Source organism: Corvus cornix, chromosome 2 (assembly GCF_000738735.6).
Source record: "Corvus cornix cornix isolate S_Up_H32 chromosome 2, ASM73873v5, whole genome shotgun sequence".
NCBI classification, from domain to species: Eukaryota; Metazoa; Chordata; class Aves; order Passeriformes; family Corvidae; genus Corvus; species Corvus cornix.
This window is the reverse complement of record NC_046333.1, coordinates 106,463,846-106,526,479: the sequence shown is the minus strand read 5'-3', so window position 1 is coordinate 106,526,479 and position 62,634 is coordinate 106,463,846. Positions and strand designations below refer to the sequence as shown.

The following is a 62,634-nucleotide window of genomic DNA, read 5'->3' as shown; positions in this document are numbered from 1 at the left end:
CCAGAAGGAGCTGAAACCTGAGAGGTTTACCTTGATCTGAGTTCAGAAAAACTGACTTTCAGAAGCCCATTCCAGTTTTCAACCCAGTCCAGTAAGGGTTGTTTCTGATGATGTCGAATGGATGAGTTCCTAGATATTACTGTTTCTTTGGGGGTTCTTATTACATGAATGTCCAATCCTCAAGCTCTTCCAGTCATGACTGTTATATCAGTATTTATTTACATAACTGCAAGATGCACAAATCCTAGCATCAGTTACTAAGTTTCCCCCTTATCTCATAAAATGAGAAGAGGCAGCATGAACACTAAGATGTGGTCACAGACAAGGACAGGAAGCTAGAAGACATCTGCAGCTATTTCTGGCTGTTCTGCCAGGTGGTGGATACATGACCCAACAGGCACTGCCATTCAGAGATTCCCATTTGGATGCTCATGCTTCAATACATCTGAAGAAATTTCTCCCACTCTCTCAACTTCTGAGTAATGCCTTAGCGTAAGAAGCCATTGAATATTTGGCTCACAAACATTGGTTTTAGTCAATTGCCCCAATCTCCTCCAAAGACAGAAACCTACTTCAACTTATGGGTTTTATCCAAGCTTTTTTTCCACTGCCAACAGATGTGGAAAACCCCACAAATCTCAAAGAAGAGAGTCCACTCCTCTGACAGTGCAGCTGACTGCAATTACAATGTGCTGCCATGCCATAAAGAGGACAAATATAGCCAATATGTATAAATGTAACAATATTTAAAGTTAATTTTTTAGCAGACTTTCTTTCCTTGCTAGGCCTGATTGGCTCAGTTTTTTCTTCCATTCCTTCTGGGCAAAAGATATATATTATTCCAAGAGTGTGCTAAAAATACAGGTAAACCATAATGGAAACTTCTGTAAATAGAAATATTTAACGAAATTTTAAAAATTTATAAATCTCAATAATCTTTTTGGTACACAAACGTTGCTTAGACTTCTGGTATTTCTTTATTCTTATTTTTGGAGGGGAAATCATAGTCTGTTTCTATTCTTGTTCCTCGATTTTTACAACTGATCTCATGCTTTTCAAGATGAAGCAAAATAGTTTTTCTGGCATTAGAAGAGCTAGACAAGAGATCTACAATTTTAAAATCAATTGAAATCTTATAAAATTGGGCCAACTATCCAAGGGTAAGGAAGGGTAACTCTTACACTGTTTTAAGCTCAAAGGCAGTTCCTTACTGTCCTCTAGTGGAGTAGTGATATCCTCACAGACACTATCCACTCCTTTCTTCTTGTAACTAAACCTGCTGCCCTTGGAGAGCAACCCTTGCTATTCACTCTTTCCACATTTCATGACTTTATCAGCATCCATCACATCCCTTCTTGTGTGTGAAGGGGTTCTAGTCTGCAAATTCCCCCCTCTTCTATCCCAGTTCCACTTGCTCAGTGAATAATTTAAGATTTTTCCCTCCACCCTTTCTCAGAACACAAATAGGCTGAATAAAATGGGACCTAGCAGAACCCCACTGTAATTTCTTAGGTACCTTTAAACAGGCATCCTCTAGGAGAGAACTACTTCTGCACCATGACAAGTTGATTCTACTGTGAGCTGTCAGATAAATCACACTTTGACACCTTCAAAGTGTCTAAAAGAACGGCACCTTTAAAAGGTGTCATCTGTTCACATTGTATTTATCCAAAGGTCTGAAAATCTTGCTCGTTACAATCCTATCAATGAGCCCAATTCCCATGACTCCATAAAACTCACCAGGCTGCAGCCCCACTGACCTCCTTGGAGTCTTTTTTTAAAGCCTGAAGGCAGAATTGTTCCTTTGTTCTCCTTGACCCACCACAGCTTGCTTTGAGTGTCCTGTTCCATGCTATAGTGAGGGATTCAGCAGTTTCTTCTCTCACCTTCCAATCCATGGGATCAGGCTCCAATGCTGTCTGCTTGCCAGCACCCATGTCATTGACCTTTTCTGTCATTTCAGTTCCCAACAGTTCTGCCCACCCACCCTGCAGAGAAAGGTTCCCAGGCACTTCCATAATGAACACGGCTATAAAAATCCCAATTTTTCCTGTCATCCTACCTTAAATGTTCCCGTTATTGTTTGAACTTTTACTTTACCTTTCACTTTTACTGATAAAATTTGTTATGATCGTTCTTAAAATAGGATTTATAGTTATTTCTTTCAGAAACTTTCTCAAACTGCCTATTTCATAGCAAAATTTACATTTGGTAAGTTACAACGTGCTTCCACTTTTCTCTTTGTGGACAGAGCTTCTACTGTGTAAAGGTTCTCCCTAGTTAAAAGCAGTCTCCTACCCTACTCTTCTTGTTAAAAACTTCTTTTTTAATGGATAAATATTTATTCAGAGCACGTTATAATTGTCCTAAAACAATTTTCAAGATAGCTGCAAGAATTCCACTTTTTGGCAGCATCTGTTAATTTTTTTCTTTTTTTTTTTTAATTTGCAGGAAACCATACTTACCTTGGCATAGGTTCTTTGACTGCCTGCTCCAAGAAATTATCTTTTATAGGGTGTAAACATTTACTGTCAGCATGTATTAGTATATATGGGAATGACTAAAGACTTGCATTATTATTTGGCTTTATGCCTTGGCATTCCTTAGGATATAACCCTGTGAAATGCTCAAGTAAGTAAATCAACGAAACAGGTAGGATGGGGACAGTGCCCACTGTTATACCTTCTTCTACTTTCCTGCAAGGCCTGAAATTTCAACCTAAAAGGATTTTGTGTCACTTAGTGTTACAGTTAAATCAATCACATTTGTTTTAATTTTCTTCTTGGACCTACACTACAACCTCTCCACCAGCAGAACCTGCCACCATTCCTATATAAATACAGCTGAATTTAAATGGTCCTAACCACGAAGTTTTAAAACACATACTTTTTTATACACACACAAAGTACAAGAATAGAAATTACAGACACATTTTTTATATAAATATAACAACCCCCCAGATGTATCTGTACTTTCTATTATTTTATTTTTTCTTAAGGCATTTCAATAGTTGCTTGCTTTATGATCTCTCTTTAAAAGAGTTCTCACTGGTTGAACCCAACTCTGATTGTAGCTTCTTTATTCCTAAGGATCTTATGGTGATCTTTGGCTTGCCTACCTATGTAGGTATTACCCTGCCTCTGTGATATTGTATGATCTTACTTTCCCAATGCAAGTATGGAACTATATCCCCTGCTATAAAGGATTAATTTAAAATACCTCTGTAGAATCCTTCATAATCTAGGTGATGACTATTGCTGTCCGCTAGGAGAACTCTGGGCAGAGCTGTCACCCAAATTTAGAAACAACGTTTATCAATAAATGAGACACATATATGCAAAGAGATTTCAAGGAAAAAAATAAAAGGAATATTGGATATTCTAATTTAAACACTGAGGAAAACATGGTGATATACATTTAACACCAGAATTTAAGAAAGACACAGACTTCCTGGTTTTCACACCTCCAAACTATTAACAGTAGATACAGCTTTATTCCAAGTAGATATAACCATTATTGCAACAAGAGAAAAGAAATACAAGAAAATCCAGTGCAAAATAAAAGCACCCTAGAAAATTGTCATTTCTCTTCCCATTGACAGACATTTACCCCTGCAAGAACAACAGATTTTAGTCACTTCAAAGCAGTTACCCACTGACACCAAGTTTAGATAGGAATTGCTGGAATTTCAGCTGCTGGCCTTAAAGAAAAAAAAAAGTAGGAGACTTGTCTGACAGGTGCAAAAATTAATACAAAATGTATTAACACAATATGAAACAAACATACATTAAATAGTTTTGTTTCCTGGTACATCAGACTCCCAAATGAATTTTATAAAATTTACATATTCAATTAAACGATTTATCTATCATTGTGGAAAACACAGTTCTTTATTTCAAGTTTATATTAACTATAAATATCTACGGACAGGAAAGATACACTTCAGGCTGGCACTCCTTACTTCCCATCCTTTATGTCTTCTGCTCTTTGCCTTTTGGAGAAAACATCACAGTGTAAGGCTGCCGCCTTTTTGGACGTTGACAGGGAGCAAGATCCTCTTTAATGTAGCCTTAAAAGAATAAATCTGAGGTAAGAAATACAATATAAAAACAGGCATAACTTTAGCTTTAATTTGTATTTACCCTCAAAAAATAACTTGTCCTTTTTTTTGTCCTTTTGGGGCAACTGGTTCTGACTTCACATAAAGTTTTGAGATCCCAGGGTGCAAATATCGTTCATTAAAACACGCAGCTGCTTTCTAGTAGGTGACTGCACAGTAATGCAATGCAGACACTTGACAATGAAGAAGAGAATGGAAACCATAAATTGTTCATCTATTCAAAACAAAACTGCACTTTTAATTTTCTTTCTACCAAGGATTTTACATAAGAGTAACAAAGTATGCAAGTACTGCTAGCTCAGTTGACTAATAAAAATCACTTTGAAAATGTAAATCCTAGTCATATAGAGGAAACTTCAGGCACATGTGCTTTGTGGGTTTAAACAGCACCTCCCTCTGTTTTAAGAGCATCTGGATTTATTAAAGACTGGAAAAAGCCGAACACGAGCCTATGGATCAAACACACCTTGAAAGCTCTCTGATAAGAAAAATGTATAGAAGATTTCTGTAAAATGCTCAACTTAGCTAACACTGACAGTGAACAGACATTTTTTGTAAGTCAGTTTCAGCACCTGGCTTTTGTCAATTCTTTACAGTTTATCAGCAACAATATCCACCAAAGTGAGAGCAGTACATTTCTACTTCGTAGTAGGAAAATTCTATATATGTAACTCAGTTATTTAAAAAAAACCACAACACAAACAGATGGTTCAAGATACCAATAAGAAGTAGAAAATACCTATGTTGTACCCCACTACTTTGGGGTGGCAGCAGAGATTGCTCATTGTGGGAACTCTCTGTAGTGTTTTAGTTCTCTTGCTGCACTGCTATAAAACATTTTCTTTTCCAAGGGAGGGTTATCTAAAGCCTGCCTCTGATATGCTGTTGAGGACCAATAACAACTGAACAGCTCTTACTCCAGCAGAACAAGGAGACAGCCAAGAAGCTAATTTTTAATGAGGCTGCAAACAGATTCCAAATGGGTAGTAACAAGTTATATAGTCAGTAAAAATCAAGGCTCCCTATTCTGGAAGATTAAGGATGATACTGCATCACTATCACACAATACACATACACAACTCTGGCTACATTTTCCTATGCCTGACCTGACACTGTTACAAGAACAGATAAAAGCAAAGACCATTGTTTCACAGCTAATGCACAAGTAAAGCTGTAGTAACTTAGAGAGCTCATCTAGGGCTCCTCACCCCAGCATTTCACCACTTCTGAAGAAACGTACATAGAGTACACTACAAACCCACTGTGGTTTAACATAATTAGTAAAAACTCATTTTTATACCAGGCTCAAGATCTTGAAAAATTATTTAGGAAAGAACAAACTTCTATGTGAAGACAAGTTAAAAAAAGCCCCAAACCAAACACCACATCTTTGCATTGTCACTAACATGTATATGTAGTAAATGTATTAAAAAATGTTTAACTACCCCTTACCTGCAACATTTCCATTATCACTTGGTATTATGAAGCTCTAAAAACACTGACAAAGGACATCAATAGTGCTGCCTGTCTCTCCTCAGTAAGTACAATCGCTTGGCCCTTGCCTCTGAAAACTCAATTCTTGCTTAGGGCCAAAGATATGTAGGGTTTAAATTAAGTTCTATGAAAATCCCAATTATTTCTGCCTTCTCTAGCTAGGCTCTAAGAAAGTCTTCTTATACTCCTTTCTTAGTAGTACAGGAACTGCTAAAACCAGACAATTTTTATTAAAAATAATGGCTGCTGACAAACAGACCTCAACAGGACTGGGTGAGAAAGGCTGCTATATGAACTAGAGATAATTTCAGTGGGAAAAAAAAACCAAACCAGCTTTTAAAAGTGCTTTTTAAGCTACTTTTTTGGCACAAACCTCTTTCCACACAGGTTTGGGTGGAAGGAAATCCAACCTCCCAGAAATTTTCAGGAGTATTTGGAGGAATGTAGCGAAATCTGTGTCTTGAACAGGAAGCTAGTTTCTTCTCTCTCTCTTCTTCTGGAATGTCTGCATAATACTGAAGGTAAGGGGGGAAAAGAATCCTAGTTAATACATTCATACATATAGAGTGACTGCTTTACACAATTGACATTATCAATCACTGTGTTTATTAACACAGTTATCTAAAAACAATGGTGAGGACAGCCAAGAGTAGAGATTTGTTATCCAAGTGACAAACAGCTGGCAATTATCCTAAAAGCTTACTGAATGTACAGACTAAGTATAACTTTATGGTGGCACATTTGTTAACCTTCTATCTTTTAACATACCATAGGTAACAAGGTTTAGGCATGTGTACAATTACTTATGTCAACAGTTTACAGACTGATTTTACAAAGCTAAGTAGCACAGGTGTTGAAAGAGATCGGAATTTTAAAATTTATTGTGTCCACTTGCATTTACAAACAAAATTAAAAAAGGAGAAAAACCCCACACTATAAACCCTATGCTGCAGAATTATTTTCAGCATCCAAATTTACAGTAGTAACAGCAAACTTAAGTCAAAATGCTTCCTACTTACTTACCCTCAAATGAGAAGTAAATAAAGAGCTAGTTTAAGTAGCTGACTGACACTGGGACCCCAGAAACTATCTGCCAGCTGAGCATTCTCTACAGTAAATTGGCTACTCTTTCACCCCTGTCAGCTGTACTGGTGGCTGCAATGAGAAAAATAGATACACTCTCCAAACCTTTTTGCTTGGTGTTCCCCCGAGTAGCATCATAGAAAGTTAGGGTATAATTTTTTTCCTTGCAGTTTTCTACTGTTTTAATTTGTAATTCTAGTTGTATCTCCTAAAAATACAAATCTGGCCCTTAGAGCACATAGAGAGTCAAAATATTTTCAAAGTGAATGCACTGTTTGATTCAAGTGGCAAGTCAACAGTTACAGTCACACAAGAACCCTGACCCTTGTGAAAGTGATAAAACGATTCTACTGAAATTCTACTGACAGTGTTACAATTCAAAAAGGCAAATTCAAGTTTATAACTCATTCCATCAGATGGAAAGTGACCTAGACTGGGGAAATCAGGAAAAGAACAGGATAACTCTGTCAACAGAGATTATTTCATGCTCCCAGCTACTGGCAGGATTTCAGAAAACCTACTTGGAATTGTAAAGGATGCTAATAAATTCCTTTTTCCCCTCCAAATCATAGACAAAGTATTAAGGCATAAAAATCCTCCTTGAAAACAATCATGCGATATAAATATTGATGATTGGCTAGAAAAGAGCAATCACAGCTCTGAAATCATCAGTGTCAAAACTGCACAAACGAGGAAAGAAAGCCTTGCTTTATTTTGTAATTCTCTAGTCTGTGGGAACTGCAGCTCTCCCTGACACAGGTACATCTTCCCCCCACAAATCAATTCAGACTTCGTGCCATCTTGTGTGTGCCACCAGAACATGTTCTGCTCTCAAAGCCCGTATTAGTACAGAAATCTAATCTAGTAACACATGGGTCTCCTGGCCAAGAACGTAAGATTCAGTTTGTTATACAATGTTCCCTTAAACTGGAAAAAGCCCGTGCCAAGACCAGAACATAAGTGGGTGTCATCAGCAGGGTGTCATCATTAGTGGGCATCATCAGTTGTTCAGGGATTGAGTCAAATAGAGTAGGGTCACTTATGCAAGTGGACTTCAGAAACCCAGCTGGAAAGATGTCTGTGTCACTCAGTTAAAGACCTAGAGACTAATCAAAGAGGAGGAACAGGCAATTGTTACCCACTACACTTCAATTTTTACTGACAAAAGTGAAGAACAAGGTGTTAAGTCAACAAAATCAACTGTAAGAATTCTACAGTGTCTGTGTAAGACAAATAGTGCTGAGTTTTATTCAGGGATAATTAGCAGTGCTCCTTATTTTGTCCTGTAAATAGCCTGAAATTTTAGAAATTGATCTAAACAAAGTTTGTAGTGTGTTGCATTTTTTTAAATTAAATAATTTATGATTAGCAAGGAATAATTACAGATCCAACAATGAAAAATACAGTACAGTTTAGTAGGAACAGAAAATAAGAACATGATAAAAAAATCAAGATAAGTATGTTTTAAAAATAAATTAGACAAACTTTTCTTCTTTGGCTTGTTTAGAAATCTACTAGGGTTGACAGAGAATGAGAGAATTATGTATGTCAGCTAAACAGCAGAAAGTTCTCTCAGCTGTTTTCTAGATTGATCTCACTGTCCACAGCATTTTTAATCCACACAAAACATTCGAGCTAGGCTTTTCTGTGTGTGAAGATACTGCAACCTCATCCTGTCTTCCCTGTAAAATGATTGTTTATAGAAATCTACAGTTTGCAGCCTCAGAAACGGAACAAACCCTAAAAACATTCCTCCCATTATTTTAGCAAAAATTTACAGAATAATCCCTGTAATCTAAATGCATATAAAAACATCTGACTGATTCTCCTACTCATCTAAGTGTAGCTACACTTAACCACGCTAACAAATGTTACTTTTACAAGCTACCTGTAACTTTTGCTGAGAATCTTCCTCTGATAGTATCACAAGGTCATAAAAAACCAAAACAAGACTTGTTATCAAAAGTTCTACACTGTAAAGTGAATAAGATGCTTCCACAAAGCTTTAAAATAAGCCCTTATAAAGGACTTTAATATCAGCCTGCTGTGGCATGTGCAGAAGTTAAATCTCAGGTCGTCTCAGAGTGACAGTAGCAGATCCCACTTACACCACTTGCAGTACAGGGCCAGAAACAATTTACTGATTTCTACCCAATCCCTAAATATTCCCTTAGACTTTGGTGGCTTTTCAAACCCACATGGCTAATCAGCAAGCCAAGACCTTTCTAAAGCATCCTTTATGCTTTATCCAACGCTCCCTTCTTCCATAGGCGTTTAATTCAAAGCTAGTTTTATTATTGTGCAATGACACAGCCAAGCATTCCACACTTTCCAAGACATTAATCTTGGATGATGTAGACTTAAAAAAAACCCCCAAAAGCCAAAATCAACAACAAACCCAAACTTTTCTGACATTTAATGTAAAAACCTACTGTTACAAAACTGGAGCTGTGAATGTTTCCAGACACCATAGTTATCACTCTAACTTGACAGAAAGTAACAAGAACTGAATTTGCAGAGGGAAGGTCTGCAGCTTACAGAAACAGGAAATTACAATGCTTAACACATGGCTCTGGAACCATGAAGCAGACTGAAGGTTGGGGGTTGTTTTGTTTTCTTTCAAACTCTTTAAATCAAACATGTATTTTTAAATGGTATTTCTAGTTGGCCATAAAAATAAAATATTTGTATTTAATGAGTTTTACCAAAACTGTTTTTCAGACCATGTTTTCGTTGAAAACATACTCTAATAAATTTCTTCAGCTAAGTAAATGGGACTGGACTATAAAGTGAATAGCAGGAGAATCTATGAAAACGTTCTATATACGTGTGGAAATTAGGCAAAAAGATTCCAGAAAATCCACCATTGTTCAATCATTAATCCACACTTCGAATAGGCATCATTTAATGGCCAAATAAAACATGTTCTTATTACACATATAATTACTTCAATATTTTATCTCTACACCACTGCTTTCATATACTGCGTATGAAAGCAGTTCAATAAATTAGAAGGGAGGAAAGTGCAATGTGAAACCTAAAATTTCCTACTTTTTTACATATTAATGTAAACATTTTGGCATGCATTTGCACACATGTACACACTGTCACCTATGCTGGTGCAATTATCTGAAAAAATTATCCCAGAAAACAAGGAAAAAAATCAAATAAACCAAAAAGAGATCAATCAATCAATCAATCTATACAACAGGATATAGAACTTACTTTTTGCAGTACCTGTAAAGTTCAGTAGAGCTTTTGATCTAAAGTTTGTAAACCTGGAATAGTTCTTTGATCAGCTAATGTATTTTTTATTAACCTTACTGGAACCCTCCATGTAAGAAGCTTTTATCATACAGAGACTCACAAAAAAATCAAACCCAAGACTTTCCACGCTATATGCACTTACTACACTAAAAACAAACAAACCGCCTGCAAACTTGGTTATCCAGCTTTGGTAAACACTTACTTCCCTGCTACTGTAGGTAATGATGATGATGCAACCAGATTAATAATTAAAAGCAGCACTTCAGCACTTAGATATTGTCTGAGTTAGGAGAATGGAAGATTGACAAATTTTAAAGCACTACTTACTATTTCACATTCCTTACAAGTGTGGCCAAGTAATTTTCTTCTTTCTTCTTTTTTTCGAACAACCTCAATATGAGGAAAATCTAACACAGTATTCTTTCTGAAAAACAAAAATGTTTTCACATGATAGTACTTTTATTTCTTCAATGTGACTGGGAATTTCCATTTTTTTTGAACACGATGGTGGAGAGTCAAGTTAAAAAATAAATCGGAAAATGCTTACAAAAGCCAAATCATACTGCCTTTCATAGCTGAATTTTTATAAAGAAAATAGCTTGCAAATATAATATGAACTTCTACATAACCAGAGATGTGTGTCTCATTATTATGGTTTTTCATAGCGTGAAAATAATTGCTATATAGAAATTATTCAAATACAGATCTTCTGTAGAATATTTATTTTTGCCCAAGACAGAGTTGTGCTTGCAATGATTTCCATGAGAGTAACATATGTTGGGGTTCAAGATCAGTAGGTTCTTTTCAACTTAATTGCTCACAAAACACTAAAGTTTTCCTCTACAAAGAAAACATGCACTGAGGCAAAATATAAGCTAACTGAAGGGCTTGGTATCATTATGAAATGAAGATTCAGACTTCCAATGATGCTTATACTGGAAGGCAACAGAGGAAGATTTAAGAGGTGGAACTGTTGAACACTATCCATTTATTGCCTAGAGCACGGGGCAAAAATACCAGAGAAAGAAAGGTTTACATTTGTACAAGCCGCCCATAGGTTCTTGGCTCATAAACTCAGGCATGACCACATGCCTGTAAGAAACCACATGGATTACAAAACACTGCATTCACTAAAATTATAAAAAGCAGCAGAGACAATCCCTTTTGTTCAGCAAATGTGATAGGCATCACAACATGTTTAATTTTTTCCCCTACTTCAGTTTTTATCTAAAGTCTTTTATCTAATGTAGTATTTTACCTCTGCATCTTCAACTGCTAGTCTGTTACGCACAAATATGTTTATTTTCTGGTGGAACAAGTTCCCTACAGGGCAGATACAAAGAGCCTTAAAATGCCCATACAGAACAGACTAAATTACCTCTCATCACTTTTGAAATAAGGCTCCACAAAAGCTTTCTGCTTGGCTTTATCTTGTTTATCCTCATGTTCTGTAAATATACATGCAAAACAAAATACAAAGTTAACAGACTGCTTGGAGAAACTTCAGTAAAATTATTAACCAACTGTTAAGAAATATAAAATTGCCATGTACATTCAGTCTGAGACAATAGATTCAAATAGATTCTAAAAAAATACAGAATTGATAGAACCAGCAATCCAAAAGCACTACTGAAGCAGAAGGAAAACAGCGGTGAGACAAATAAAAGAGACAAGAAAACATCAAAGGGAAGGCTGCTTAAAATACAAAATACTGTAAAATCTTCGATAGAACCTAGAATAGTGAGAAGAAAGGAAGTAAATAACTGTAGCCAAAAACGGGTGTTTATTTTAAGAGTCACTTTGGTGTTCCACTGCTATGCCAATTTCCACTACACATTCCACATTTGTGTGGTGATAAATGAACTACCAAAAAAATGTTCATATTGCTTTATGTTATGTAACATAACATAAAGCAATTACGTAACAAGTAATCAACTTTACCATAAATTTATGAAAAAAAAACCGGTGATTAATTTGGCATATTTGTTCCTAAAGAACAGTCTGATTTCAAATCAACTCTTGTAGTTTAAGTAAGCTAATAAAGACAAAACCAAATTATATCCCACTCTTTAGTTTCTTGCTTGCTGCTGTTATTCCCTTATCCTGCTCTTCATCATGAAGAGTTTCTTTTTCATCACATGCAGAAGGACTATCCTCTGGTAGGCAGGATTCATATTCTTCATGGCTTGTCTGATCAAACATATCTGTTATTTCTCCTCCTGTTATTAAAAGCATAAAGAGCATCCAAATCAATGTCTCAATGATCTTCGTTAAGAAATTGCATTTTCACTAAATGTGTACCAAAAGACTTAATATTTACTTCCTGCTCCAGTACCAATTAACTCAACAACAGCTATACTTTTATTCTTTCTGCAAATTCTCTGTCAATGTTTTAAATGTAGCCAGTGCTCATTTATTTTTCAGGTATCTTGGATCCCATTTCTAAAATCTGATTAACTGCTAAATCATTGTGAAGTACCTTTAACCTTAATACTGGATATGTGAAATTCTTCTTCTTGTAATTATGGACTTATCCAAGCAGAAGGAAATACTTTCTGTGGTAGGAAATAGACACTGCCCCGCAGCCATGATTCACCACATACCACACATTAAAAGTGATATAAACACGTTTGGATTTTTTTAAACATACTAGTTCTATTTATATATCATTAAAAATGAAATTAGCCTTCCCATACAAAGTCTGATGTGATTACATAGAAAACTTTCAAAGCTGTTTGCTGCAAGAGCGATTGTTGCAGGTGAGATCAGAACTGTTACATGGTTAAGTATTTCACCCTTTAAGCACTGTAAAGGAATAGCTACTGGCTCTCTAAGCACAAATCCTATCATTTTTTGGATCTATGTTAAAAAAAACCAACCTCAAAACCCACCACCAATTCTTCTAGGAAACAGACTGATCTGTGTAACATAAAAATACATCACCACTTTTTTACTGCAACCATTTTCTACTATCTAGTCATACAGGAAAAAAATGCCCTTTTACTCTTTCCTCCTCCTCAAAAAAAAAAAAAAAAAACAAAACCCAAAAAAAAACTCCAACAAACCCCCAAAACCCCACCATACTACAAAAAAGCAAACCAAAGAGAAGAAAAGAGAAAAAAAAAGTCTTACTTGGACTGCTTTCCTGATTTTGCTCTTGATTTTTCATTTTTAATAGCACACTGTCACTAACATATGTATAATCCATATCAACAACTTCCCCTCCAACTCTGGTCTGAGAACCACCCTAGAAGAAAAAAAAGCAAACATGACAAATGCACCCAGAAGCAACTGGTGTAGTCAGTGCTGTGTATCTGAAACACTTTCACAGCAGTTACTGGCTTCTTTTCAGACACTGATTTACTTTTTTTCCTGCAGTAATGTCTGCACAATAAAGATGTAAAACCTAGTAAGAGAATAACGTGTTTTGAAATTTAAGTGTGGAAGCATTTATCTGGTGAGCAAGAAAAGCCTTAGAAAATTTCATGTTAAATTCTAAAAAGATAGAAATTAACCATGAAACGTACAGAAGTTAAAGACTGGTCAAATTAAAAGATTTTAAGATAGCCTTTAAGTGAGAGAGACAAAACAAACAGAAACGTTAGGAAAATTCTCAGAGATCCTAATAACCAACTTGCACCCAACTCAAAAAAGGTAATAGTACTGGCACATTTTCTATTACTTAACATAAAGAGATATCATACTGAACATTTTCACAGGAAAAACAATGAGATTTAGAAAGTTTTTTTGTCTTAAAAGAAACTCAAAACCACCTCCAAAAAGCATCCCTTTCACATTGTCAATATGCCTGCTGAGTTTATAAAGTACAACTAAACAGTGGAAATGTTTTAGGATAACTGTAGCATGAACAAACACCAAATGAGCCCAACTCAGAATTTGTTACAGAGTGGGTTTGGTCTGCCCAGAGCAATGCTCATGATACTACTTTGCAGGCTTTTTCAACATCATAGAACAAGCAGACTTATTATAAAAGTTCACCTTTGTATCAATCACAGTAATGTCCATTTTGTACTGTGAAAGGTCAGCTCCTGGGTCTATGCTCCACTGGAAGTTTTCTAAAGAGGGTTTATCTTTCAGGTCTGTATGCACAGAATATGAGAAAAAAAGACAAATAATCAGAATCAAACTCTGCCAGAAGCATCTGATCCCCTGGCTGTCCTGTATGTGCCACATTATGGCACTCAAGGTGATCTGCTCCATAACTTTCCTGGTCTCCTGGGTCAGGCTGACAGGCCTGTAGCTCCCTGGATCCTCACTCCACCCCTTCCTGAGGATGGATGCCACATTTGTTCACCTCCAGTCAACTGGGACCTCCCTGGTTATCCAGGATTGCTGATAAATGATGGTAAGTGGCTCACTGAGCACTTCTGCCAGCTCTCTCAGTACCCTCATGTGGGTCCCATCTGGCCCCATAGACTTCTGTGTGTCTAAGTGGTGCAGCAGGTCACTGACAATTTCCCCTTGGATTATGGGGGCTTCACTCTGCTCCCTGTTCCAGTCTTCCAGCTCAGGGGTTGGGTACCCTGAGAACAACTCGTCTTACTATTTAAAGATTTAGGCAAAGAATGCACTAAGTACCTCAGCCTTTTCCTCATCCTTTGTCCCTGTATTTCCCCCATACGCAATAAAGTATGGATATTCTCCTTAGCCCTCCTTTTGTTGCTGATGGATTTATAGAAACATTTTTTATTGTCTTTTATGGCAGTAGCCAGATTAAGCTCCAGTTGGGCTTTGGCCATTCTTATTTTCTTCCTATGTAACCTCACAACATCCTTGTAGCTCTCCTGAGCTGTCTGCCCCCTCTTCCAAAGGTCATAAACTCTTTCTTTAGCTCTGAGTTCCAGCCAATGCTCTGCTCAGTCACGCTGGCCTTCTTTCCCACTAGCTCATCTTTCAGCACATGGGGCAGCCTGTTCCTACACCTTTAAGATTTCCTTCTTGAAGAATGTCCAGACTTCCTGAACTCCTCTGCCCTTCAGGACTGCTTCAGGACCAGTCAACTGGTCTCCTAAACAGGCCAAAGTCTGCCCCGTGAAAGTTCAAAGTAGCAGTTCTGCTACCTCCCACTTCTTAATTCTCTGACAATTGAAAACTCTACCATTTTGTGACTGTCACAGTAAAGATGGCCCCCACCATCACTTTACCTACCAGTCCTTCTCTGCTGACAAACAACAGTTCCAGTGGGTGCCTTCCCTAGCTGGGTCACTATTGACATTAGATCGACAATACAAAAGTCACGTCTAAGGAAAGAGTACAAAAGTGTCTGGTCGTCGTTCCAAAGATGCCTCTTGATTTATCTCTGAGGGGAAGATTTACATTCCAAGCTACACGGCCACACCAACTACTGACAAGTATCTTTTAAGTTCATAATGCAAGTATTTCTAAATAAAGTATGCAGTGTAACAATTTGGCTAAGCAGTACAGAAGCTTTGATTCTACAATCCTAGTTCCAAAAAATTAGTTTTCCAACTGGGAGCACTTAAGAGGAAAGAAGACACAAGTTCTAGAAAGAGTATATGACAGCCTGTGTTCATTATCCCTAAAGGTACAAATTGCTTTACCAGATCATTAGGAAAAAAGAAAAATATTAACAAAAAGACTTATGCTTACACTTGAGTAGTTATCAAGTATTTGATATAGATAGTTTAAACACAAAGAGATTTTATTATTATACTGCAACAAATAACAATGCTAACTAAACAAGAAAGAAAAAGATTCACAGCCTGTTGAGTGTACACCGGAATACCAATAATATATTTATTATACAGGGGCAAAAGTATGCCAGGAAGATACAGACTGTAAATGCTGGGGGGATCTTGAGAAATCCCAAATAGAATATGACTGAGTTAGAAGCAGAACAAAGGGATTAAAGAGGAAGAAAGGAAGATATTAAAAATTCTATTCAACCAGAGCATAGGCTGAGGGGGTAAGGAGGCGGTAAAAGGAACATTTTCATCAAGTTACCTTGCTCATTTTGCTGTGCTTTACTTTTTGATAGTCTACAAGGGTTTGGCTGAAGTACAGATGCTGGTTCAGACTCTCCATGTCCTGTCCTTGTTTTCTTTCTATTTGGTACATGGCCACTGGCAACCTAACAACATATTGCAATTTTACTATTTCCCAAAACTTAAATATAATACTTCAAGGGAGAAGAAAGAGAGTCAGAAAAGCATACCTTTACATCATCAAAAAGTTCCTCTGTCTCTGCAGAACTTGGCAGTGGTGCAAATTTGAAGGGAGGAACTTCTTCTTTCATTTGGATCTGGTTTTTCTTATCAGAGAATGTTTTTCCCAGCATTGCCTCTTGTACATAGGATTCCTCTTGTAAATCTCTGCCAAACAAACAGCTCTCGTTGTTGGCATTTTGAACGGATGATGAACCTTCAGGAATGGTCTTCCCTATGTGTGAAAAAATGTCCTGCAAAGTCACTTGCTTCAGTCTATTTTTACATGTCTCCTCACTTCCATGTTTTTTCTCTTGACCACGAACTCCAGAGAAGCGATCAGACAGATCCAAGGGCTTATCAGCTGTATGTTCCCCATTAATCTGCTGAGCATCGGATCGGAATGGCACAGAGTTCTCTTTGTTGAATGATGTTTTCTCACAGCTAACTGCATGATCATCTTCAGCTTTCTTTCTCTTAGCACACCTGCCTTCTAGCTGCTTCTGGTATGCGAGAAGGACATCACTCTTGACCACCTCATTTTTAGCTGTGCAGGTGTTTCCAACACAGGCTACAGCCTCGTTAGCATTCTTTTTCACAACCATTTGCCTATGGACAGAGGCCTGGCTGATAACTGAGTTGATTTCTGTCCCAAGATTCAGCGGTGCAACAAAAGCAACATCTTCAGATTTTGATCTACTTTTATGACACCTGGAACTGGATGGATTGTTGAAGAGGTTGGTTTTGAGATGAGGCTTCAATCCTGAATCTAAAATACAAGGAGCATGACCTGTACTTGAGTTGTTCTTCATACTGCTAGAAGCTCCAAAAACAGGAGATGCTACCCGAGAATCCCAGTCATCACATGGTGGAGTGTTATGAGATGGATCTGAAATACTGAATACAATGAGACATGAGAGATTTTCTGGGGTACAGAAGATGGAAGGAGAGAAAGCGATATAAAAAAAATACATGTTCCCCATTGCTGATTTGCTTTAAAGCTTGTGAGCTGAAAACAGAAGGAAAAACAAAAATGAACCTATTCTAGGGATAGATACTGTTGCACTTAGAGCTGTGAAAGGCAAACAAAATACAGATCTTGTCCTTCATTTTGGTGTGTGGTGTGAAATTCTGTTACATGTTCAACTGAGAATCAAGGACAGAGTTAAGCCTGCCTAAGTATCTCTTCTACCCAAGGACTCCCTACCTTTCAGTGCACTGAAAAGGAAGAAAGTGAGAATGGTTGCAATAAAAGCCTGTTTAGGTTCTTGTATAGATCTTAAAACCATGACAACAGATTCTCAAACCTTCTGCAAGTGAAGGAAAAAAGTGCAAGCTTTCAGGTGCTGCTTTTCACCTGTCATCAATAAAACATACATTCAAGATGACAAATTGGGCCAAAAAAATCTTCAGTTTAGATCACAATATCCTGAGGAGAGTGGGAAGGGCAACAGTCTATTGGTCTGACACTAATCAGAGCAATATGATCCTTTTTGCATTCCAGCTCCAGACCCACTATCCACAGGGTTACAGGCCTCAGAAGATATTTTGCAATAATGAGAAGTTAGGAAAGGAGGGACTGCGTACACAAAGAAGAAGCCCAAATCAGAAGTTTGTGAATTAAGTAAAAGTCTACAGGTTTTGCATTCTATCAGTTTCTTTGCTTCTCATGTTATTTACTTGAAAGAAACCCCTCTGATATGAAAACATTTATTTCTATGTCTATACCTTTAAAGTAAAATGCCACAAGGTTTGAAATTCTACAAAAACCAGAACTTCTATAAGTCTGCTTAAAACAATACTATTATAACTGAGTGGAAACACACCCTAAATTGTTGTCATCATTTCTTGATTCTGAAGCTGGATGTTTTCTTGAGTCTTCAGACTGCATGCCCTCTGAGGCCTGGCTCATAACTGTATTAGTGAGGGGAAGATTCAGTACACTCTGGGACTCCTTGCAAGCGGTGAAGGAAAACAAAGAAAAGAAGTGTGAGAAGATACTGGAATTAAAATTAGAAATATGCTTCGTTGGCACATAAATACTCTGAAAACCCATTCAAATCGAAACATTCAAAGCTCTGAAAAATAATAAAAGCTAAGAGATTAAATTTGGACCAGCAGCTTTAAAGAAATCTTATTGAAATTGAAAAGATTCATTCATAGGCATGGACACAAAATATTCTGTATACTGTAATTTTCATTGTAGTTAACAATCAAAAACATCAAATAACCTCACCTGAGTCACCAACCAGTCTCATTGCCAAGAAATATTTTTCAGTGTCTTAGACTTGATTATTGCACAAAGGGAATTTAGCAGAGCCAAGGATTTAGATCACTGTGCCAACAAAACTTGAAAAGAGGAACCATGTCTCTACCTTCCTCCTCAAACCCTCCAGACAGGTCAGTGTAGTTATATCTCTTCTTGCTAAAGCAAGTCAATAAAAACTGTGCAAAAGCAAACCAAAGCAAGCTTACTGGAACTCAGAATACTTTTACAGAGTTTTAATGCAAAAGAGAAAAATAATGGTTTTGAAAACACCTGGCCCAAAAAACTGGTTATGTAAAAAATTTGGGAATACTTACAGATTCCTCTTCCACACTAAGTCCAATTGTTTCTGCGACGACTGCAGCCAAGTTAAAAGATGGCTTTGGAACAGGGTATCCTCCCACCCTTGGTTTATCTTTGTGAGTAGAAAGATCACAGTAAGTTGCATAAACATTATAGTATGTTGCTCGACTCACAGAGATGGTACAAACACAGAACTAAAAAGATCACACATTAAAACTGGCATTTATGGAAATAGTTTGATCTCTGTCAGATAAAAATCGTATCTGGAAGCGGTAAGTGGCAAAAGAATTTCTGATGAGAGCAAACTGCTGTATCAGCACAGAGAAATGTGTGTCCAATTTGAATACAGCACCCCAAAATTAAAAGCCACTGCAAAAGTTGCTTTTCACACTCCCAGTCCAGGGCACAAGTAGTCTGATAAAAGCATGTAGAACAGAGATAATGTGTATTTATAATAAAATGCTCGTCTTGCATATTTCCTAACTGACAGTCACCATTATTTCTCATGAGTTTTTATTAGAAAAACAAATAGATGAGTTTCCCTTCTTTGAGGGATTTAACATTACTCAGTTCATTAAACTGGGGCAAGATAATAAGATTGGAAAGCACAAGAAGAGCAACCACCACAACCCTGACTTGCATGAATAATTCCATCCTGATTCTCACAGTCACTAAAGAATTTTAAAAGGTTTGCAGCTTATTAGATTTCTTTGTTAAAGAAAGGTTAAAGAGATGAAACCTCAGTTTTACGATATTTTTGCCTTATTTTGAATGATATTAGGACTAAATCTATTAATACACTTACTTGGAACAGGGGACAATTGTGGATCACAGGTGTCTGCCACTAGTATCTCTCTTCCATGGTGAGTGTTCATTTGTGTGGAAAAGAGTGGAATTTTTCCAAACTCTAGGAGATGTAGAAACATTTTCACATGGTGAAATTAGGTATCCTGTTGTGATAATCTTGTGTAGATACCCATAACGACCCTGATCTTAAAAGCAGTTGAATGCTGGTTTTAATATGTCAGTAGATCCAGCAATCTAAGCACGTCTGATAATTTGTGGCAGTGATATGTCAGAATAAAAATAAAAAGATAAATATTTCATATTAATCCTTTTTCTCACAAATATGATCTCAGCCAGTCAGCCCTAAAATAATACTAACACAAAATGACACCACCATCTATACTGACCCCATAAAAATAGTTATTCAAGCTGAATTTGACCTGTTAATAAGGCAATGAAACTACTGAAGAGTAAACCATCCAAGGCAACAATGTTCTGCTTAGCTCAGGTAATACAAAGGTGAAAAACCTGAGATCTAAATTATGACAGACATATGGCATGTAGCCCTTTCTACCTTGACAACCAACAGCTTTTCACAGCCATTAACTATGATAGGTATTTACACCATTTCTTACATATTATACTTTGGATTAGTTTAGTAACTCCATTTTTTTAATACAGAAAATGGAGAGAGACAGGTATGCTTAGAAAAGAGAAACTTCACAGCACTAAAAATTTCAAATGCAAAATAGAGGGCATGAATAACCAGCCCACCCTTTTCATCCCACAGTTATCCTATTTTTATTCCTGGAAAGAGGCTTTTAGTCAAGACTTATATTTAGATGTATTTTTTTAATGCCACAAGATAAATTAACCTGAATTATAGTATTTCCTGCCTATCAATAAAACACAAGCACAAGGTTCCTTATTTCACAAAAATAGTTCTTGTAGTTAAAATATATTAGAGTTATTTCTATGACATTACAGAACAAAGTCTGGAAATTAAACACACACAATACTTCTGAACTCAAGACAAAACAAATGCAAACAGTGTAGAATACAGACAAAGAGAGATCATGTAGGTCTCACAGTTTCAGAAACATTAGTTGCAGAATAATTTCAGAATGTGGCAAAACATTTGTTTCACTCTCCGCTAGGTGGTGACATTGCTGCGTGCACAAGTCAAACCTGAACAGATGCTTTTCCAGCCAATTTGCACTTACAGAACAAATATAGGCTGGAAAACTCTTACATTTGCACATGCATGTGGAGGAATAAAAGTAAAATGCTGAGATAAGTTCTGAGCATATCACTCATGTAACAGTTACTACTAAAGACATTTTTCCTTGGACTCATGCATTATCGCACAAAAAGAGAAAAGGCAAATAAAAAAAACCCACAAGAACTGGGGTTTTTTTTAGATTTTGCTCTTTGCAATCAAGTTTATACATCATCTTTCTCTTTAGCTCTTAGCATAATTTAAAAAAGCAAAATAAAATACTCTTACCACTGTTGTTTTCCCTAAGTTCCAAATCTGGGGGTGTATGTTCTGTGTATCGGACGTGCTTATTCTCTTTTTTTCTTCTCATACGATTAACCATAGAAAATGAAGAAGTTAGAACTGGAGAATCTGGAATGATTCCTTTTTCTACCTCCACTGCTTGCTGCTTTTGCTCCCTGGAGACCAAATCAGGTGGTCAAATAAAACCCCAAGTCAGCAAGATGAAGTTTTCATTTCAGCAAGCAGGACAATCATACGGTTCAAGGATGCAACCATTTCAGAAATACAGCCACCTCAATAACATCACACTGTAAAAAAGTAATACTACAACCCAGTTTTTAGATACATCTAACAAAAAATTAACCATTGCTCCATCAAGCCCAAGAACGGCATACAACCCTAGCTCTTCACATTTGAAGTTAACATACAACTACTACACTATGGAAGCACTTCTTCCTGGAAGAAACTAGGTACTGTAGAGGTTATAGCTTGTCCTCTGAAGCAGGTGCCTCTTTAACAAAAGAATGCTGAAATGGATGGATCAGTGTCTCTCTCCCTGTATGGAAATCCCTGTATATCCTCACAATTTACAATCCTGAGACTGGCTGAGTGCTGGATAACATCAAGACTGTAGGTTCAATCCCTGGATGGGCCATTCACTTAGGAGTTGGACTTGATGATCCTTGTGGGTCCTTTCCAATTCAGAATATATTCAGTGATCTGGAAATACTGTCTTAAATACAAAACAAAGCTTTTGGAAAATTTTAAGTAGTAATGAACAGCACTGTATTCAAAGCAATCCCTCTCCAAAGCACTGATGTTACCTCTAATTCACCTCAAAAAGGTCTTCAGCAAATAATGTAAAAATGCATACAAAACAAGTAATGTAAAATACAAGATGAGTCATGAAGTTTACGTTCTCTCACACTGTCAGCTCTAGCAGCCTCTTGGAGAGTCAGTATATAAAAATTAATGTAACAAATAACTATGTCTTTTCTCCCCAAAAACTATATCTAGACACAGCCAGGGAATAACAACAAAAAAGCACTGATTTTGGATCTTTGAACTTAAATAGTTTGTTTAGTACTTCATAAGGGGCTATCTGCCCTATGGAGATGGCAGTGAGAAATGGAAGAGGAGGTAAAAGAAAAGCACACAGAAATCTAACTCAGCCTTCTTGATCATCTTCCTGCAGTTGCACTTTTCTTTTTGATTCTCAAGAGCAGACACGGGCCAAAAGATCATTTCCTAACTATAAAGAGAAAGATATAAGGTCTTGATCTAAGGGAAGAAGAGGAAATACAGATAAATTTTTGCTTGCACTGAAGTGAACCATAAGATCTTATATAAAATAAGGTAATAGAAAACTTTAAAAAGCTGTCTGTCTTGAGACAAAAAGCATTTTTGTAGTTAGGCTTTTTACCATGACTAACTTTGAACTCTTAATGACAAATATTGATGCACTGATGTTCTCAAGTCTTGACGAATCCTATTGTGTAATTTTGCAATTCCTCTTTTCTAGCACATTTACAAAGAAAGCACTGGAAAACTGTATTATCTACTAGCAATATCTTAAGAAACAAATCAAAATAAACAACAGAGCAATATATTCATCAATTTACTTTGTAAATTTAAGTTAGCTGTTAGAATTCTCTTTAAATTTACTGGCATATGTGGCCCTGTAAATTAACCTACAAAAAAAGTATTTTTCTGCACCTTACTTCCATACAAACCTACCTTCTACATACCATCACAGAAAAAAAACATCAAATGAAGCAGCTGCCACACATACTGTACATCATAACTATGTAATAAATAATTTCTGAATCATGGATTTATCTGAGACCCCAGAAGAGGTCCTTGCAGAAATTTCCTTGCTGTTTCCATCCACACATAATGAAATCCTAATGTCATAAAGGATCAGATAATACAATTCTTCTACAATTTCACTGATTTCACTTTTATGGAGAATTCTCAAGAGTTTTATTCCCAATATAACTTTTATTCCCATTATAACTTGGTTACAAAATACAGAAGACTGCAAAAATCTCATTTCGTATCATGCACTAGAAACATTCTGCTACTTTGCACCTACAATGTGATGACATTATATTGATCTAAGGTGCTAATTCTAAATAAAGTACCATGAGTATAGTTCGACCAAATGCAGTGACTGTATTAAAACTAGCAGCACCACCCTTGTAAAAAACTGTTTATCCACTCAACTCTGCACTCACTTGAACAATCACCTAACATACAGAGAAAATAACTTAGTGTTACATTGGTCATTGCCAGCTTTCCTACATTGGCCAAATATTTTTAGTGGAAGATGGGGCCTTCAAGTATGTTACTCCAAGAAGATTAAATACATACAGAAAAAGAAAGGACAATTAAGGTGCAAAGATGGGAGACAAACCAAGAAATACAAAGGAATAGGACTACAGTCATTCTGAACTGAACTCTAGTTGTTTTACTCCTCTACCGAAGTTGAATTCTAACAGAGACAAGAAAAAAACCACACGCATAAAAAAACCTTCCATATTAAGTCCACACATCCTGTCCCATTTCTCCCAGGCATGTACACAACTTATCACAGATGGGCAAAAGTGAGATAAGTTTCAGATGATGTCAGACCATAAGAAGAAAGAAACACTACCTCTGCCTTGCACAGTACACCACATTCACATATTAACCACAACATTAGATGGCACATTCTTACTACATCAGATTAAAATTTCAATTTGTAGCTCATTATTTTTATGTTTTGTTTTCAAAATTTACTATAGTTTTTTTCTTTTAAAATTGCAAAATTATAATAAGCTTATTTAAAAAATGTATTGCAAAATCTTGGAACTTTTTGACTATTTAAACAACTACTTTTCTGAAGTCTTAGCCTAGGAGGAAACAACTGGTAAAGAAGCAACCAAGGAATAACAGTATGAGACATAAGGCTTTGCTATACACTGTGATCAGAAGTCAAACAAAATTTCTATGATAAATTTACTTCTCCCAGTTTAAAAAAAGATGCACATAGTTAAAAGGAAACAAAACTCTGCACAATAGAAAGAAACTGGGCTTATGTTATTATAGTGGCACTAGGTTATCTTTTCACAGTCTATCAGAAAAGAGGAAATAAGATTTAAACACTTAAAAGCTGATATTTATATTCCCAGACATTTCTACAGAGGAATGGGAGAATATCCAAAACAACCCAAAACTTACTCTAGCTCCTTCTGTAACTGATGGAACTGTTCAGTTAACTTTTTATTCTCATCCTGTAAGTTGTTTTTTTCATTCACTGAAATTTATAGAAAAAAAGAGGGAAAAAAAATCAATGCACACATGTTAGCATTATAATCTTGTCAGGTCCTTTAAGGAAACAGAACTAATTGTAAAATGTAATACCATACACGTTCTCTATTGTTTACAAAAAGGAAGTTTCAAGCTAGTCATTAAAAAAGTTGTAAAATGACGTGTTAGAAAAGGCAGAGACGGCACAATTACTGTATCACATTGTTAGTTCTACACAATCATTAATTATTTTTGTCCATGTACACACAAGTGAAACTGTGTTGTAAGGATGAGTGAATTGCTCACTTGTCTCCATGGACAAAATCGTTTCCTTAGGCTAAAGATAACCTACCAAGTATAAAGCAATTTGAATTTGGTTTTAGCCACTAAAGCAAACAGCTAATTGGAGAGAAGGAAAAAAAACCCACCAGCAATTTCTTCAAAATCACTTAAATATTTCGGAAATCAAGAGAGCCCACTCAGAACTTTTTCATTTTACTTTTCCTAATTGCGAACTAATCCCGTCTTTACTTCACACAAACTTATTGCAACACCATTCAGCCTTCCTTCCATGTTGTCTCAAACTAGTGTAGTGATAGCTCCCAACTTTTCTGCTCACTTTAATTTTTATGTTCATGTTCTTATTTTGTTGTTGTCTGTTTTGCCTCTAGATTCCTCAACTGATCTTTTTCATTGTTACATAGCTCTCAACCCAAACTCATGGGAGCCTACTGTTGTGTCAGACAGTTCAAGAAGATTTGTACCTAATATGCATCACCCTGATTTTTAAGGTTCAGAGCTTTAAATAAAGATTGGCTGTACCCTGTTTGCTGTTCATCGTTAAACTCAAAATTCAGAATATTTTTATAAAAATGCTCAATTTAGAAGTCCTTGAAACACTGAAGTATTTTGTATTAGCACAGAACCTAATATTTCCATAATTTAATTAAGCACTGAAAAGCTACTTTTTGTCTGGTGTTTCCCTGAATGTCTGCTTATTCTTGACCAAGCAAGACAACTAAATTATACAAAATAATTAATGGCAAAGATACCATTAACATTTTAAAATTCTGTCCTGTATTATTCTGCACTTTATACAATCAATCTTTCCAAACTCTTTGAGCACATTTGTGTCCTGCTTGTGTATCACCTGGAACAAACAGTTTAATTTGTCACATATGTTCTACTTCTTGGTTTCAAAATGAGCTGGCTACAAGCCACCTGGTGTAAAGCTATTTTTTTGTGGCCTCAGCTGGTTATGTGACAGTTATGAGTTTACTGCAGTCAAAGTCCAAGACCCACTAACTACAGGACAGAAGATGGACCCACTTCTGTCTGAACTTGATACTTTGCCATCACCAGTTCCTTTTGAAGTCAGGCTTTTCTTAGGAAAGCTGGCAATCATTCTAGCTGTAGGAATAAACAGAAGCAGTCACATTTTATCTAAAGTAGCTACTTTACATTGTAAGATTTTCCACGTCAGTTCACTTTCAGTATCAGCACTCCAATCTAAGAAGGTGGGTCAAATGACTAGTCGCTGGTATGTTACATATTTTCAGACTGTACAGTTAAGTATCCCCCACCTGAACTTCTTGGGCTTACTAAACATACCACATATAAATTATATCAAGTTACAGGAATTACTGGAGAACTAGTTTACAAAATAGCATATTTTGTCTTCAGACTTGGGGATAAAACTCACTAAGTTCAGTAATAAGTTTGAGGTTCTGCTGCCGGATATTTTCAAACTCTTGCTGCTTCTTTCTCATATGTTCTTCGGTTACAGCACAACGATCACATAACCCCGCTCTTAACCTACAATAAAATTAAGAGAAAAGGTCCCTCTGTTAAAAAAATATCGCCATGCATCAAGCAGATACCAGTGTGTAACAGACTTTTTGAACAATGAAAAATGAAAACCAGAAAACTTCTGACAGCTATGCAGAACACCACTAAGTACTGTGGTTTTATATGTTCACATAGCAATGTTTTGAGATTTCTGAATGATCTAATACTACATGCTCTAACATTTGCATAAATGATTATAGGTACTGGATACTTCTAAAAGAACATGCATTACTCTATTTAATAAAGTGGAGCATGCTACACCTTGCCACTGAATGCCTTTGTGAGGTGTCCTACTATGAATACTGTCAGATATAAATCACCATTCATTTTAAGTAAAGTTCATTCAAGAAAATACAAATAAGCAAATCAGTAAACAGAATTACTATTGCATCTAAGAAGGATATGTAGTGTCATTAAGCTAAACAATCAAATAAAAAGGACAAATAGTAAGTTCACTCTATAACAAACGCCAAGCAAATGTGAAACCCTTTATCTAAGCACCCATGATTAGAAGTGGATCCAAATGTTCATGAGAGGCATTGACTCCACTGTCTCTAATGGTTTAGATCAGCTGTTTAAAACACATCCATGATCAGAAAAGGACTTGTTAGAATCACTCCATCTTACCTGACACATTCATTCATGCAATGAAATACGTGTCCATTTTATAGGTGATAAACTGAATGTATTTATTTCTGGTACACAGCAAAAAGCTAACAGTATTACCAAAGTGAAAAAGAGACTCGCTTTTGCGTGCTAAATAAAAAACCAGTTAGTCAAGAGTTCTGCATTGCTGCTGCTACTACGTCAAGTATTAAAACACCCCAACTAAACAAACTATATAAGCTTCCAATTTCACAGCGGAATATTGGAAGTAAAAGCCATACTGGTTTATTGGTGTTTTAATATTGTGGAATTATGGTAAGAGTAAAATACTGAAATGCCTCTTCATACTAGCTTATCTGAACGTGTAATAAACACAGTATTACAACTTCCTTATATTAAATCAGTTGAAATACTTCTTTTGTTTTCCACAATGTGAGCAATTAATCTACTAAGGGATTAGAAAAGTTCACCCACACCATGAATGTCTCTCTACTTACATGGTGTGAAAGTTTATTACCTGCATGGCTACAAGCTTTTCACAGAGAAATGCCTTTCACAGAGAAATGGAGTTGAAAGTAAAAGAAGAGTATCACAGCTTTAAAATTCAAGGTAACACAGGAATGCTTGAAAACCATTTACTATGTAATGATCTCCTGTTGCCAGAAAACTTCTGAGAGCCTATTAACAGCAAATTTAACATACACTTTCCAAAACAGGTACAGTTTTTAAAGATGAAAAAATGCACTGTAATTTCATGTCTATTAGTTTTGTTTTGCTGTACCAGATTAAACAGGTACAATCAAGGAAAAGGCAGAATGGATCAAAAGGCGAGGAGAACACCAAAGTACAAAAGAAGGTAACAGATGGAACCTGTGATTAAATTTAGGTAAAACAGGCAATTGGTAAAAAAGACCCCATCAAATCTGAAACATTTCCTAGTGAGTGATTTCATTAGTTCCACAACATATTATAGCCTTTGGGTTTTGTACTTGCATTACATCTTGATCAATATAAAATTTAACTCTACAAAGATGGATACAGAAGAAGGCACTGGAAAATGTCTGTTTGCCTTCCAAGATGCTCTATTTCAACTTCCATTGACCTTAACTGAACTAAACAAGCTAAGCACTTTGAAAATAACAATATAAAAGAAATTGTTATTTATTTATATATATTATTTATTTTATATTTAGTTATATATATGAGACAGATAAATAAATATATATGTTATATATTTATTGATTGTCCTTCAGTCAGAAAAATGCAAATTCTATACCTTTCTCTGTAACACACTATTTGGATTGCATTAGAAAAGGACTGGCTTACTGAAAAAAAAAATCAATAATGCCACACCAAAACATAATAAACTCAACTTGCAAAGTATCCAGAGCTACTCTGTAAGAGCAAAATACAGCAAACTCAAAAGCTAGAAGACACTACTTCACCTGTCTTCTAAAACCTTGATAGTGTCATGAAGTGCTTTTTGCTGTTCTCTGAGCTGTTGGTTCTTGGTATAGAACTCTTCAAGCCTCTCTGCATCCCTGAAATGAAAAAGAAGAAAAATTATTTCTAATTGTAGCAATTACTTTTTCACTAGAGAATTTTCTCTGGCATGTTCCTTTCATATCCTTGGGAAATGTTATTATCATCAGCACAAATATTAAGTTGAAGATAAATGAAGCAAGTGTTTCTGATTAATAATAATTTACAAATGACAGAGGAAAGATGCAACTAGTTTCCAATTCATAATACAGGTGGTCTTCTGTTAAGTCTGATTTTTGCTCAAGTAAAAACTAGAATTCATGACAGTCAAGACATAAAAGCTACCAATGTTCAAACAACAATTTCAGAGAACAAACTCCAAAATTTCTCTCACACTTTACTGTGTTGTGGAGCTGTTGGGTATCTAATGGGAGCTTTGACAATCAGGTCATTTTGGTCTTGTCTTACCAATGAGTGAATTCTGCAGCATGGCAAACCACATTAGGTTTGGAAATCTCTGAAAAGTCTTTAGATCCATTAGAAGTTTACTTCCTCAAGAAGAAATTCTCTATAGAGCATGTATTCCCATAATATGAATAAAGAGAAAAGAAGTCTCTTTCCAAAACCCTCAGAAGCAGATGATCTTGTGGAAAATACCTTCTCTAAAAACCAAAACTAATTAAATAACAAAGAATATTTTCTCCTTAAAAGAGCTAAGAAAAAGCAGTAACATTAACTTCCCAATTTTAGCTCCCTTTCACTTTTATTATCAGATCACACCACCTCTTCAAGATCCAAACACGGTATGAGTGACAAGCACACAATTATTTTCTAAGAGGAAATTAATGCTCAGTAAAAGATAAGCAACTGAATCTGTGTAATATGACAATGACTAACTTCCGAGAAATTCCCAGCTCTTCTTTTCACCATGGAATCCTTTGTACATATCCATGAAAGCAGTTGTTTGTTTTCAGTGTGCCTGAGATGGATTATTTGTGGAAGTCATGAAATTGGCTCATGAAAAGCTGTTAAGCACACACACATACACACACCAGGAAATGAAAACATATTTACTAACTTGTTGATACAATCCTTTTACACAAACATACTTTTAAATTGGCACTATCCCTTTAACAAATGTTTAGCCAACCACATTTTGATATTGCTGGCATTACAGTAGTACAAGAAACTAGCAATCATGGGTCATAAAGTGAATGGGACAGCTGGAAGTTTTTAGTGTACAATCACAAGCATATCTGATTAACCTTTAAATTTAAGTACAGATGCTTTATGTTTCTGTACTACCACACAGACCAACATAGGCCATTCCAACTGCATATTCAACCTATAAACCAGGTACATGCAAACAGCATGAGGGACTATTTAAGGCTTGTACTTTTACTTGGGGAGGACAACATGTTAAAGTTCTGTTACCACAGTTCACTAACCAAGTACAGCCAAGCCATGGAAAAATCTGAAGTCTGATGAAAGCAGGCTGTATTTTCCTGATGTTTAGGACACTAAAAAAAAAACCAACAAAAAACTAAAACCACAAAAAATCCCCTCATTTTTTGTGTTTACGCCATTCAGAGGAGGCTTAAAATAGCAAATTTAAAAATCTTCTCTAGTTAACTCTAAGTCATTCTATGGCATTAAGTCATTTGCAATAAATAAGTAAGACATTAATGTACACTAATACCATATGCCTTGCACCTAAACCCTCTGAAATGTCCCAGGTAAAATGACGGAAGGAACTAGGCTGTTGGCTGGGGTTTTTTCCTCAAAATTCCAGTGCACCTGATAAACACAACAGACATTTTTGGTTATGAAGGCACTGCATAATGGCTGGTCCCTGACCTAGAGTTTACAAGTCATTAGCTCCAACGCTGGAGTGGGATACAAAATAAGGTGCTCATTGTCAGATGATAATCAAGTTTGAAATACTAAACCTCAGGTATTCAGACGAAGCAAGGAGAACAAGACCTCCTATGTGACAGAACTGTATCTACAATGTGGCAGTTGTAGAAAGATTCCAACAAACAATGATTAACCTATTTGGTATTTGTTCAGTGACAACGTGGATAATATTTCTCATCTAGAAAACTGACTGATCAATTTAAGATTCCAGAACATGGAAGAATTTATGATACACCAGGCTAATAACAAAACCAAGAGATAATTTCATCATTTCAGATTAAAAATTAGCAACTACTTAATTTATAAATTATACTTAAGAAATAACACACCCTGTAAAGAGCTCCGTACATCTTCAGATGACTTCAGCTGAATTATTAAAGTGAGCAGTTTTTTGTACACATCTAAAGGAAGAATCCATGAAATCTTACAAGAATTGTAGCTCATTAATGGGACTCTGACTGTCCTTCAATAAATTAGATCATTAGGATGAATACTTACAAGCATCTTTCCTTTTTCAACTTAGATATTTTCAGCTGTAAGCCTGAAAAATAGAAAGAAGAAATTACATGCTATAGAATTCTGATTTTAAAAAATGTGTGAGACAATAAATTAACTCTGCCACTGTCATCTGCAAAGAGAGATAAAAAAATGTCACTAATATGGAGAGAAAAAGGTTCATTCTGGACTTTTTGAGTGTGTTCTACAGGATCTTGGAAACAAATACAGTCATTGTGATCTCCAGGAAATAAGGACTTCTTAAACAAACACACAGATTACCACTTATACAGGTATAAAAACACATTTGTGAAATAACCACACGTGAATAGCCAGCACTGCCAATATACTTTCATTGACTATTCCCACATAAATGACATAAAATATGTTCTGCATGCACATAAATTCATAATACTACACTGGAAATGAAGCATCCAATCACTGAACTGAGAAATGCTTTACGGTGTATATGCGTAAGGGAAACACTAAAAATATGTGATTCAAGGCTTTAAAGCACAGAAGGACAACATCCTTCATTGGAGATGTGCTACAAGACTCTCTCAGTCAACGCTTCTTTGGAAGATCTGAAGGTGAATTAAGGAATATTTCATCTGTGGTTTTTCTCCCACTAATAGTTCCACACTTCTAACCATACACTCTGTGCAGAAGTAAAAAGGTTTGCAAATGCAACTGATGTTCTCAGCAGGAGTGGCCAGCTGACAGCCCAGGGGACAGAACACTGTCCAGCCAATCTGCTAGCAAGGTCTTGGGTGCATTTGTATGTGCACTGAGACAAGAAGATATTTAAGTACAGCACAGCTTAACCAGCAGGACACAGTGCTATGGAAATTTAAGTGACATTACCCACACACAGGCTGGCCATTCCTACTCCAAATAAATAGTCAGAAATAAACAGACTCCAATGATAGGGCAGTTTCTTAAGCAGAAATCCAAGAGAAATTTTCATATCACATCAGAAAATAACATAGTATTTCCTAGCATGATTATTTTCTTCTAAATATGAAAGGCTGCCACCAACTCCACGTTGAACATTAGGTGTCTTGTAAGCTCTCTTGCAAAAGTGTGATGCATTTAGGATAGTAGGATAAACTTACAAAACCAAAACACTTGTAAGAAAACTTCAGACTACTTTGAATTTAAGCCTAAATACACAGCTGATACTACATCTTACTATAGAAAACGTAGGTTAAGGCAGCTAACAAACTTTTCTTTCTCCCCTACCACACTCAACTAGGAATAGCTCTAAGGGGAAAATTACTTGCTTGAGAAGCTTCAGTCTTCAGGCCACTTAAAATGTCAAGCCAGCCACAGACTCAGCGAACCCATGCTTGCTACAAGATGCCAGTGAGACAATGAGTTAAAAATGCAGACAGACCACTTAAAGAAATTCTTAGGAAATACAGCAAGATTTCTTTTATCTCCAAGTGTTCAGCACCTGTGAGATGTTATGTTGGACCCCAACACTATCATGCAGATCAGCACAGAAAGAGGGTTTATTTTTTTAAGTAGTTGCTATTCATCAAGCCAATTAGGCATCTGCAATTAGAACCCCTATAAAGCTTGCTTTAAAGCTGCTCCACGCCCATTGGAAGGAATGAAGCTGCACAACAATGCATCTCCTGTATGAACAGGTAGTCTGTTCAGCAAGTATTTAGGATTGTAACTTTGGCAACCTGAGCGACCAATTGAAGAGGCGGGGCCCAAAAGGCCCAGTACTGTGCTACAGGTAACACTATCTCCCCTCTCTCCTGAAGTCAGGAGGAACTAAACTGGTTACTTAAAGGTTGCATTTTTTCATAGTTCAAATGACTGCAATGAGAAGGCAGGAAACCAGACTGTTACATTTATCCAAGAGCATTGAATTACTACATCTGCTGTAGTCTCTTCCTTTTGCTTTTCCAGAGTATTGAGTTTTTAAGCATACTCATTTAAGCAGCTTTGCTTTTTCAGGTTTCCTTATTTAACATAGTGAGCATATAAAACTATGTCTCTTTTCAATTCAGTTTTATCTTTCACACAATATTTCTATGGAATAGACAAGCTGCAGACTGTATAAAGCTACATTACCTAAAGCTCCTAAGTGCGTTAGTAAATGACACTCTACCCCTATTAAAGCAATGAAGACCTTCTTTAAACTATCATTAGGCAGATTAACTGAACATTATTTCATGAAACTTGCTACTTGATTAGACTACATAGCTGTAATATTTCAATTAATGGCTATGATAATTTCTGTTCTGATGAATTTTCAAATGCATTAAATGCACTTCCTTAAAACTGACAGTGCCTGGGAAGACTGCAGAATCTTTATCACTGAAGATTTCTTGAAACAGGTTGGACAAGCTTCTGTCAGCAATGACGCAGACATAATCCTACCTTAAGGGTACAGAGATGGACTAGATGACCTTCTAAAATCCCTTCCAGCTCCTTTTTCTATAATTATTTACTTTTGAGGAACTTCCAGCCATTTCCTTTCCGACAGCAATCTATCAATGAGATTGCTTTCCTCGTAAGTTTCTCTGCTTCTATGACTACAGTTTTTTCCTTATTGATATCTTCTGCTTTTCAGAGGTAAGCAGTAATTGAAAAAAACTAGACTATTTCTTTTATATAAAACACTGCTCACATTTCTATGCTGATATATATTTTTAGTACAGAGTTTTAGATTTGAATTAATCCTCAGAAACCATCTTGATAAGATCCACATGCAGCAAGCATCTAAATAATTATTTCAAGCCAGAGTTAAGAGCTAACACCTGTAGAAATAAATCAGTTTATAAAAAGCATTATTAAATTTCTTTAGTTTTCTGGGAACTATGCAAGTGTCCCACACATTCTACAGATAGGAAATAAAAGCAAATAGAGTTTTAATGACCATTATTCTGAGCTGCTGAGCACTTCTGAACTCCATGAAAAGTCAACTGACACTGCCATACCCAACATCTTTGGAAACTGGGATGTAGGTGTCCTACCCATTGTCGTATAATGAATTTAAGTTAAATAATAGCTATTTTGGCTGAAGAAGGCCAAAATTTGGATTTTTTTGCAAGCGATCAGTTTAAAAGAACAAGAAACTGGATTTTTTCACATAATGGTGGAAAACCACACCCTTTACAATATAGCAATATCAAAATTCAATAAAATCCCTTTTAAACTCCATGAGTTTAAAGGATTCTTCAGTCTACGTCCTATAGATATAACTCATATAACATGTCTGACCATGTCAAGTTCATGTGTCGTAAATTCTGCTTTTCATGGATTTTAAATAAAAATAATTCCACCATTTCAGCGTTTAGTACATTGTACATGCAAAAAGCTTTTTCAACAACTACTAACTTTCCCTTAATCCACCTTCCACCACCTTTAAAATAAATTTTGCTGACATTCAGATTGGAAACTCATGAGTCAATTTTAATTCTTATTTATAGACTTCAGAAACAAGCAAAGTCTAGGCAAGTCTGTGTTTGATGTTTCTAAAATATCTTGCAGTACCATTTTCTATAAGAGGATCCCCACCTTCTGAAAAAATTAACTATCCTTCAGGCATGCCTTTGATGTTATCATGGAAGACCTAATTTTACCTAACACGGTGTGGGACATACTGACAAAGGGCTAGGCATGAAAAAGACTGCCTGGTGGCAAAATTACCTGGCCACACCCTGCATGCATTCTAAAGAGTATCTTGCTTGCATAAAGAAAACCCAAACTTGAAAATCACGTGCTGCACACCCCAAGAAACTAGAGAAAGGGTCACTTAGAAGAAGTCTCTACATCAGAGCTTTTTGTTTGTTAAGTTTTTGTTGTTCAGACATGCCATAGATTGCCAGATCCCATTCTGTCAGTATTTCCGCATTTATCTGTGGTTGACATCACACCCACTCCAAAAAGAACCATCAACAATTAAAAAAATAATTTTAATGTAAAGAAGCCTGCTATAGTTTTCTTTTCAGTTTCCATATTGATATATGCTTTTTGGTTGCTTGGGTTTTTTTTAATAATTAACAACAAAGTGGCACAGCCCAGTGCTGCAAATTATTGAATCAAGACTTTCAGTAGGAGGCAGGTAACATACATAATTATAAAACAATCTCCAACAGTTTTTGAAATGAAAAAGTGATGGTATAACTGAACTGAAATGAACAGACCTGAAACTGTTTTGAGGCTGGTAGAAACAACCAAGGCCGCTGAAATGGTCTGGGTAAAGATCCACTTGCATGACTAAAGCTCTTAACTCACAAAAACTCACCCATTTTTATTCCAGCCTAATATAAATACTATTTCATGCATATGGATATGTTTGTTAGAAGATACAGTCTAATACTGTTCTAATTCCATTCAAAAGAATGGATCATGCATCTTTAGATTAGCAGAACAAAATGTTAACTTACATTTTTAGCAAAAAAACCCTTACGAATACTACTTGCAAAACAATATTACAGTAACAATACATATGGTGCAATAATTCAACTTTTCTGAATTACTGAAGAATGGACAGACACTAACAGCCAATCTGTAGTAAGACTGCTACCACAGATCACATAAAGTAAGAATAATCATATTATAAAAACCTTATAAATTTTGCTGAGAAAATTTAGAACATTAAAATCTGAAGAAATCATTTTCATTTCAGTAGCATTAATCTGCAGTGCGATTTTGCACAAGTTAGGGGAAATAAACAATGCAAATAATTTTAATGTATCTGAAGCAACTAAAGCCAAAGGCAAAAGAAAAATAATCCATTGAATAACATGGTTTGGAAATTTTGAATCATAATCCATTAAAGATAAAGTAACATTTAAATATTTTGTAGGCAAGCAGAGATTCCATGTAACACTGTGTTACTTTTTCTTCACTGACCTAGCAGATCATTTATATGTGTTGATAGTTTAATCCTGTTTAACCAGGCTTAGGTGGTCAATCTCTAAGGGTCATTTGTAATCATCCGGTCCAACTTTCTGCAAAATGTAAAACATTAAAAATCTATTTAGTTCCACCCAGAGTATTCAAAGTTTTCCTGTGGTAACTGACGAACACCAGCTTTAATCTGACAAACCCAAACTTTAATGATTTACCTTGTACTTCTTTATCATGACATTCTTTCAGTTTGGACCACAGTTCCTTGAAGAAATCTCCTGTAGGTTCTGCAGAACTAGGGCTCCCACAGCTTCGTCCAGATGCATTCATTTTGCTTTTTGCTGCTCCCAGCTTCTTTGACTCGCAGAAGTGGCTCACTCTCAAACTTTATATTTTAAATTACATAGTTATGAAACTGTTTCTGAAGAGAGGTGTACGTCTGTAACAACACAATGACAACACTTACATTTGAATTTATCAGAATATAACTTGTAGCCATGGATGAAATACTAAGTTTACTGTCTATCCTTGTCGAGGATATATATTTGTGTACTTTTATACTGATAGTCACCCTGAAAGCTTGGATGATACTAAGTATTTTGCTACAGGTAATTACAAACTAACAGAATTTTCCTCCCCTTAAAAAGCCATCAACTTAAAATTAGATTAAAATACTTAGGAGTCTTTATTTTTTTCCTATCTAATTCCTGTTTTCCAAAAGTAAGCCATAGTGCCAAAATCTGGCTGCCAGTGAAAGCATTTGACAAAAGTTTTATCAGAGATGGATTTGTGTATATACATCCTTTTCATAAACTTGGATTCAAATTACACCCTTTTGCAAAGAAAAGCTCACATCCCCTTGAAGTCTTCATAACTCTACATTGAAATTATTCCCATTCCATGATTTAAAAAAAAAAGGAGATTAATCTCAAAATCTATAAATCTCCAAAACATTAATATTTGAAAAAACTATCAAAATCAGATAGCTCTGTCTTAAAAGCTTGACTGCCTGCAAAACTTAGGATAATTTACCCATAATTCTCACTTGTTTTGAGGGGTTTCTTACAGAGATGATGGCCTCAGGCATTCTACAGTGGTAGCATGGTACTCAGATCTGGCTCTGAGCCAAGCTAAGATTCAATTCTACTGGCACTGTGTGTCCAATATTGAAATACTCCTGTAATCGCTGTCCTTCAGTTCCCTCTCTGTGAAACTGGACATTCTAAGTTTTCCCTATTTTTATGCAATTTTAAACAAACACTTTTGAACAGGGACTGTCATTATCAGGTGGACATAGCTATCTCTATGTCTCTGTAATATAAAATACAGTAAAAAAAGAAAGATAGGTATTTTGTACTATTCCTAAATTAGCAACTTGAGCAAGCAAACCACCGTGCCTATATTGCCAAATGGAAGGAACTATTTGCTCTCAAATTTTCGAGGCATAAGGTATAGCTCAGCTGATACAAGGTCTATGACTAGTCAAGAAGCTGCATTTCCTATCTTGAGAGCCTTCAAACAACTTAAAGAGTATCTGAATGCAGCTACTGCATTTAGCTGGTCCCCCAGATTCACCACAATAAAACGTTCAGTGGTCAGTAACCAAGTGTAAGGCTTGGAGGCTTTGGTTCCACTCTCCTGTCTCGTCTCTCTGCGCACCATCCTAAGCAAGTCACTTTTTTTCAGTCTGGCTGTATTTACAATGAAATAAAAATAATGGACCAAAACATTATTCTCAACAGAAACACTTGAACTGTATGTTTACGATAGCATAAGGATACTTAAATGTTACAGTACTGAAGCAGACAGATCCACACTTGCTTTAACCTGCTCTGTCCATAGAAAATTCAGTGCCTATTTCAGTATATGGTTTCAAGTTAGCAAGTGTTATCTTCAAAGAAGTCCTTAACAGAAAATAAAATTACCTTTTCAAACTAGCAATGCCTACAATTCTCCAGCAGAAGTTGAACAACAGTTTGCTTGCATCTTTGCAGATGAAATGCTCCACTTTGTGTGCAGCCACATTAAGCCATCTCACAATGCTTCTTTGTGGAATCAATTGCCTAGCGACATTAGGAATGGCTTTCAAACTCTTGCTTTGCACCTTCAACTGATGCTTCAGGATTAAGCTTTTTCTCTATCAAGCACTAGCGCAGTGAAAACAAGAAGCTTGCTTTCACTTACTGTTTCATATTTAAGTATGTCAGATGACTCATTTCCACGGAAAGGTCATCCGACTCTAGACAGTAAATGCTGGCCCTAATACTTGTTTGGGGTTTTTTTCCGCCAAGATGACTACAAGAAAAAAAAATGCACAAAGCCTGCTCAGAGTTTCTGCAAGTTATTAGTACATTAACCGACTACAAATAGGGAAAAAAGAGCAACGCATTTTCCCAAGCTTCATCTGCTTCAAGATCCCAAAATGATACACTGCTTCCCACAGGTGTTGAACCTCCCTTAAAATACAGGGCCCGCAAGAAGCGTTCAAGTCGAGCCTTTAACACGCCTGGGCAGCTGCACAGGCATAAAAGTGGTGGCTTAGTCTCCAGTCCTATGAAAGTGCTTGCCAGTCCTTAGGGGGAAAAAAAGCCTGAGCTGGATGTACGGACACTTGCAGGCAAAGACAGAAGTGGAAGCTGCGTGGGGGGAGGATGGAAGCACAGTGCTAGCCCTTCTCCCGGATGTCCTGCTTTGCTGCTATCCTGCCGACTGACGCTTTCATAGAACCACTTAAAAGCGTCCATTTCCCTCTTCTTCTACAAATAACTCCTTCCGGCACCCTGAAAACACGGCTTCAACAATGACTGCCTCCAGCAATCGATCCGCACCGGGAATGTGCTGAGGCTGCTTGTCGGAGCTAATACCTTCCCGCCAGGAACACACCGCCCCTCCGGGATTCTGGGGAGCACACGGCGCCTTAATTCCCACCAAAAACCACCGGCTGCTCCTACAAACTCAACTCTCCTGTACCTCCCGGCGGTGAATTTTGTTCTCCTTTCCCTCTTGCAAGAACACCGCACAGAACACTCACTCGAAAGACACGCCGGGATGCTCTGGGAAATCCTGCCATGACCAACACCTGGGAGCTTCCCGCCAGGCTTGGGTTACACCCCGCAGTCGGGACGTCAGAGGAGCGGTATGGCATGTCCCCCACACCGCTTCTCCCGAGCGGCGGGAGCCTCCCAAGCGGAGAGAACGGGGCTCCCTCGGGCAGGCGGGACAGTGCCTGTAGAGCGCCCGGCGGGGACCCGGAGGGGCTGCGGCGGGGCTGTGGCGGGGCCCGTCCCCGGGGCGGAGCGGGAGCGGCGCGCTCGCGGTCGCTCCCCGGTGGAGGACGAGGAGAGCGCGCGCCGTTACCTGGTTGGCTCCCGGCGGCTCCGCGCGCCAACGGCGGGAAAAAAAGGAAAAACTGCGGCGAGCGCCGTCCCTGCCCAGGGAGGCGGCGCGCGGGCAGCTCTCGCGAGGCTTCCGTGCTGCTCTCGCGAGAAAGCGGGAAGTGAGGGGCTGCGTCCCCCCGGCCCGGAGCCCGGGCGCCCGCCCGCCGGGGGCTCAGGTGGCGGGAGTGATACGGCCACAGAATCACAGGATCAAGAGGGCTGGAAAAGACCGCTGAGGTCATCGAGTCCAGCCTTTGACCAAACACCGCCATGTCAACTAGACCACGGCACTAAGTGCAACGTCCTTAAACACGTCCAGGGACAGTGACTCCACTACCTCCCTGGGCATCCATTCCAATGTCTAATCGCCCTTTCTGTGAAGAAACTCTTCCTAAAGTCCAACCTAAGCCTCCTCTGGAGCAACCTGAGGCCGCTTCTTTTTGTCCTGTCACTTGTTGCCTGGGAGAAAAGGTTGACCCCCAGCTGGCTACAGCCTCCTTTCTGGTGGTTGTAGAGAGCGATAAGCTCTCATCTCAGCCTCCTCCAGGCCAAACAACCCCAGCTGCCTCAGCAGCTCCTCATGGAACGTGTGCTCCAGACACTTTACCAGCTTTGCTGCCCTTCTCTGGACATGCTCCAGCACCTCAATGTCCTTCCTGAATTGAGAAGCCCAAACCTGAACAGAGCCCTAGTGGTGCGGCCTCACCAGTGCCAAGCACAGGGTCCTGCTGGCCACAATATTTCTGACACAGGCCAGGATGCCATTAGCCTTCTTGACCACCTGGGCACACTGCTGGCTCATGTTCATTCATCAAGGTCACCAGATGTTGTCCCAGCCCTCTCTTCCTGTGGCCTGGTACTTGGGGTTCCCACAGAGAGCTGCCAGAGGGGACAAGCCAGGCCCTGGCTGGTGCCCCAGTTCAGTGTTACCGCAGGCACAGAACAGTCTGGAAAAGCAAGGGTGTGTGCAAGAGTCTGCACTGAAACACATGCTGCCCCTGCCTTCCTGAAAGAAGTTCTTGCTGGTTTAGATGTGAAGAGGGTCACTGGGGTGTACAACTGTGCCAGAAGTGGCCTTGCCTTTAGGGCTATGCTGTTAAATCTATCTGTGCCACAGGATTTGTAATCTGGTTGCTGGGGTTTACATGCAGAAGTATTTGCAGTGCTTCCCTTCTGCCTTCTTGATCTTAAGAGTTTCCATGGCTTGTCATTTTACTCTATGGCAGAGCAGCCTAGGCATATTTTTATGTTTTATGTGAGTATGGAAACCAGTAGGCACATATAATTAGTACAGCATAAGGCTGCTGAACTTTTTTGTCACTTCTCAATGTTATTTTTTTTCCCAAATTGCAGATCAATGTTCCTTCATTCATTGGGACCAGCCCTGCTGTCTGCAATGAGATAAACCCCTTGATTTTAAGAAGTTCTTAGTGATGAAATAGAAACAAAACACAGCTTTTCACTGTTACTATTCTGCCTTCACATGATTCCACTGGACCATTTTGGTATGTATGGAACTCTTGCAGAGGCAGCTTAGTGCCATGGCTAGAAGACACAATGGTGATCAGTTTGGAAGGGCCAGTGCTGAAACATATACCTTCTAGATTGCTAATAGCAATATTTTAAAAATTAGGTGTTCAGGTATTTCATAATTGTTAGTAGCTGTTCCATCTAACTCTTTTTACATTACTCAGATCACTCAGGTTTCAAGAAAACATCATAAATAAGGAGCTACAGCATAAATAAAACTGGATCTGTAATACTATTTCAACACTTTTGAGGTATTTTGAAGTACTGGCAGACAAGAGATGGTCCATGATTCAGGCTTCAATCTGTTGTTCCCGTTTGTTGAAAATACTTTTTGTTTCCCATCAAGTATATACCAAGAATTCTGAAGTATTTTGAAGAAATCTTGTACTTAACTTTTCTGCTTGTTCCTCACCATTGTTTAACCCCTTGTTTTTCAACTTAAATAAAATTAAAGTGGTATTCAGGAGCTCAAGAGCAGATTGCTTACATTGTAAGTTTGATCCATTACCAGATCAGTAGGCACATGGTGGAGCTAAGATTAGCTACATATTTTGGAAGAAGCTGTCATGTCATAATAGGCTGTGATAGACACTCCAGTCTTTCTAAATAATGCTTGTTGGCTGCTTTTCATTCTACTTTTGAAACTTCTGTAATCTAAAAGTTTGTGATGTAGGCAAGTAATAATTTCCTCAGAGTTGAGAGAAGCAGATGTCTTAAATCTACACACAGATCTGGTAAGTAGCAATAAAATAGCCCTCTTGCTGATTGATCAGATATTTTACCATAAGCTGTACCTTTCTTACTATTTATAGGAAGCACTCTGGCAAATAATTATGTCATCCCTTTTATTCCCCAATAAACTGTGAGCTGTTTGTTTTCATATTCTCTCATGTTGAACTTTACAGCAATATAAATCCACTGACTTCTACAGTGTTATCCTTATCTACTCCACAGTAAGTGAAAACGGATTAACACTAACGGTTGAACTTTACTTTTATCTCCCTTCCAGATTTATTTGATTTTATGTACTCTGTAATCACATAGTTGGCCACTGAACAGATTCCTGGCTCATTGAACAGGGTAGAAAACCATTGGAGAGTCTGATATTCCACAGTCACTTACACTGGGTGTCTTAAGATGACTAGTCTAACTGGAACTGCATCTCATTCACCTCGTAAGAGTGATCACACACACCTAGACATTAAAACTGTGGGAAAAAGCTTCACTACTGCCGCGCTTGAACAGATACGAAACTTCCTGTGGTGTCATGGCTCGTGTCCAGATTTCGAAATAACCCTTGCTGTGGCACATGAAACTAGGTGACAGAACACTTATCCACGAGCAATTCTGCAAAAAGGGAATCTTATTTTGTCCTAGCCCATTTTAGACCTGGATGGGCTGAAATGTTTAATCCTGCAATAGTAGGTGGAGCTGTTGATTTTCAGTTACAGTTTAGTGGCAATGCTTTTCTTCTTGATGACTGGACTATTTACCAGCAAATCAGCTAATAACTGAAGTTCTGTTGTAAGAGTACTGCATTGTTGCAGCACAGATATACTTAGAAATAGCCTTTAATTCACACACACCCCCCTCCCTTTTTGAGGGGTCGTACAGAGGCTGCATCAGTGTTTCTAACCACTCAGGTAGCAGCAGGTGACCTAGTTCAGTGCATATGCATGCAGAGTAGGGCTACAAGAGATTAGTAGAAAGATTACTTTTTTTGTTTATATTACTTTAAATTTAGATGTAAAGATTAAAACCAGCTTTGAATTACAATGGGAAGTCCAATTTAAATGTTTTATTTGCATTATGCATAAAGGTAGCCATTTAATTCTTTGCATATATATATACATATCTATATATATATATAAAATAAAATAGTGAGGTCCTTATGTATTTGCATCAGACATAATAGATTACACATGCATATACATGGCCAGTGTGTTCACAGCCTCCCTGTCTTAAAGATCTGCAACTGAAAGATAAATATATTGTTTAACTCTCTAGTCATGTTCATTTAATGAACTTTATGTTGCAGTTGCCAGTAAGGACATCAAAGGAGTCCAACTTCAGATTCAGCAAATAAGACCATATGGCACAGTTCAGCTGCTACCTAAATGGGATTTGAACTGGAAGTGTAGGAAATGGCAGTGCTCTGAATAGCATGGTTTCTTACATCTGGGAGGGCACACAGACCACAGACAACACCACTGCTGTCTGGCACAGGTGGTTGCTTTTTCTGGAAAAGTAGGGAGGAGCCACTCCATCACCCCCACTAGTTGAATCTGATTCTTCTCGAGTTGCTTGCGTGGCCACATTTGAAACTGAGCCAGGATCAAATTCCCTGATGCCAGTAACACTGTTCACTTTAAGGAACCCTCTTTGAAGTGCTTTCACTGCTCCTCCTCTGTAGTCAGAAATTGCCAGGGCTTATTCAACTGAAACTCTCAGGTCTCTTAGGAAGTCTTGATGGAGGGGAAACAAACAAAAAAAGCAACCTGAGGGATGCTGTTGCAGGACCCCAGTGCAGTGTTCCTGGTCTTCAGGCTTAAGCAGCAGCACCTATTTGTGTTAGCTGCATGCAGAAATGCTTTGCTCCTACTGATGTTTCTCAGGTTAACATGACCACTTTGAGTAGTTATGCATATTTATCTTAGCTTTGGAAGGCTGAAGTAAAAGTTTACCTGTCCATGAATTCATGCCACCTACCTTTTACTGTAGTGAACAACATGAAGTCAGAGACAGAAAAGAAACAACATATAGGAAGTAATATTTTACTTACCATTTGGGAAAAATAAATCCCCAAACAATAGCCCCTGCTCTTCCAGCCCCCTAAAAAATAAAAGGCAGCTGAAGAAGACTCAAATAAAACAGAACACATAAACTGGAGGGAGAGAGGATAGCAAGCAGCATTTAGAAAAAATAGTTTATTTAGTTTGAATTATAAACATGTTCAACATGTTCTGTGTTAAAATCCTATAGCTTTAGAAATCAAAGCTCTCTTGTAGCATTTTATAGGCTAGACACAGAGTTCTTGTGCAAACATGCGGTTCAGCCATATGTAATTTTTCTTTGGAAAACGGTTTATCCCTTAACAAGTTTTCCTTACGTATTTGATAGCAGAATCAACAGAGAATATAAGAAAATTAAACTTTTTTCCTGATGAATATTTTCAGCTTCTTTGAGACTACAAGACTTTTCTTATGTTCTTTTCTGTTTAGCCACACTTTGAAGAAAAAATTTTGCTCACAGATACAGCGCTACTAAAGAGAAGGTGATTTCAATTCATTGGTTTTTAAAACTGCTGAGGAGGTCTTTTTCTTGGCACTCTACAAAAGAATAATATTCATTCTAGCATCAACCTGGAAATAGCTGGCAGTAAACATAACTGAAGCTTCCTGTTGCGTGAGTACCATAAAGTCTTACATAATCCTGTATAGATATTTTGTATCTAGTGGTTTGTATCCACTGACTCTGATACGGGTTTTTTTCACATCACAAAAGAGACTAGTAACTGTTTTGCTTAAAGATAAACAAAATCAAGAATTCCTGGGAGATGGAAGTAGCTGTGTGAGGGTTTTTTTAAATGTAGCTACACAGAAGTTGAGAAGATTCACATTTACTGAAGTTAAAGAGTTATTTTGTCCTAACAGGCATGACAAAACCTGTCTTCATTCCTTTCTATTCAGCTCAGCAAGTAGTTCTGTGCTCCAGTAGTTAATCAGTTACCAGATTCCACAGCTTTTGTTTTCACACTGTTTAATTTTTCTTATTTGACACAGAACCTGTGAATGGATTCAGCTGCAGATACAGGTACAACTTTCAGGTCAGCCTACTCTTTATGACTAGCACTGCTTTTTATTACCATTACCACCACCGTTACTCACTCTAAACAGGTAAATTTCTAATAAGTATGTAGAAAGAAAGCAGGAAGAATGACAGGTAAGTTTCCTATCTTACCATGAAGCTAACTCTGAGTAGGTAAATCTAGGCTTAAGTAGCTCACTCTATAAAATTGAACAATTAAAAAAGTTAGTCTGGCAAGAATTAGTAACCACACATCTTACTGTAATGGCACTATGCCTTATCACTACACTGCTGTTATGTGGCAGAGATTATAAAAACACTGTATAAAAGAGAAGACCAATAAGCAATACTTAAGTGAACTGCTCAAAATACTAAGCTGTTGGCAGTGGAGTTTTTATCTCTCACTCCCGTGCTAAGTTCATTGAACTGTCTCTCCAGTAAATACTCTGCAGACAGAGCAGATGATATTGAGCTGCACAAAGAAGGCTCAAACAGCTGCAATTACAAAAATCCTGTCAACAAGTGCCATAGAGACTGGCAGTACTCAGACACATTAAGGAGAGACCCTTCAAACATCAGAGAATTTTTTTGCTTAAGGTTATCTTAAATTAATTTTAAAGAAAGATTTTCAAAACTCACCCTTCTGTTTGAATTGTGAAAAGTTCTGTTCTTGGTCGGGGTGATAAATATTTACTATTGACTTCCCCTCCAGCTATAAACCTCAAGTGTAAGTGAGATGAGGAAGCCACTGTGGACCACACTAGAGAATGCCGAGAGGAGATCTGCTGCACCTAAGATATATACAATGTGCAATGGATAACCTAATATGCCTTTCATTTAACTGGCTGGGCAGGTTTCTGCATTCTGGAGAGCATGGAATCATACCAGAATTTGTTGGCATAACAGGCCTGTCAGACCGGTTCCTGGGGCGCCCAGGAACCTGCCCAACCAGTCTGCATCAAAGGCTGGCCCAACATGCTGCAGCTCAGCTCGGCTGGGGAGGCTTCTACGCCGCGAATTATTCACGCCTCTGTCAACTCCCAACATACTACTCAGAGAGAATGATGTAGCCTCCAGCAAAATAATTTACCGAGGGGTAGGGGAGTGATACATCCTTGTTAAGTGGAACAAGATCTTATTGTTATAAATTTTGTTTCATTTTATATGCAGATGAACTGGGCTAGAGGTCTGTCAGCATAAGTGCAAAGAGAAACAGGGAAGAAAATGTCTTTTTTTTAAACAATACTAACAGTACCAACTTATTATAATGAAATAACACCAAATTTTTAGTGTGACCAGCTAAAAACCCCCGAAATTGTGCACTAATTCAGATTTATTTCTGGTACAAAATGTATTTACTCTATGCATAGGTTCGAACATATTTTTGTTACCACATGGGAGACGGCACATTGGGAGCTTGCATGTGGGATATCCACCTTGTGACTTTGGTAGAGCCCTAGGTCTGTGCAAGCTGACCCTGAATTACTGCACAGCCTGTTTCAAGGTGAAACAGTTTAGAGAACATGGCGTGTATGGGACATGCTTCCATAACTGTGAGGAACTACAGCAGCTGCCCTGTTACAATAGCACATGGGCTGCAACAGCAGCTGCACTGCTTCTTGTTCATGGCTGTGGGGCAAGAATACTTGCACAGCAGTCCTGCATGTTGCATAGTTATTCAGGCTGTAGGCAGAGATCAGGATATGCCCTGACAGAAGCCTGCATCTGTGTAAACTTAGTACTTTTTTTTTTTCCAGATACAAATATAGGCTATAATTTTCAGATCTCCTGCTATGATTGTCAGAGATGTTGAGTAAAATCAGTAAGACCTGTAAAAGTCTTAACACTTCTGGAAATGTAATAATGGTTTTATATACAATGTTTTCTAAATGTGTGCTTATTTTTTGTTTAGGCACCTAAATTTAAACACTCAGACTTGAAAAGGTTTGCTGTATTGAATGTTGTCAAAGGCTCTGATTACCTGTAGAAAGCTGTGTTTGTTCCTAAATTGATCCCACAGTGATATTTTTAATTTTTAGATCATCTTTGCTTGCTTACCCATTTTAATAATAGTTACTAGACAACCAGTGATCAGAACAGGAAGTTACCACCAAATTCAAACAACGTTGTGTAGCATAGGCATTGTTTTCACCATTGACCAGAATAGGAAAGACAAACTGATATTTGAATATACTCAGATGATTTTACTAGAGGAGAATAACCCTTCCTATAAGACTGCATCTTATGACTGCCTTGAAAGGAAGGCTCTTTTCTGAAGAAGACAACTAACTGAGCTGAAATGGCAGATGTATGCTGTTTGTGCTTGGAGTCACACTGCCTTAGGCTATGATTTCATACAGCTAAGCAGGGCTGGGCTGGGTCAGTACTTGGATAAGAGATTTGCAGAAAGTCCGCTGCAGGAAGTGGTTTTGGTGATTCAGGAGGCTGTACTGAATAATCGGGCACCACTGCCAAATGTGATGGAGACATTGGGTTCTGAGTATGCCCCAGTCTTGGTGCTATATTAAATGGAAGTTTTTAAAGACTCCAAAGTCCTTTCCACAAACACTTCATCTTGCACTGTAAATCCCTATCCAATGTGAATGTACTGTGTCTGCCTACAATTTGGTTTTATGAGTGTCGCATAATTGGATAAACTGTGTAACTGATTAACACAAGTAAATTACCACCCAAAATAGCTGTAAGACTGTACAATGTGGAAAAGGTTCTGCTTGTATAATAGACTTTGGGAGGGCTGGTGTGCTTCAAAGCTGGTCTACTTCCAACTATGTCAGCTGGTCTCATAAAAGATACTGTATGAAGTTTTCCTTTCTGCATCCTGAGCTCATCATTAAACTTGGAGTCTTATAGTGAACCTGATGATGGAACTTTAAAGGCATTGTACTTGCCACTGAACTCTTTACTGGATTCTGAAAAGCACAGGCATAAAAGGGATGTTTACTATCTCTTCCTTTGACTTGAGAGCTTAAAGGAGCTTGTTCTCTCCAGACTCTTGTTCCCCCAAACAAAACCCACCATGTACACACCTTAGAGATCCAGCAGGGGCTTTTCATTAGTTAGGGCTTCTCATACAGAGTTGCTGGCAGGACTGAGACTTTAAGTTATGCTTTTAAATTCACTTCCACAAGTTAGAGAAATTTAATTTTTCATAAGTAAAAGGCAAAGGTATAAGACAAAGAAGATATTGTATGTATCAATAAATTTTTTGATAGACATCACTTGACTCTTGTTCTCAGCCTCGTAACTCATGAGAGTTCTAAATATAGACTTACCACAGACATAAATATTGTAGTATCAGGCTTGCTTAGAGTTCTCTGTGAGACAGATCGCTTTTCCTCCTGAAGAAGGCAGTATAATTACCTGAAGGACCGATTTCTCTCTTATATATATTCTGTCTTATAATTTGCATTAAATGGATTTCACAGAGGAATTATCTTCAAAATCAAACCTACTGTTGCAGGCTTTTCCTATTGAGAATGAAGTAAATGCTGTTTGTCCTCTCCAGCTTCCATCAAGAAAAGTCTCATAATGCTTATCTGTGAACTCTACCAATTTATACAGTGATCACATAAAATCTTCTTCAGGAGAAGAGTCTCAGAGGGGTGCAATTCTGAAAAATAAGACAATATAAATGGTACAGGCTTCAACTTGTTCTTATAGTGAAGGTATGCACAAACATTCATGTCTACAAGTATTCATTACAGAGAGTTTACAACATACCTCCCCGTAGCTATCAAAAGCTGTTCAGTATATTCACAAGCATATTCAGATAACACACATGCCCCCACCCCCTATCAGAGTTAGGTAATATTTTTTTCCTCTTGACTAGTTGTGTAGCAGTGTACGGGCAAGAGACTGTTGGTTCATAAAGGGCATAATGAAAAGTAAGCCAAGTCCTACCTTGGAAAAGGAGGAGAGGTAGCAGCAGTTAATTTCTGACCTAGAGGCTAACTAGAGAAAAATGCCTTCAAGTGAGCCAAGGGATGCAACTTAAAGCATTTTTGATGCTCTTCTGAGCAAGAACAGGTTTAGAACTTGTTACAGCTGATTTGTTGATGACAACAGTTTCCCCTTTACCTTGTCTGAGACAGCAGAACTGGACATTGGCAGAATATAAAAAACAAATTACAAGAGAACTACCACTATTCTCACTACAAGAGTAAGCCTAAAGTAAAAGCTTGCTATTTTTCTCTGAGAGGAAAAAGCTTTTAAGTGTTATTATTTTTTTGGTGTCTTACAGACATTTAGGACTGCTTTGCTGGTTTTTTTATGGAGAATAATCATTACAGAAGAGTGAGTAAAGAGAGTTATAAGGCAGGAACCAGAAGAGGCGTTGCTGTCATTTTTTGGGTGTCTGAATAACAAACACTTTTCTATTATTTGTCTTCTTTTTCAGATGATACTCTATTAAGCAATAGGCTTTCTATATGAAGACATGGAAGCATGAGATATCATGGACCTCACAGTTATCTTTTCACATGCTGAAATTTGATATTTTATTTTTCTGTTTTGTCATCTAGGCCTTCAGTTATTTTAAATATGAGAACTACTTTCCCATCCCTTGGTCTGTACTTATGGTTTCCCCTGCAATCTTTGGTCAAAGACCTCAGAAAATCCAAGTAGATTGTGTACTACTCATTTGTCTGCTGTTCTACTGGTATACCAGATAGATACTTTTATTAAGGAGCTACAGTTTTCTATTGTAGGAGGCTTGCTGAAATATTCTTAGCACATTAGGTTTCTCTTTGTGTCTCATATTACAAAATGAAATAATAGTTTTAATCAAGCTATTACTGAACGAAGACTCACTAAAATTTTTAATAGGTCTGTTTTTAAAAAGAGAGTATGTTATGTGTTGCTTTCTGGGTCATTGAGTACTAGTTAGAAAATAGTTTTGGTTTGAAACGTAATGTTAGTGAGATAATATCTTTTGTTAGAAACTTGAAATGCCACATTGTTATTAAGCATCTTCAAAATTCAGAACATGAGAGAAACCCAACCACTCTTCTGTTCCATTACTTCATTCAGCAGTCCTGTTGCAGAATTTTCTCTTCCAATACCTAAAGCTTTGTTGGTCTCTTGTGTTTCTTGTTCTTAGAAACAGCAAGAGGAGGAGGGTATTGGGAAAACACTAGAGGGATGTAAATGTATGTTCCAACTTTTCAAAACCAAAGCTTTTCACTTTTGCAATTAATGTCTTTCACATAAAATTCCAAGCTTCTAAAGTTAGAAGGAGCTTTGCTAATGACTTTATTGAAGCCAGATTTTTAATCCTCTTATGTTATCTTTCTTGTATGATAAAATAATTCTGAAAAAATTATTGTTCCAGTATATGTTTCTGTCTTGAGCTGTTAAGGAAGCTACTCACTTTTTGAAGTAAGGGGGAAAGATAAAGTTAAGCAGCCATTTCTCTGTGGTGCTAGTCCATACACAGTATGCAGAACCAAGCTTTATTGTGCCTCAAGATTCTCCTCCTGGCCATGCATGATAAAATTGGAAAATCAAGACAGACCCATCAAGCCTCCAACTTTGACCTTCAGCCTGTGACTTGAACCATAAGTATGCTTGTATCAGTTCAGCACATCACCCAGCAGATCACTAACTGACTGTGATGTACATTCTCTCACTTCTTCATCTTCTGTCATCTGTGATCAGTTGTTTATATTCAGCAGCTACAACAGTCACACCGTCATTGTTTAACCTGTTGTCAGCTCTCTTAGGACTTCAAAAGGAAGAAGTTCACACCAGTCTGGCAGCATTATTGATACTGGATGAACAGAGTGGCTTGTTTTTGTGCCTCATTCAGTATTTCTTCTTTATCATGTTTCAAATGCAGGTTAGCTACCTCTGGGAAATCCCAGGAAGGAGGTAGCTTGTGGCAGAAGGAGGGGAAGAGCAGTGAGAGGTGGGCACAGGTCTCTACAGAGCTTCTGTCCACCTTCCTCTGAGACCCATGTCTGAATCCCCGATATTCATAGATGGCAAAGAGGCTGTCACTCACCTTCTTGATTTATCCAGAAACCAGCTTTGCCATTGTCTCCAAAATATTCCAATGAAAGTGTTGGTGGGCTTTCTTGGTGGAAGGCATCAGTGAAATAGTCTGGTTTAAAAATTCTATACTTAAGCAAAAGGAAATTTTAAATCTCAATTATTAATATAATAGCACAGCCCCACAAAATCTGTATCAGGATAGCTGAAGTACTTGGTAGGACCTTGGTAGGGCAGACAAAAGTGGTGGGCCTACAGGATTATTTGTTTAAGCAACACGTTTCATTTTGAAACAAAGCAGTGGTAGCATGTCTGAGGGGGCACATGCTCCAAACTTTTCAATATATGAAAGAGATCAAACTTTTGGGAAACTAGCACATGCAGTCACCAAAACTTTATTTAATACAATATTAATGCTGTTAAAGGCTTTAAAATTTCATGTGGAAACTGTATAATGAACTGACAGCTACAATGTGAGCACATAACTGGACTAATTCTAGAAATGGCACTATACATTTTCCTCATTTCAAACGGCTTTATCACTAAAGAGATGGGATCAACTGAAAAAAACGCAAACATGCAAACACAGAAGAGGTAATTGTGATTTAACAGTGTCTTTTGTGTTAGATTTATTTTCCTCCCTCAGGAAAACTGCATGGCTAAAACATAAACTCTTCACCTGCACAGGAAAGATACAAACTTTGAAGTGATTCTTCGTGAGGTGATGCCAGTCAAATTTCGTTTTGCGCTGTGTTTACTGTGCATAACACCACGGCTTTTTCAATGCTCTAGTGATCAAAAAAAGCACAGTACAATACAGACACAATGTAAGTATTGTTGTTTCCTTAAGTACTAATGAGCTTCTGAAAATTCCAAGGGAAGTGGTAATTTGCCTTAAGGAAAGTGTATTTTTTTCTGGTGCTTCCATAAAGCCCTGACAGAAGGCAGGATTGTCAGGACTGATGGCTCAGGTCACCTTTATCCGAGCCTTCACCTAAGTCAAGGTCAGAATCCAGCTGATAGCTAAGGATTGAGTCATGCTGTCTGAGAAAACATACTACAGGATTTTAGTGTAGAAGACTTTATTTGATGATTCACTTAAGCTAGACCAAATTCATCTGCAGCCACTTACATTGACTTCTATTCTGAACCAGCTAAGCTAAGTCAGAGAGTCTGGTTTTGAGTGTGAACTTCAGTGATCAGACAACTTTTCGGATTTTCTCAGTGTAATCAGTTTAAAATCTCGTCTTTCATCAATGTGTCTGACATAGGCAGATTAGAGAGAAGTAAGCTAAGGTGTGAATTTACAGCACTCTGGCTACCTTGCTCTAGTCCCTTCTGAACAAAGATTTGTAGTAAGTGTCAATGTATCCCACTGTCAAAGTGGACTAACTAGTGAACTCTTGATGGTGTTCCCTAGTCCTCTTGGCAATGGTTGCCTTGTATAGCTGGGACTTAATCCACTGAAGCTTGCTAATATCCCACTCATGAGATTAATTTGTATTCCTCCATGGTTAGCAAAAAGTGGGCAGAAAAGTCAGTAAGGCTGACCTGGAATATGTCCTCTAAATTGATGCTTGTACAGGTAAAGTGTGTGATTTAATTGGGTGCTATGTCATTCAGTTATCTAAAAAGGGAATGTCCTTATCATCCTTTGTGCAGGTTCTTGCAGTATGGTCTTACTCAGGAAATAAATCATGTTTTAACGGACGCTTTTTTGAAAGTAAAATAATTGGAATTTGATCTAGAGTTCAAAAAAGCGATTTACTCATGCAGTGTGGGGGCCTCGAGTGTTTCTATTTGCAAATCAGCAAGGTGTTTTTCTTATGTAAGCATGTAGAAATGCAAAATCAGAACACAGTGGTGAAACCATTCTTTCCTGGGCACAACACCTAGAAAAATCACTGTAATGCACCCTCTAGAATTAACACAACCATGTTTCTGAGGATGCCCACCCCATGCTCCCCAACAAACTATTTCTAGTTCAAAACTAACTGGGAAACAACCATCACTCTCATCAGCTGGCCCAAACACAGCCTCTCCACCTACCTTCTTAAAACTGAGCTGACTCATAGGCAGTCAGGACCAGACAGTATGCTATGTAAAATGGCAGCAACGAGGAACCTAAAAGAAAGCAAAGAATACTGATCAACAAAAGCTTTTTTAATTCAGTAAATGAAAATGCATGAGCTAAATGGGAGAACACCTTTACCCACCCCAGCAATTTAAAGAATGTATGGAATAGTGAATACTGTATATGTACCCTTGATCATATATTTTTTTTCTGACACTCAGGTCTGTAGTTCGTTTCTTTCTGGCTTGTATTCAAGCAAATACAGGAATAGAATGAATTCTAAGAACAAATATCAGGGACTCCTATTTGAGTTATGCTTTTAAAGGCACCAAAACAAAAGCATAAAGCGTTAAACCAGGTCTAAGGTATTGATCTAGGATCTGCTACTGTTTAAGCAGGCTTCCTTGTTAGAAATTAAGGGATTGCTATTTCATTAAGGAAGTGCATAAAATTATTTTTCACCCTGAAATGGAGGATCTCAGTGTAGGGGCTTGAGGAAATTGTCTTGTTGTGCTTTCTCCTTTCACTAATTTGCTGCTCTTTAGGTTTTGCGTTTTAGGACTCTTCAAAGATGTGTGTCTATTTATTCTTTGGGGGCACACAGAACCAAGGAATGAAATAGGTCTCTCTGTTTCATAAACTGGGCTGGCAAGGATTCTGCTGCCTGAATACCTGTGCTGGAAGGGACATCTGCATCCCCTGTGCAGCCAGCTATCCAGCTGCTCCTCAGTAAGAGGCCAGCAAAATAGATGAACAGTGACTATTTTGGAGTGAGAGCAGAGCAGAAGGAGGGGTGATTGCTCCTGCAAGGAGCAATCTGTTGCTTCTGCTTTCTTCATTGCAGCAGCTTCTGCTTTCTTCACTGCAGCAGCAGGGGTTAAACCCTCAGTTCCTGGGTTTTGTCAGCACATGTGAATTACGTTAACCTGTTCTTAGGATGTTAAGATCTCATCTTCCCTATAGGTTAAGAAGCCCAGGGACAGTCCAGAGTCAGCAATACGGTTTTCTAAGAATTCTGCACCCTTGTATACTTACTTCTCAGATGATATCTTTGTTGTTTTTCCAATCATGTTACTTATATTTTAAACAAAAAGTAATACAAGGATTAATGCAAGTGGAATGTGCATACTGGAACATGGCCTGTTTGTCACAGGAAACCATTGTCACGCGTTACTGACAGTCTGACATAGGCTCGATTTTCTACACTGCAGCGTAAACAGGAAACTTACCTTTGGGGAAATAGAAACCATTTATCAGTGGCTAATCTCCAGGTTGTTTTCTTGATGCCAGTGAGAAACAATAATTCAGTGACAGAGAGAAGTTGATTTTTTCTCATAGGTACTCTACCTGGGTCAGCAACAACACCAGTTTCTTCAGAAAATAATGTGTTTCTTTTTTACATTTTTGTAATGCTAAGCCAGAGGAATAGCACACAAAAAAAAGACTTTCTGGTCTCAGTGGATTTCAAGGCACATAGGGTTGTTTTCAGCTGGTACTGGAACTGGTTTAAAAACTGAAAACAGTTGCTTGGTTTCCCCCTCTCACCTTATTTGAAGTTTCTAAATCATGTTTTGCCCATTTCTGGGTTGTGTACAAACCTCAAAGCTGGAGTGTGCCCTGGCCCTCCACCACCTTGTTGGCTTGAAAACTAGGCAGAATCCAGCCCAGCCTCTGTCATCCAGATCAAAATACCCTTTTTAACATAAAAAGGATTTCATTGGTAGGACAAAAACCAAGTCATTCAATTGTCTTGCAAAGTTTCTTTTAAGGGACACCAGAATGACTGAAAAATCAAATAATATTTAGCTTCAGTAAAACCATAGGAGTTTCTGTCTGCCATAGGCATGACATAAAGGTTAGACTGAGCCCCTGGGGGTGAGTAATATCAGGAGTGATCAAGGGCAGGAAGGCTGGACAGGGTGCTGAGTTTTGTTTTGCTTCAGGCCTATGACAGCCCTATTGCACTGGTGATTTGGCATCCTTTCTTTTTCAGCTGGAATAATGAAATAGTCCATGTCTTCTTCTGGATGCATATGTGTGGGTTGTAGGAACAGGGGAAATGTATACAGCACTGAAAATCCATGTGGGATCACAGAGCGTACTCCAAAGCACTTGGCTGGTGAGCTGCAGCCGGTACAGCAGCCCCTTGTGCTGTAGTTGGCAAGTCTTGTTGAGACCAGGGCTGGAGAAGGCACCAGCTGACAGCAGTTGTTGAGAATAAGGGTAGGAGGGCATGGGAACAGCAAGGATGACAGCTGACACAGCATTAGAAGTATGGACCAGAATGCAGGTGAGGGGAAGGAATTTGGACAACACAATGTGTATTTGAGTTTGAAAGTTTACTTCTTGTGAAAGCAAATGCCTGCTGCTACTTTCTCTAAATATACTCTCAGGGGTTTATTCTGTTACCCAACTGCTTATGAAGCCATTCACCAGTACTGGTCAGAGCATACCTGCATATTTATTTTCTGGAGAGAAATTAATCTTATTTATGTGGAGTTAGGGATTAGCACATTTGCTAAGCATATTGCTATCCAGAAACCAGACAATTCCAACATCTGAAAAACAGTAACATGAATGTTTCCAACCATCTGGCATTTTCAATGGTATGAATCAAAAAAACACCTTTATCCAAGCAACTTTCTCCCATTTCTATTCTGGTTCAGATTTTCCTCTTATTCAACTCCAGAATAACCACCTTATGGCAATTGTTAGCAAGGTTGGAAGAGTTAAACCAGGGTGAATATGGCCCTTTTGTTTGTGCTATCTGTACTTTTTGTACTCTAAAGCCCAGGGTGACACTTGATATTGTACTTAGTCAAAGCCTTTCAAATGGTTCTCTCTGTATCAGATTAATGATGCTCTGAGTTACACAGGCAGCAAATCAACCAAATCAATACACATACAATAGTTCAGGTGGACTTTTTTTTTTTTGTTTCAAAAGAATGAAGGACTTGCTGTGACAACAACACCGGAAAGACAGAAATATGTGGGCAGATGGCAGTAGGGCCTCGTTTGGACAAGTGAACAGCCTGAACTAGTGTCATCTCACCTGGTATGTGACCTGTGAGAATTTGGCTCTAAGTTCTTCCCTCCCTTTTGCATGGCCCTTTGTTCATTGTCTTTCAGCAGTGGCTGATGTTTGAAATACATATGCTACTGTTGCTTACAGAGCTCTAGCACCAGAGGAAAGCAACCTGAGCTTTAGGGACACTTCAAAAGCCAAAGGACATAACATCTCTCTTGGGACAGCTGTTTAGTCTGATCTCTTTATAAAGTTTTGCCATTGAGAACATGGTAGATTCCTAATTTTAAGCAGCCATTACCTTACTTTTACTTTGAGGGGACACTCAGTTCATCTGGGATCTCTGCAGTTCCATCAGGGCAGCCAGCTGTCTCAATACCTAAGTGAAAACTGATATATGAAATACTATTTTTAAAAAATCTAGAACCTGTGAGGAAAAAAGAGATAAAACTTCCCATTTTTGTGCAAATGTTTAAGTCAGAACAAGAAAAAGGACTCAACCTGAGGTGTTTGCCTCTGCAAAATCAGACTACAAGCCTTCCAGAGAAATTCCAATGAGATTGTTGTTACACATGCTAAAATGGCTTTTCTGTTCCTTTCCCTTTTTTTTTTTTTTTTTAATTAGGTTACCTGGTTTTATCATGCAGGAAGATCAAAAGACACACAAGCACCAAGAAAGAAAATTAAGAAAAGATGCAAGTGCAAAAAACCTGGCAAAAGACTGCCAGGTGAGTGTCCTTGGGGAGACTGAGTTGGCTTCTGGCTAGGTGTGAGATTCTAGAATTAAATTGAGCAAGTTACATGCACTGGCCACTTAGGAAAGGCAGATGTAACACAAGTGGAATTTTATTTCGGTAATTCTTATTCCTTGTAACTGGAAGACAGCTCATAGCAGGAGCGCCGTTGCCTCAGATCTGTACTGGAAGAGATGATTACTTAAGGCAGAACATATGTGAGGAAAGATGTTGGCTTCCTATTTGGTAGCACTTTCCCCAGTTTGTTACACAGCATGACAGATAGAACAACACTTGCATGATGTTTATATGTTTTATAATACATCCTAGCCATAGAATCAAGTCCAAGTGCCAAGATAGTTAATTAATTCCACTTTCCTGCATTACCCATAAGGTTTAAGTTATGTATGGCAATTACCTCCTTTAAATTATTAAGCGTGCAGGGAGTGGTTATTGCCTGCTGTTTTTCTGCCTGCACCCTGGCAGGGACAGCAAACCTTGCTGTGTGTGCTCTCCTGGTGACACAGGAGTGCCACACACCCTGCTGCTGCTGCTGGTGGAGCCATGAAGAGCTGCACCGGTGGCCACGCCGTGCCAGGCAGTGCTCCTGCGCACAGCTGCCAACAGCTTGCTTCTCAAGGGGTTCCTGTTCCAGGAGGTGAGGCAGGAAAGGGTAAGGCAGCAAGCAGTGTGTCATCATTGTGGCTGTAATGTGAAGGAGGAGAAAAGACACAAAGAGCTGAAGTGACAAGTCCAAAGTTGCCCTGAGGAGCTGGAGTTACTGTAAGGAACCGAATTCCCCATGTAACCTACGTCTCCAGCCCAGGACCTACCCACAGAACTCTGTGTTAAAACACACAAACCTTAGAGATCTCTTTAACAGTTTCGTTTCATCATACTGCTAAAACAATGCCAGTCCCTGGCCATGCTTGCTCCATGTAACTTCAAGGATTCTGGTAACTTGAGCAAACAAGGAAAACCACAACCAGTGGGCAAAAACATGCCGCTCCTTGCTTGGACTTCTAGTCTTGTTTTTTCTGCTGAAGGTTCCTGATTGATTTTTAATTATCTTAATCTGATTAGCTTTCACTGGACCTGTTTTACAATAATGAACCTAAAATTGAACCTAACAGTCTGAGGCTGCTGTGTGATTCTGTGGAGTGATACAGTACCTCCCCATCTGCTTGCAGGACACATTACAGTCCTCTGTACTGAAGTTGGTGAAGCTTTGTGGTTCTGGTGCATTTGGTGCTTTACACCAACAAATTACCAGATGTCCTGCAGTGGGTCCCATGCCCCTGACAGACCTCCCTAAGCCATCTATGAGGCTTCACTGCATAGAACCAATGTACATGAGTCTGATTTGGGCTGCATGGTTTGCTTCAGAGGTTCTTTCCTGGGCTTCCTGGCAAGATACGAGATACAGCCCTCTGTCAGTTTAGAGGATAAAGATGATGTATCTGATCCATATTTAAAAGCTAGACCGCCATCCATCCCAGCAATCCATAGTGAGAAGGTAAAACAAGAGGACAGCATGCTAGCAGATGATGAATTTCAGCTCCTTTCCAGAGAACTGCACAGGGAGAACGGGGTGTTCTCCAGATCACAGCTTTCCCCGCAGGTCTGGGGACCCACAGCAAAGGGAATTGATAGTAATGCTGCTCAATGCTTATAAAGCTGGGGTCCCTGGAGAGGGACATTGCTGTAAAAATGCCTGCTCTTAGCCTACTAGGAAAAGAAAATAGTTAATGGTGAAAAATTAGAGTGTTTTTATGATTGCATTTAAAACCCAAGGGGAGCCTGTAATGGGCTAAATAGACTACTTAGAGAAAAGCCCTCATGTTTTCCTCTTTTTTTGTGTGTGTTTTAATTTACTGTGTGTAGCTGCCATTATCCATAAACCAAAACTTACGACGCTGTTACAACAGGAGAAAAGAACACTTTATTGTCTGCTGTTGGCAGATCACCCAAAGTCCCCTCCCAACTTAACAAGCGTTAAGCTTCAGTAAGACACAAGACACTTCAGAAAAAAACATCGCCACAAGGCTAATGATGACAACAGCTGCCAGCAAACTTTCCATTGCAAGCAAGTAAAGACTTGAAACAAATTTTAGCTCAAGTTTTGTTTTAGTAGCATCAGTGACATGTCTGTACCGGCAACGGCTCAAATTGCATTCCTTAACACTAGGACTGGAGACCTATCTCCTGGAGTCATTACATTGCAGTAGCCTGGTAGTCGTGAGTAGAGTGAAGTCTTTAACGAATCTGACCTTTTTCTTTTCAGAAGAGGTGTTTATGCCCTAAAAGGCCAGTGAGACAAGTCACTGGAGTCTCACACAAACGAGAATTTTTGCATGACAAAGAATGTTAAGGTGCCTTTTATGTTTGGAGGGGGGCACGAGAAAGAGGTTGTGGGTCTCAGCAAAGCTGAAGAGTCAAAAAATTTGTAATTTTGTTTACTTTTCTGGTACTAATTTTCTTCTTAACAAGTAATTTAAAGCCCAGTCTACATCAGTGACCTTACCTACATGAGTAAGAGCTTTGTGCAGCATAAGTAGGTGAGGTGTGACCTCCCTTCATTTTTCCAGTCTACAGTGCAGTGAAAATTTTTCTTGTACACCTCTTTCTCCCAGCTTGGTGAAGTTGCTCTACGTGGAGTTGTTCTATACAGTAAGTCTTGAAGATAATTAGATTAAAACAATACAAATCCCCTGGTAACAGTAAAATGTCTGAACAATATAAATACAAGATGGTAGAACACAGATAGTGAGAACAGACAGGTAGGAAGAGAAGTTTACACTGTTTTTTATGCACTCTCTCTTCTCAGAACAGGTGTTGCCATTTTGCTCAGCACCTTCAAGAGCTGAAAAGATGTAATGAACAAAGGCTGGCTGAAAAGCCCTTCCGACAGCCTGATGTCTTTTCTGTCCTGTGAAAAGAATCTTAGCAAGGGGATGGTCTTGCAGAGGAGGAGGTGGCCATTGGGTTAAAATAGAACTTACTTAACAAATCGTGTTTGCTCTAAGAAGAATCAGGAAATTTTGGGCCACATAGGCTGCATCTCCCTTACCCTTGCAGGTAGAGCACAAGCCAGAAGGCTTCGTGAAACAAAATGCACTCTTTCATCTGTGTGTCTGCAGTTCTGGCCCTGAAGCACAGTTCAGCAGCCTACATATCCTACAGTGTCTTGCTGCAGACACCAGTGTTTTTAGAAGGCACCTATACTGCCTTGTCTGCATTGTATTGACCATGTAATTTTGCTGCATGGTGATAAGAGCATATAATTTGATGTAAATTAACATGGCCTATGGGTTGACATACGTCTGAATCTGGACTAAAGAACAGTATGACTCTAAATCTCTGTTTGAAACTCCTGTGTTTTGGGTGTTAATATTGAAATTATTTGAACATGAAACAAATTTGAGCTAAATTATTTGCTGGGATATGGGCTTGAAATGCAGTCTGAAAGTAACCATTGTGGTGCCCAGACCTGTGTATAGTCCAAAGTCCTGTTAGTCATGCCACTCAGGGGCACAGTGATGTGACCTTCTTCTTTTGTTTATTTGTGGTGCAGATACACCAAGTAAAGCACGCACTTAACAAAAGTACAGATCTCCTAAGCTGCTTCTACAAAAATGTTTTATTTTTGTGGTCTAGCATGAGCAGAATAGTACAAAATAGACAAAAGGAGTGTGTTGTTAAGGAGTTACACTGACTAAAGTAAAAAAAAGCTAATTATAAGAAGTAAAGAGGAATATTGGATGTGAGAGTTTATGCTGAGTATTTTGTATGGAAAACCAGATATTAAAGCTGAAAAGAATCCCCATTTGTATTTCAGGGATGTAGTCCTGGTTACTTAAATACAAAATGCTTGCCTGTCTTTATTATTTAGGATATGTTTCTCAAATTAATTTCTTTTAGAACAGAACAAGACCAAATGGCTATGTTCTTACTTCAAAGCAAAACTCCCACATTTAGCCTACATGAAACTAACTTGGCTTGATTTATCTTTTAGTTATTTTCTATGGGACATGTTGTGTTATTAATTTAGGCAGAAGGCAGAACACTCATTGTTTTCACTGGAGAGTCCTGCTTAAAACATGGATCCACATTACACTATCCTACTGATGAACTTGGAGTAAGTAATCAGATCTGAAGGAGGAGACAATCTGATTTTGGAAATGTATTACTTTTCATGCAACATGACTTTAAAAAAGGAACAAAGAGACAAAGTTCAGTTTGAATCATGGCACACAGAATTAATTTTTCAAAATAAAACCCTCTTCTCTGAGAAAGGAACTTCATTTTGGGGGGGAAAAAAAAGAAAGAAAAAAGCCCTGAACTGCATCCTCCCACGAGGACATTTAATTTAATAAAGCAGCCTCCTCAGGATTGCTCCACTGTTGCTTAGGCGCCTCAGGGGCAGGATTCTTCCTCATGAGGGGGAGGACCTTGGCCAGGCATGAGGGAGACGCTAAGGCTGGGTGTTAGGGAGTGGATTTGTCCCTGAGGGCAACATTCCCCTCTCCAAACAGCTGTATGAATTTCTAATGCAAATTCTGTCTTCATTATGTCTGTGAGAGGATTCATTTTTAGGTAGGTCAACTGTTTCACACTCCTGTCTGAATTCCCCTGGCTAACCTGCTTGGTCTGGCAGTTTGCAGAAGTGCCCACCTTATGCCCTGGTGTTTACCTGGCACCCCCCCTCCATCCTTGCCCCCAGGTGATGGGATGTTGGATAATAACAGGGTAAATGAATTCTTGGCAAATTATACAAAGGTGATCTGAGTTTTGGGTTTGGTGTGCCAGTGTTGGTAATCCCAGGAAGAACAAGTTAGCCCTTCTGCCTTTCAAGGTGGAGTCAGTGGAGTCCTCTGCCCTGTCTGTAGACAGGGTCTGGAGTGGTTTAGTCAGCTGCTACCCCAGCATCAGTCACCCACCAGCTCCTAGAGTCAGAGCTGTTTCTCCTTGTCACACTATGCTGGCAATTTCTCCTTACAGCATCAATTTACAAGGTGGTGGCAAAAGTCAAAATCCACCATATGCTCCTAAAGAAGTGAAAAGGAACTGTCTCTGAGCCTCAACATGAGCAAGGAACCTTCCCCTGCCCTCCCAGCCTTTACAATAGTGCAAAAGTCTTTCAAAATGTGAAACAGATGCCTGTTTTTTGGGAAGCTCAATGTGTACCTGTTGCACACTGCCTTCCACACAGCAATGTATGGTGTCCAGGAAATGGCAAAGCAGAATCTAGAGTTTTGCATACACAAATAATACACTCTTCTATCCAGAAGGAATATTCTAGGGATATAAAATAAGTTGTTATTTGTTACTAAAGCATTTCAGGCTAAACAAGTAAATAATGGAGACAGGAATGAGCAGAGTTGCAACAACCTTGCTAGGAAGAAAATCCTTACTAGGTGGTTGGTATTCATGTGCCGCATCTTGACTGATGATTAGGTACATTCCAGGCTTTGGGGATTACTGTGAAGGACTAGTCCTTTGTTATTGTTTTGGTGTTTCTTTTTGGGAAGGGGGCAGGGTGGAGGGGAGTTGGAAGAATATATGGATGTGTGATTTTGTTTGTTTGATCTTTGTGGTCTTACCTCCCATGGCAGTCTCTGATTTGTCTTACCTGTTTGATTGAGTTTTCAAGAGGAAGCCTAAAGGAGGAGAAGCCAATGAGCTGTTACAGAAGGGGCATTGAAACGCTCTTACATTCAGAAGCAGAGTGAATCTGGCAGCACATTCATGCCTTTAAGCCAAACTTTCTCTGATTAAATGTTTTTGGCTAAAAATCAGAATTGATAAGTGCATTGCATATTAAACTCCTTTCCAAAAGTGTAACAAGAAAGGAGGGGAAATACTAATCTGTTCAGCAAAACTCGATGGTACTGTATTTTAATATCTAGTTATGTATATTTATTATAAAGCATGAACAGTGGAGGTTGCCAGGGTCAGGGTCCCATAACCAGACTTTTCAAGAAAAAGCCGATGATAACACCAGATGGCGCTTAAAGCCCAAAATAACACAAAAATTGCCTTAACCGCAGAGCTTCCAGTGCCACCTAGTGCCGCCACCCACCCTGCTGCTTCGGGCAAGTGACATCTCAGGCGAGAGGAGCTCCCAGAATGGCTGATTTCTGAAGGAGCCGATTGTGTTCTCTGTATTCATCATGTGCAACGTATGTGATGGTTTGAGACGGGGAGTGTGTCTGGAGGAGATAGTACCATCTTCCAATATTCTGACTCTGTTCTTGCACTCCTGCCAAAGCATCCCACCCTCATGGACAGTGTACTGGTTTATCTATACTTTTCACTGTTCTTGTGGTATTTTTTACAGCATTGAAATTTGCTATCAAAAATCAGTGATGCTATCAAAACCCAAAATGTATTGGTAAACAGAGGCAACCTGTGAGGAAATAAATATGCCTTCTTCAGTATCCCTTTCAGGGGGATACATTGCACATTCACATGCCTCCAGAAGAGGTTTTACAAACATTAATGAGTTGCTATTATTATTATAGCTATTGCCATCATACTTTGCTTGCTTCCCTTTATC

General features: G+C 38.2%; 1 protein-coding gene across 5 annotated transcripts; it reads right to left on the bottom strand.

Annotated features, from left to right (window-relative positions):
• Positions 1 to 3,454: 3,454 nt before the first annotated feature.
• RBBP8 (RB binding protein 8, endonuclease) lies at positions 3,455 to 45,571 on the bottom strand. Of its 5 annotated transcripts, XM_019284079.3 has the most exons (20): positions 44,873 to 45,571; positions 43,209 to 43,258; positions 35,738 to 35,958; positions 30,648 to 30,690; positions 28,196 to 28,291; positions 25,999 to 26,111; positions 24,228 to 24,303; positions 21,012 to 21,181; positions 19,524 to 19,625; positions 18,733 to 18,830; positions 17,976 to 18,103; positions 16,161 to 17,046; positions 15,950 to 16,076; positions 13,964 to 14,064; positions 13,097 to 13,211; positions 12,031 to 12,183; positions 11,343 to 11,412; positions 10,292 to 10,388; positions 5,988 to 6,129; positions 3,455 to 4,069 (listed from the first exon to the last, which is right to left on the bottom strand). In XM_019284079.3, exons 3-20 carry the CDS (start codon positions 35,847 to 35,849, stop codon positions 3,972 to 3,974), a joined length of 2,727 nt encoding a protein of 908 aa, XP_019139624.1. In that variant the 5' UTR covers positions 35,850 to 35,958; positions 43,209 to 43,258; positions 44,873 to 45,571; the 3' UTR covers positions 3,455 to 3,971. The 5 variants fall into 5 exon arrangements, with proteins under 5 accessions (XP_019139624.1, XP_019139623.1, XP_019139625.1 ...); XM_019284078.3 differs by lacking the exon at positions 43,209 to 43,258; XM_019284080.3 differs by lacking the exons at positions 43,209 to 43,258; positions 44,873 to 45,571 and adding an exon at positions 38,877 to 38,982.
• Positions 45,572 to 62,634: the final 17,063 nt, after the last annotated feature.

Coding starts and splice junctions, on each gene's coding strand:
- RBBP8 (XM_019284079.3), bottom strand. CDS start 35,849: ATGAATGCATCTGGACGAAGCTGTGGGAGCCCTAGTTCTGCAGAACCT. Junction 18,104..18,732: donor TTAGTGTGGAAGAGGAATCT/GTAAGTATTCCC, acceptor ACCGCTTGCAAG/GAGTCCCAGAGTGTACTGAA. Junction 13,212..13,963: donor TTACTGTGATTGATACAAAG/GTGAACTTTTAT, acceptor TTTTTCTTCTAG/GGTGGTTCTCAGACCAGAGT.